Below are 62,141 nucleotides of genomic sequence, written 5' to 3' on the forward strand. Positions count from 1 at the left end.
CACACAACTTTTGGGAGGGACAACGCCCCGGGGTTTCTGTTGCATTCATCGTTCAAGACCGGATTTACCATAAGGCACTGTAGGCACGTGCCTACAGACGCCTGATGATGGAAAGCCGGCTTGCTCCTCTCCCCTAATGCCACCCCCTCCATCACTATTCACAGTCCTGATAAGAGGTTACTCACACAGCTCTTGGCATTCCACTGATGAGATCTTCCTTCAGTCCGGGGCACAATTAGCTGCTTAATACTGATGGTACCTCTGGCTACCTAATGCTAAGTAGCAACTGTAGTTACCTATGACAGGCAAGGGAAGGAAGGGAGAAGTGACAGTTGGGACGGCCAGCACACATGCAGTGCGGCTCAGTAGGGGTTTGTAGGTTCATGGAGGGCCCCAGGACATCTGTGCCTATGGGCTCCTGTGATGTAAATCCGGGCCTGTCGCTCATGATATGTGATAGGCGGGGTCGGGGGAGTTATGATGTTCCGGTCTGTGACCATGTATTGTTTGTATATGCCTTACTTACAAAAATCAATACACTGTAGCTTTTAAAAAAGGAAATCTGTGCAGAGAAGACAGATGGGAAACTGTCTGATACAAATCATCCAGCGATTCATATCCGCAGCACCGCCCACCCACACAGCTTTATATAGAGGAGCTATTTCTAGGTGGTGGAGTGTGTAGGTGCGAGGTGACACTCCTGAGGGGACCGACTGTTCATGAATGGCAACACAATGCAGGTGAGTGTACTGAAGGGACAGAAACCGCCCACCAGGATGGAGGACTAGTCATATATTGTACACAGCAATAACATAAGGTGAGCAAAATAGAAGGCTGTGTAATAAGACCATAAATAACCACAAATAATTATTATTATTGATTTATATAGCACAATCTTCTTCAATGGTTGTACAGAGTAAAGGTACTTACACATGTACTTATTAGTCGAGTTTAATCAGAATCAGAATCAAGTTTATTTCCCCAAGTAGAACAAGAGTTGTACCCGGAATTGGTTTTGGCACAACAGGCGTGGTACAGTAGTGAAAAAAGTGCAATTTTGCATACAGTAGACATACAGTAGGTACATACAGTGCATATGAATACTTACAGTAGGTAGTACATACATTACATACAGCAAATATACATGGCACAAAATACAAGGCACAGATAGAAGGAAACTCAAGAGATGGACCCAGGAGAGGACCAGGGGGGTAATCAGCTGCCATATAAGGCACTCAAAACGCTTCTACAGCAATACTTTGAATCAGATGCCCCCCCCCCCCCCCCTGGGGAAGATATAGGAGAGGAAGAAGAATGAGAAGAGAGAGAAAGGAAGAGAGAAAGTGAGGACAGTGAAAAAGTGAGCCGCCTTTTGCTGGGCAGCCATTTGATGGATCAGATTCACCTGGGAGGCAATAGTTTTTTGTGCTTGTTGCCCCATGGTGGCGGAGTATCTGGGTCGGCAGGAAGGTTCAGCGATGGGGCTCAGTCTGTGGATATCTCCCTGCAGATCCTTGTGGTGGCTGTTGAGGGATGGATGCAGTGATGATGGTCAAGCATGCGAGCGAGCTCGGAGGAGAGGATTTCCTTTACATGCGAGGCCTAGCGGGCTGGAGGCGGCAGTGCTGAAGAGTGCCTCTGGATCGGCGCTGGCATTGAGGAGCTCCTCCAAGTGGGAGGCCCCAGCAGGAAGCGGCAGCAAGTAGGCTGAAGCGCTGTGGAAGCCTCCTTGTTGATTGATTAGCTGTGGCCCGCTTTGCAAGTGTGCAGCGGCGATGAACTCCCCGTCAGCGGCCAGTATGGATCTGCAGCAGTGGAGCCGATACATAGCGGTGGTGGGAGTGAGCTGAACGGCAGATTTAAAGAACGTCCCGGCTCCCCCTGCAGCGGCGCCTCCTACACGTTTCCCCAAACCGCCGATGTTATAATCCGCTGGACCCAATGGCCAGTGCGGAACAAGACCGGCATGCCCGTGATCCCCACATCTCGCTCCGGTGGCAGAGAGGCTTGGAGGTGAGTAAAGGTGGGAGACTACATACTAAAAAAAGAAAAAAAGGTCGGAGCCCTGTGGCCACGGCGTCCAGGTCCGACGCCTTCTTGTTGTAATCAGTATTTAATGTGGCGGATGGCACTGTAGTGGAATGATCATTGTACGGAAGTGCTGCACTGCTATAGACAAAGGAGGAGGGACAGCCACTGTCACTTAAAGGACACATCCGAGCACCTTCAAAATAAAAAATCCATTTACCTGGGGCTTCCTCCAGCCCCTGCTAGCCGTCCTTTGCCCTCGCCGCAGCTCCGCTCCTCGCCGGTGGCCCCCTACTGCGCAAGATGCCCACTCGCCTGCGCAAGTGGCTCTCAGAGTTGCGCTGACGTCATCCGGACTGTACTGCGCAGTAAACGACTGATCGGCTGATTTGATTTCCGATCGATTCGATAGAATTGATCGATCGATGGCTGAAATCGACCAGTGTATGGGCCCCTTAAGGGAAAAGAGACGTCACTGATAATTGCGAATGCCCACGGATCAGGTGAGACACACTTTTAGATTCTGATGCTAATTACTCTGCGGGTGGAGCCAGTGGCGTACCCAAGAAGCTGTGGGCCCCGGTGCAAGTTTTACATGGGGCCCCCCAAGCACTATATACATAACAATTGACACGGCGCACCAAAACCAATCAAGGACAATCACAGTGTCAGAGGTGCGAGAAGGGGTGGGGAACAGTGTGTTAATTATTACTACTATTCAAAGCATATAAAGAAGTGAATATTATCTGCACAGGAGCAATAAAGAGCGAATACGGTGGTTGAGGGAGGGCCCCTCTGGCCCTAGTGTGGTCGCAACCTCTGCACCCCCTATTGCTACTACACTGGGTGGAGCACAGGAGAGGACACAGGGGAGAAATGAGGGCACAGGACAGTCCCAAACATCATGACGGGTTGGCGGACTGATAGGATTACCAGATAGAATTGCGGAGGCTCAAAAGGCGGAGGAGGGCGGTGAGGGACCGAGCAGCTTTAAAAAGGGCTGGAGAAAGCCCCAGGCAAGGGTGTAGCAATCAGCCCTGCCATCGCAGGGGGGCCCAGAGGTTTTGGTGGGCCCTCCTCCTCCCTCTCCTCAAACCGCAAGTGCAGCCAATAAGCAAAAAACCCTCCGTTCGCTCACAAAAACTGTATGCAGGAGAATGTGTAATTTGTTCCTGCTTCCACACTGCTTCACAGCAGAACACTCTCTGCTGCCATTGGCATATTTTAGATCACGTGACCTGCATGGGGTTCAGAGACCAAGGGGGCCCCATGCTATCATTTTTGCAGGGGGGACCATTTTAAAGGGGCACTACAGCAAAAAAAACTGTAAAATTTAAAATATGTGCAAACATATACAAATAAGAAGTACATTTTTTCCAGAGTAAAATTAGCCCTAAATTACTTTTCTCCTATAATGCTGTCACTCACAGTAGGCAGTAGAAATCTGACAGAAGTGACAAGTTTTGCACTAGTCCATCTCTTCATAGGGGATTCTCAGCAGGGCTTTTATTCTTTGTAAAGATATTCCCTAAAAAGGATTTAAAGAAAACCTGAACTGAAAATTAAAAGTCAAAATAAGCATACACAAGTCATACTTATCTTCCATGTAGTCTACTCCTCAGTGTCTTTCTCCTCTCCTGCGTCCTGTTTGTCCACTGTGATCAAGGGAATTTTCCGTCCTCCATTTTGAAAATGGCCATTACCCATAACAGCTTTCTGGTCAGCACACAGTTAAACTGTAACATCGCCCACTTGAGCCATAGGGAAACATGGACATTACCGGGCACATGAGTTGTCCTCTCAGCTATAACTGACAGCAACTGATATATTTCAGATCTGACAAAATATTGTCAGAACTGGAAGGGATTATTGTCAGAAGAAAATGGTGAGCTTCTGAGAGGAACTGATGGCAAGGTAACTATGTAATGTTCATTTGAAGTTACCTCATGTGTTTATTTTAAATATTTTTACTCAGTACAGGTTCTCTTTAAACAATGATGTTGGCCAGCTTCCCTGCTGTCTACAGTTTTTTGGCAGTTGGACAGAGCAACTGCCATTCACGAAGTGCTTTTGAAAATAAATATATCCTTGAGAATCCCCTATAAAGAGATGGACTAATCCAAAACCTGTCACCCATCGTGCCTCCTTCAGTCCCGCTGTGCCTCCTTTTCTCATGTGCCTCCTTTTGTCCCCCTTTGTGCCTCAATCTGTCCCCCATTGTGCCTCCTGCTGCCCCCCTTTGTGCCTCCTTCTGCCCCACTTTGCGCCTCATTCTGCCCCACTTTGTCCCTCCTTCAGTCCCCGTGCCTCCCACTGTCCTTTTTTGTGCCTTCTTCCGTCCCCCTGTACCACCCGCGGTGGACCTCCTTCTGTCCTCCTGTGCCTCCTTCTGTCCTCCTTTGTGTCTCATTCTGTCCCCCATTGTGCCTCCTTTTGTTGCCCATTGTGCCTCCTTGTGTCCCCTGTGTGCCTCCTTCTGTCTTCTTGTGCCTCCTTCTATCCTCCTTTGTGTCTCATTCTGTCCCCCATTGTGCCTCCTTTTGTTGCCCATTGTGCCTCCTTGTGTCCCTGTGTGCCTCCTTCTGTCCTCCTTTGTGTCTCATTATGTCCCCCATTGTGCCTCCTTTTGTTGCCCATTGTGCCTCTGTTCTGTTTCGAATTCCCGCTTTATGTGTGAGGCATACTCCAGAAGACCCAGTCTGTATAGCAGTATAACTCCACACTGATTTAGAAACCTCCACAGGCAGTTTACTCGATGAAATAATGACTCCAAGTATAATCTGTAGTATCTTTACTTGCGTTGAAAGCATACAAAGATGTTTTTTAGAGCATATTCATAGGTAAAAATATGATGCGACTACAAGCACAGCAGGATCTCCTCACTAACTGAACTCAACTGTTGCAGAAACATCTAGACAAGGCTGTTGAGCAGGGAGTTACAGTTGGGAAATGCTAAATAACTAAATCTTGCAGGGGGACTGGAATATACTAATACAAAGAATATAAATAATGTTAAATAACATTAAAGGAGGCTGTTGTGACAGCACACTCCCCGCTTGGTATCGGTAGATACCACTATATATAATACAATTTAACATTGAAAACTATAAGTATAATTAAGACTTGTAGAGAAGAGAGAAAACATAAAACATAAACATTAATTCTTGAATGCAGATCTTTGAAGAATCTTCCATCACTGGAGAAAGGATGTAACTCAGTAGACTCGAAGGCATATCAGGCTGTTCCCTTGGATCGAGTAGATAAGACATCTTCATTTGAAGGCAGGAGTAAGACTGTCTCCGTGATGGGTCTAAACAAAGTCTTAACACTACCATTTCTTGCTGTCTTCACTTTCACCTTGCGAACCTTTCCATCATCGCTAGTGAATGCCTTTATAAAGTGATCATTCATATCGGGTTTGTTCTTCAGAATTTTTTTAAGTGAAGTTAGCCTAGAAATAACTTGTTTCTTGTTATTTGGAAGCCTAATTCTTGGTGAACGAAACGGTAAAGGAGCTACCCAACTGTTAGTTTCATCCTTGAAGAATTCATTATTCAAGATGTTTATGAACTCTTTATCCTCAATGGAAGGAACTGTTTTATTGTCATCACGAGTTATTTGGAATATAGTGTCACCAAAGTCTTGATGAGAACTGTTCTTACAACTGATTTGCTTTTGTACATCGCGTGAAGTCTTTAAACTGAAACTCTCCTGAACTTGAAAGTTAAAAGGATGTTTAAGTGAATGAAAGGTGCATTCAGATTCTCTGATGTTGGTCTTGCATGAGAACACATCATAAGACTCTTGAAATGTATTTAAGCAAACATCTCCTATTATGACCCATCCAACATCTAATTTCTGTGCATAAGGGGCATCATTTGGTCCATTGCATTGTTGTCGCACCTTATGGACTCTTGGGATATCTCTGCCTAAAAGAAGGAGAATCTTTGCATCATCATCAAGCGGTGGAATGTAACTGGCTATGTGTTTCATATGAGGATGATAAAGAGCCGCTTCTGGTGTAGGGATCTCTTCTCGATTGTTTGGCAACTGATCACATTCGATAAGTGTTGGAAGTGAAAATTCTGTGTTTCCATACTCAGATGCTACCACAAAACCATGTGCTCTTCTTCCAGATATCTTAACCAGGCCTGAGCAAGTTCGTAAAGTATAGGGCCAGGTTTCTCCTTGAATATTGAACACGTTGAAGAATTCTGGACTTGCTAATGAACGATTGCTCTGGTCGTCAAGGATAGCATACATCTTCACTGCGCTCTGTGGTCGTCCTTCTGGATATACCTTGACCAGACATATTTTACTGCATGACTTTCTGTGGAATCCTTCTTCACATACCTCAGTACATTTTGTGGATACAGATGCTGTCATTTCCTCAGTACTCTCCCCGCCATAACTTGGTGTGGTCTTTGAGGCTTGAGCAGTTTGAAGCACTTCTTTGGGAGAACTAGGATGATAAGCCGTTATGTGTTTATCACTGTTGCAGTCAAAACATTTGACAGGAACTTTACAGTCTTTAGCAAAGTGGTCTGTAGATGCACAACATCTATAACAAATATCGTGTTCTCTGAGGAAAGACTTGCGCTCTTCAAAGGGCATTTGTTTAAACACACGACAATTTCTAAGAGGGTGTGGCTTGTTATGAATAGAACATTGATACCTAGGATCATTTTCCTTGACTTGCTGTGGTTTAAAATCAGAGTCTTGAGAACTTGAGAAGATTCCAGTATTCTTGACATAGATAGAGTTCCGTGAGTCCTTAAACTTGACTTGAGTATCGCAATTTAAAGGTGTTGAAGGAAGAACTGTAGTATCAAAAAATAAAAAGCTTGGGTCATTCTTTACAGTAGCTATGTCTCTAATGAATTTGGAGAAAAAAGAAAAAGGTGGAAAGGATACTTTATAGTCCTGTTTATATTTAGATCCTTTCTTTGCCCATTCACTCTGAATATTCTGTGGCAACTTCTGTACAATTGGGTTTACACCATGAGCTGTATCCAAGTAGACAAGACCTGGAAGGTGTGGGTCTGCCTTGGCTCTTTCTACTTCAAGAAGAAGGTCGCTTAATTCTTGAAACTTGTGGTTGTCCTTGTTAGACAGTTTTGGGAAGTTTCGAAGTCTCTTGAATAAGGCAAGCTCAATAGCTTCAGAACATCCATAAACTCTCTCTAATCTCTCCCAAACTATGTTAGGACCCGTTGCTGGATCATCGCAATGAACAGATTTCAGTCTTTTAACTTGTTCTGATGACTGCGGTCCCAACCATTTGATAAGTAGGTCAAGTTCTCCTATAGGTTCAATCTCCAGGTTCTGGATTATAGTCTTGAATGTAGCTCGCCAACCTCTGTAGTTTTCTGGTTGATCATCAAATTTCGTTAGTCCAGAGTTAAGAAGCTCTCGGCGAATCATATACTTGCCAACTTCTTCAATTTCAGACTTTTCTGATTTTATTTCTGTACGTGGAAATGCGTCACCACTGCAGACAGTATGTGGCTTGTGCTGTTCCAGTGGTGATGTAGAGAATGGAGATGCAGATGCGTTTACTCCAGGCGAGGGTTTGATCTGTGTGATGTTTGGAGCATGGGAGCTTGAAAAAGACTGTGTTATGAGATTCATGGGATTTGTTCCAATTGGTTGTGATATTTCTTTGTGATTATATCTTGCTGAGGTCTGACAAGGTGTATAGATTTGTTCTCTTGGACTTGTAGTGTTGGACAGCATAGCAGAATCCTTCAAAGGTACAGTGTTAAACTGAGATTCATGTTTTAACGATATGCATTCTGGTTGCTTACTTGCTGAACAGGTAGGTGCAGAGACTTCAGCTGTAAGTAGGGGAGTATATCCATTGTTCTGGTTCAGAACAAATTGCAAAGTTCGTTTAGCAGGATCGTCAGCAGACTTTAGGCTAGGGTAATTAATTCCTTCTTCCTCTTCCACAGCTTGTTCGAAGACCTTTAACCTTGCTAGAGCTGCTGCTTCTTCTCTTTTCTTTTGCAGAAGTTCTAACTGGGCCTCTGTCTCTGCCTGCACACGTGTTGCTTCTGCCTGTGCTTCTGCCTGCACACGTGTTGCTTCTGCCTGTTTGCGTGCTGCGTCCGCTTTAAGAGTCGATTCTTGTTCAAAGCAATAAGATTGTGCTTTCGCAGCCTCTGCTTCTGCACGGGCTTTGACTAACTGAATGCTTAATGCTGACCTCTGGGAGAGTGACTGCAGCGATTTGCTTGATCTAGTAAATCTGTGAGAGGTTGCTTGCACTGACGTTTTTTTTGAGTGTCTAGAAGAAATAGAGGTACAGGATGTAGTTTCGATCAAATTTGCTATCCTATTCTCTAACTGTAACTTCGCTTCCATAAACGCAACATGTCTCTGTTGATCAGCAGTGGTAAAGTCATTCAACTCTTTTGACGCTTGTTCTGTACTAACTTGCGATAGAAAGGAAGAATATTTTTCAGAGAGTTTCCTGTAATTTTCATATGTCTTCTTAAGTCTTGTAAATGCATTGTTTAATTGCTCTCCATTACTGCCAGTCTTCTCAATATCAGATATGTGTTGCAGCGTTTTTATCCACAATTCAGACAGACTATGAAACATTCCTTCACTTTCTGCTTCATACCTCTCTCTTGCCTTTAGAGAAAGATGTATTGACCGCCTTAGTCTCTCAGATAGTACAACATGTTTATCTGAATCATCTTGACCGAGCATTAATTCATCTTCCATGTTAATAGAATGCATAGAAATAGACATGCTCTATGGTTGCAGATATGATGCTTATGAATCTTATCACTGGGTGATTTTTTTTTTTTCTTTAAACTTAATAGCGATAGTGTCACAGGAGCCCTTGTGGCTGACCGCACTTAGCCTTCTAAACGGTGCCAGCGCACAGATCGTGCGAACTCTGGTCGCAGTCAATGCGCAGGAACCGTTAAGAATTAGCCGCAGACAACTCAGAAGGGAGCCTGTGAGACACGGGTGATTACAACGTCACCTACTGGTTCAGAGTAAACTGCCACCACCGCGGTTACTATGGGACCGTGGGGCCCACTAACTGACTGACTAATCCTGCGAATAAAACGGTTAAACACACGATATTCTGTCTAGCCAACAACAAACAAACAGTAGCGTATCTTCAGAGACCCGGGATCATTTCTGTGTGTGCTGATAAGCAGGGTAGCGGAAAGTGAATGACTTGGAGAAAGTCGTTTATTCACGCAATATAAATAATTAATATATACAGACAATTATGAAAATCAACAATTATGAAAACAGCAATAGCCAGTATGAAAAATAAAAGAAGGGAGAAAATTACTTAGTTCCTGGAAAGATGTCCTTATTGTGGGAAGAATCATAAAGTCCTTGGTTTCAAAGTCCAGAGTTCAGAGTTCAGACCAGGTGGATGCCAGCATATCCTCAAGCTGGCATCTGATGAGTGCAAGATGTTTCAGTGTGGAGGACTCTGAGTTTTGGCTCCTCTCCCATTCTTATGCCCCTGATTCAGTAGGAGGAAGTGAGGGCGGGCCCACACACCCCCTTAGAACATGAGATGAGTCCTGCCCTTGTCCTGGAGACCAGAAATCATGCCTTAACCATATATGGGCTCTATCTCACAGAACCGTACAGGTCAGGGCAGATTTACTAATATTTTCAGATCTGCCTCGATGTACCCAGCAGTCTGATACCAAACATGAGGGGTGGGACCCCTGTGGTACCATTAGGGCACTGTTGGACTGCCTAACGGGCAGTCTTTACCTCAGAAGGTTCTGAAATGTTCTCAGACCCAACGCCAGGCAGGGCCCTACCTGCTCTGTTAGTTTGGAGGGTCTGCCAGCCTGGCAACACAGAAAATATGATACATATAGCCATTTATGGAATATGAGAGACCCCTGGGATTTATACCAGGTCATTCCCAGGCAAAGGTTCTTTGAAGTTGGCAGCAGCAAGCCACATGTCGGCTCCCTGCTGGGAAAAGGAGTCGGAGTGTCTGAGTTCCCTCACTCTAAATTTGGTTCTGTCATGGTGTTTGTCACCTTATACCTGATGGATGGGCCATCAGCACAGCTTGAAGCCAGGGACTCTCTGGGCCCAGGCTCATTAGCATATCAAAAGAGCCATCCTGCAGTTAAGGTGATGCTATTCCTCTGCTAAGAAAGGACTGCAGACCTCCTACACACTCAATCCAGATTCTATCGATTTGAAGCGCAATCGACGCAGAGAATCGAGTGCGATCGCTTTTCTTCACGGGCGGTTCCAGGACGCGCCTGCGTCCCCGCAATCGTCCGTGACAGCCCCCCCCCTTGTCCGTGGCTTAGCCACTCATCCGCAAGATGTGTGGCGGCGCCGCTAACCTGGCGGACGGGCCTCGAGTTGCCGGTACGGCGGGAAAACCTATTGGAGCCTGTGGCTCGGTTCCCCTGGACCGGTCGCGGTCGGCTACCCTCAGGGTTGACCCAACATGGACCGTTCTGGACAGGGCGTTTGCGCCACTGCAGTCGGACGTGGTGTCTGCCGGGACTGCGGACAACGGGCAGTGGGTTGGTTAGGTCAACAGCCAGCCCACGCAGGGTTCCCCTGCTGAGTGGCTGTGGACCTAAGGGAACCCCGCGGGAATCCCTGGACCTTCCCAGCTCCTGACAGACGGCACATGCCCTGCAGTAGTTGGCTACATCCCTGTTCATCCGGGGCCAATAAAACTGTTTCCGAATACCGGCGAGTGTCTTGCGGACACCCGAGTGCCCGGTCAGAGGATTACCATGTGCGGATTTCAGCACATGTCCCCTGAACGCACTCGGGACCACAAGCCATTTGGTATTCGCGTGGGATCTACCTGTAGGGGGCTGTACAGACTCACTGTACAGTCTCCCACCTTCCCAGTACACCTTGAAAGCGGCCCCGTCTGCGAGGGGCTCAGCGGCTTGCTTCCTGAGCACCTCCAGGCTTGGGTCACTTTGTAGTGCGGCCGAGAATACGGCGCTGTCAGTTTCAGCCAACTGGCTCATGTCACACGAGGCCAGCGGCTGAAAGGTCTCATCCCTGCGGTCAGAGGAGGGGGAGGAGGCCGGAACCCCCTCCACCTGTTCTGAGCTCGGGTTCTGAGCAGTGCAGCTGCGCGGTATTGCTAGCACAGGTACACTGTCAGAATGGCACAGACGGACATTACTCAGATCATCATTGCATGCAGTAATGACATTGACAGGTATAGACATTTTTTCATTACAGACAGGTTGTACAGGAGACTCAGGTACAGTTACAGCATCATCACAACAGACAGTCTGTACCTCAAACTCAGGTGCCTTTGAAGCAGGCACTATTGAACCTGGTACCCTTGAACTGGGCACATTCAACCCACCTCCCCCTGGTGCTCCCCCAAGTGTATAAAGTACCTGGTGGTGGGTGGAGAGTCCGTCTCCTTCCGTGAGCGACAAGGCGGTCGTGGCAGGTTCATAGTAGGACACAAGCTTGCCCAAATCAGTCCCTAGCAACACAGGGACTGGGAGATCCTTCATAACCCCAACAACCCTTTCTTGGACCCCTCCCACTCCCCAATCCAGCTTCACTCTGGCATGGGCTATGTGGAAAAGGGTGCCCTCTACTCCAGTAAGGGCAAGGGATCGGCTGGAGCTGATGCTCTCCTTTGGCACAAGATGTGAGTGAACTAACGTGATGTCAGCTCCGGTGTCTCGAAATCCGGTGACAACTTTGCCGTTCACTCTAACAAGTTGCTGCTGGTCGGTTCGGTCGCGGATTTCCTTTCCGCGGGCAAACAGGACAAAATCGGATGATCCAGGCTGTGGTTCGCTGGCGGGCTGCCTCTGCTGTGGGTGAGGTGCAGGTGATGCAGATGATCCAGGTGCTGGTGGTGTCTGTCTCCGCTCCGGACAGTCGAATTTCATGTGTCCGGGCTGGCGGCAGTAGTGACAGGTGACCTCTCCAGGCGCTGCAGGCCTGGGTGCAGCAGCTGCGCTGGGTGGCCTCTGTGGCGGACGGCTCACAGGGGCAGGAGGGTCTGCCGAGGTATTGGGCTGACCTCCTCTCCAGCTGGATGGAACAGTTCTGCGGGTATCAGCCACCCGGGTAGTTGCAAAAGTCTCAGCAAGGTCTGCAGCGACAGTGGCTGAAGCCGGCCTGCGTTCTAACACAAACTGTCGTACATCAGCAGGGCAAATGTTCAGAAATTGTTCCAGGACTATCAAGTCCTCCAGGACGCCATAAGACCCTTTGGTGAGGCCTAGAGTCCACTGCCGTAGGGTGGTGAGCAAGCTGCTGGCCACATCTCGGTACGAATCAGAAGACTTTTTCTGCCAGGCCCTGAACTTTTTCCGATAGGCTTCTGGCGTCAGCTGGTACTTCGTAATGATAGCGTCTTTTATAGCAGCATAATCATTATCCTTCTCCGCAGGCAATTCTGCGAAGGCATCAAGCGCTTTGTAGCGCAGCAAAGGTGTCAGATGTCTGGCCCACTGGTCTTGGGACAGATGATACTGACGGCATGCTTTTTCAAAAGACCGCAAAAACAAGTCAATGTCAGTGTCTTTTTCAATATTAGCAAATTTAAATTTTGCACTTACGGGTGCTGCAGCTCCTTCAGCAGGGAGGCTGGGCGGTGAACTCCGGCTGGCCTGTTGCACCTTTGCCATGTTGAGCTCATGCTGTCGTCTCTCCCGCGCCTCTGCGGCATCCCTCTCCGCGTGGCGTTCTGCAGATTGGCGCTCCCGTTCCTCTCGTGCTTCCATGTACTGCATGTACTTTTCCAGGTCAGTCTCCATCAGCTTTTGTAATGCCTGCTGCATTACCGGGTCAGCACCCATGGACAGTCCAGTACTGGCCGGTTCCAGGCGAGTACTTTCAGAAACTCTGGGGTTGGGGTCCACACTGACATTCTCTGGCGTAACTGTTGCAACAGGGCCCGCAGGATGCTCAACCTCTGTACGCCTAAGATCTTCAGCCTCTGGTTCCCCTTGATTGTCAGATGGGCTGGTATCCACCTCAGCGGACACTCCCGGCTCCCGCAGTTGCTGGGCATCCCATCTGGACAAGTCTGCTATCAGGTCCCGTTTTGTCTTGCGGAGGATGCCAATGCCCCTCTCTTCGCAAAGATTTTCCAGGTCTGCTAGGCACATGTTCTGGTAGTTCCCGGACATTTCCATGCCAAATAAAATAAAACTTTGGGGAGGGGTACTGGCTACACAGTCTCTCTGTATATATAAAAAATATATTGCCTTCCAGCTACACCAACGAATTAGTTCGTTTCTCGATAGCGCTAGCGCTATCGTAGATACTTTCAGCACAACACAGGTCCCAACCGCTGCCTAACACTGTCACAGGAGCCCTTGTGGCTGACCGCACTTAGCCTTCTAAACGGTGCCAGCGCACAGATCGTGCGAACTCTGGTCGCAGTCAATGCGCAGGAACCGTTAAGAATTAGCCGCAGACAACTCAGAAGGGAGCCTGTGAGACACGGGTGATTACAACGTCACCTACTGGTTCAGAGTAAACTGCCACCACCGCGGTTACTATGGGACCGTGGGGCCCACTAACTGACTGACTAATCCTGCGAATAAAACGATTAAACACACGATATTCTGTCTAGCCAACAACAAACAAACAGTAGCGTATCTTCAGAGACCCGGGATCATTTCTGTGTGTGCTGATAAGCAGGGTAGCGGAAAGTGAATGACTTGGAGAAAGTCGTTTATTCACGCAATATAAATAATTAATATATACAGACAATTATGAAAATCAACAATTATGAAAACAGCAATAGCCAGTATGAAAAATAAAAGAAGGGAGAAAATTACTTAGTTCCTGGAAAGATGTCCTTATTGTGGGAAGAATCATAAAGTCCTTGGTTTCAAAGTCCAGAGTTCAGAGTTCAGACCAGGTGGATGCCAGCATATCCTCAAGCTGGCATCTGATGAGTGCAAGATGTTTCAGTGTGGAGGACTCTGAGTTTTGGCTCCTCTCCCATTCTTATGCCCCTGATTCAGTAGGAGGAAGTGAGGGCGGGCCCACACACCCCCTTAGAACATGAGATGAGTCCTGCCCTTGTCCTGGAGACCAGAAATCATGCCTTAACCATATATGGGCTCTATCTCACAGAACCGTACAGGTCAGGGCAGATTTACTAATATTTTCAGATCTGCCTCGATGTACCCAGCAGTCTGATACCAAACATGAGGGGTGGGACCCCTGTGGTACCATTAGGGCACTGTTGGACTGCCTAACGGGCAGTCTTTACCTCAGAAGGTTCTGAAATGTTCTCAGACCCAACGCCAGGCAGGGCCCTACCTGCTCTGTTAGTTTGGAGGGTCTGCCAGCCTGGCAACACAGAAAATATGATACATATAGCCATTTATGGAATATGAGAGACCCCTGGGATTTATACCAGGTCATTCCCAGGCAAAGGTTCTTTGAAGTTGGCAGCAGCAAGCCACATGTCGGCTCCCTGCTGGGAAAAGGAGTCGGAGTGTCTGAGTTCCCTCACTCTAAATTTGGTTCTGTCATGGTGTTTGTCACCTTATACCTGATGGATGGGCCATCAGCACAGCTTGAAGCCAGGGACTCTCTGGGCCCAGGCTCATTAGCATATCAAAAGAGCCATCCTGCAGTTAAGGTGATGCTATTCCTCTGCTAAGAAAGGACTGCAGACCTCCTACACACTCAATCCAGATTCTATCGATTTGAAGCGCAATCGACGCAGAGAATCGAGTGCGATCGCTTTTCTTCATGGGCGGTTCCAGGACGCGCCTGCGTCCCCGCAATCGTCCGTGACAGATAGTCCCAAACAGAAGAAATGTACAATTTCTGAAGCAGTCTGTACTCACTGTATTCACTGTAGGAAGGCAGACAGGCAATTCTTGTACTTTTTTGCTGAACGTCTATTTACTCTTTGTAGATTTGTGTTTGAGGTGTAGCTAGGTAATCCTTTATCGTATTGCAGATCAGTCCTTTACTGATGAGATGACAGGAAATCCCATTACCTTCTTGCAGATATCATATTTTTACTGTTCTGTTTCGAATTCCCGCTTTATGTGTGAGGCATACTCCAGAAGACCCAGTCTGTATAGCAGTATAACTCCACACTGATTTAGAAACCTCCACAGGCAGTTTACTCGATGAAATAATGACTCCAAGTATAATCTGTAGTATCTTTACTTGCGTTGAAAGCATACAAAGATGTTTTTTAGAGCATATTCATAGGTAAAAATATGATGCGACTACAAGCACAGCAGGATCTCCTCACTAACTGAACTCAACTGTTGCAGAAACATCTAGACAAGGCTGTTGAGCAGGGAGTTACAGTTGGGAAATGCTAAATAACTAAATCTTGCAGGGGGACTGGAATATACTAATACAAAGAATATAAATAATGTTAAATAACATTAAAGGAGGCTGTTGTGACAGCACAGCCTCCTTGTGCTCCCCTGTGTGCCTCCTTCTGTTCCCTTGTGCCTCCTTCTGTCCTCCTTTGTGATTTCTTCTGACCCTCATGCCTCCCTCTGTGCCCCTGTGCCTCCCTATGTTGCCCTGTGTGTTTTATTCAGTTCTCCTGTGCCTCCTTCTGTCCTACTTTGTGCCTCAGGAAAGTGGAGCCCTGCCTTTGTGTATTTACTGGTGAAACGCTGCCACATTGTGTATTTTCAGATGAAACGTTGCCCGCATTGTGTATTTTCTAGTGAAACTCTGCCACAATAAGTGTAATTTCTGGTGAAACGCAACCACATTATGATTATTTTTTGGTGAAACACTGCCGCATCATGATTATTTTTATGGGGGGGGGGCGTGCCACAATGGGGGGGGGGGCACCACAGGTTTTCTCGCCTGGAGTGACAAAATGGCTAGAGGCGCCCCTGCTACCTACTGTAAGTGACAGCAACATAGGAGAAAAGTAATTTATGGCTCATTTTACTCTGGAAAAAATGTACTTATTTGCGTAGGCTCATTTTACTCTGGAAAAAAATTTACTTATTTGTGTATGTTTGCACATACTTTAAATTTTGCAGTTTTTCGCTGTAGCGCCCCTTTAAGTCTAGTTGCCTCTGGCCCCAGGTATCTCTACAACTTTTATACTTTAATTTTCTTTCATCCGGTTTACTATAAGCAGAGAGTGGGCATTGGCATATAAAAGCTTTCTGCTGGGTCCACAAAACTGGACTAGCTCCCCTTTTGTAAGGCGAGATTTTAACTGTCTTTACCAACTTTTTTTTCACAGGTTTACTTTACGGAACTCCTACAGAAACAAGAACACGCAAAGTACATCTAGTCCCATCAGCACAGCACTGGCTGTACTCCATGTCCTGAATTTTCCCAGCAAGCATAAGCACTAGTGGATGTGGATACTCCTGTCCTGGCCACGTGGGAGGGGGCGAACACAGAACACCATACGTCACACTCATCAAGGAGGCTGGAAGGCATAGAGGCGGAGTTCTCGCCTCGCCCCGGACATCCGCTCTACTCAGTGCTGCCATGGTGACAGCTTGCGCATGCGTGAAACTCTTGCCGGTGCTGGAAGGGGCGGATTCGGCGGAAGTGCTGAGCCGGGAGCAGAGAATGGCGAGAGCACGGAGTGGGGCAGCGGAGGAGATGACGGAGAGTTCCCGGGAAGAGGAGAAGGAGCGGGAGAAGAAGAAACTCCTGGGTGAGATCACTAACCACATCTTCCCCCACCCACCCTGTCACCAGCAGAGCCCGTGTGTCCCCCTCACGTCCACCCTGCCCTCTGACCCTTCACCAGCAGACGCTGTGTGCCCCCAGTCCCTCTACACATCATCCCTGCCCTCTGACCCTTCGCCAGCAGATCTCCTGTGCCCCCTACACGTCATCCCTGCCCTCTGACCCTTCACCAGCAGACCCCGTGTGCCCCAGTCCCCCTATACATCTTCCCTGCCCTGTGACCCTCCACCAGCAGACCCTGTGTGCCCCCAGTCCCCCTACACGTCATCCCTGCCCTCTGACCCTTCACCAGCAGAGCTCGTGTGCCCCCCACATGACATCCCTGCCCTCTGACCCTTCACCAGCAACACCTGTGTGCCTCCAGTTCCCCCCCCCCCCCATGTCATCCCTGCCCTCTGATCCTTCACCAGCAGAACGTGTGTGCCCCCAGTCCCCCTACACGTCATCCCTGCCCTCTGACCCATCACCAACAGACCCTGTGTGCCCTCAGTCCCCCTACACGTCATCCCTGCCCTCTGACCCATCACCAACAGACCCTGTGGGCCCCTAGTCCCCCCACACTTCATATCTGCTCTCTGACCCTTCACCAGCAGACCCTGTGTGACCCCAGTCCCCCACACGTCATCCCTGCCCTCTGACCCTTCACCAGCAGACCCTGTGTGCCCCCAGTCCCCCACACATCATCCCTGCCCTCTGAATCTTCACCAGCATACCCTGTGTGCCCCCCAGTCCTCCCACACGTCATCCTTGCCCTCTGATCCTTCACCAGCAAACCCTGTGCAGTGTTTTCTCCAGAATTTTTTTTCCAGCTGGGTGGGATGAAAAAGTAGTCGGGTGGGCGAGATGACAGAATGCCGGGCCGGCGTTTCTCTGCTTACAGCAGAGGAGGAGGTGAGCCGATGACAGCCGGGTGCTCACCAAAACTAGCCGGGTGGAGCACCCGGCTAAAAGAGCCTGGGGAGAACACTGCTGTGTGCCCCCCAGTCCTCCCACACATCAACTTTGCCCTCTGATCCTTCACCAGCCCACAGAGGAGCTCACAATCTTATCCCTACCATAGTCATATGTCTATATTGTGTAGTGTATGTATCATAGTTTACAGCCAATTTTAGGGGGGAAACAATTAACTTATTTGTATTTTTGGGAGGAAACCAGAGTGCCGGAGGAAACCCACACAGACATGGGGAGAACATACAAACTTCATGCAGATAGTGTCCTGGCTGGGATTTGAACCGGGGACAAATCTTTTGATGGGCATATTTATATGCAGAGGCACAGCCTGTGTATAAATTTGCCTCTTATGCTAATCAGCTGGAGAGACTGATCTTATCTATTCAGGTTTCCCCTGTAATGTTTGCATTTGATGTCCTCTCCTGGGTGTAGCAAACATTGACACAGCTTCGCTTCCTGTTAGACAGGTTCCTGTGGTGCTTGTGTCTCCCTTTAATTTTCACATCACCTTAGTGGAACCCCGATCATCTGTAAATCACTGTTCTGTTCATCGTGTGGAGGAATTCTGCTAACTCCTCACATTCATTGCCAGGTTAATACTGGTCAAAGAGCATCTATTCTTCACAGCATCTGACATTCTACTCTACAGAGCAATAAAAGTTGCTAAATGTGGGGCCTTGCTCTAGGGGAAAGTTCATCTGCCAGTACCTGTATTAGATTGTGCTAAATGAACTTAAAGTGGATCCCTGCTTGTGTTGAGAACTAATCCAGCTAATTCTTCACTCCAGCTAGAATTAATGGAAAACTTTATTTTAGGTGGATTCTCTTGGTGGTTGTTCCTACAGAACACAGCCATTCCACAGTGTTCCTGGCAAACCATCATATGGGGTGTATCAAAACTTCTGTTGACAAGTGGACCAGTCCAGGTGTTGATGTGCAGCACTGAAATATAGAATGAAATTGAACTTTTGTTGGGACTAGAATGCAGCAGGGACAGTCATACTATCCCAGGAAACACACACACCTACACACACACACACACACACACACACACACACACACACACACACACACACACACACACACACACACACACACACACACACACACACACACACACACACACACACACACACACACACACACACACACACACACACACACACACACACACACACACACACACACACACACCTTGTTCTACTGTACTGTCCACATTTTGATTTCAATGGATTTTATATAGTAAATAAAGAGAATTCTGTTCCTGGCATTTTTCCAAGTGATTCCCTCTATCTGAAGCTAAACTTGGTGTCATTTCCTCCCTTACTTTTCTTTTTCTGCCCTCTGCCAATCCCTCAGCACTGGATTGCCCTCAGCCAATCAGTGAAGAGCATGAATGTGGGAGGGGTGATGGAAAGTTTTCTTCTTGTTGGCAATGGCAAAAATAGAGCTAGGCTGACTGAGATAAAATTTTATTAAAGCAGAAACATTTCTGAATAGATTGGGTTGCATGCAATGCAGGGTGAGGTTCCAGGCTGCATGTTAAACACACAGAGCATTGGGTAAATGGAATTTGATTTTGTGATTGACAATCCCTTTTTAAAGGGTAATAAATATGGCAGCCTTCCATATCCCTCTCACTTCAGGTGAGAGGGATATGGACATTACTGACATTTCTTGCACTGTTTTATTAAGTTCATTGAACAATTCACGTAACATACACTTTTTCAGACACTGGAGTGTCACTTTTGGCATAGACTGCCGCTTTTAGAGTGGCTGTGCGTCTGAAATTAGTCAGTAGTGGTGGTCATTAAAAACTAGCTCTGTAATCACATTGCCACTTTAGAACAGGCACTTCAGTGTTTGACGCATATCTTTGTGTATACAGTGAATATGCTCTCTCCATCAGGCTCTTCGTTATGTCTCTGTGTTGCAACAATATATTGCAAGTGCTGGAGATTTAGCAACAGCTGCCTTGTGTCACTTCTTCTTGCTGGCGACAGCATTAGAGGGAATGTGGCTGTCATATACTGTGACAACACTGCATGAGCACTGGACCAAGTGTTCCAAAGGTCTCCAGACACGTTCAGTTCAATCGTTTAAAAAACCAACAACTCAGAAATCAATTAAAATCGATTAAAAATTAAAACCCTGGTTGAGTGATTTCACCAAGTCTCACCTTTAACCTGTGAACTTAGTCTGTATGCCCAAGCAGAAGATATGTTTTCCATAGCGGGAGGCTGCAGAAAATGTATTGTTTCTCTTGCGTTGGTTGGCCTGCATACCAGCAGGATCCAGAGAGGAGAGGATAGTCAAAAGGCTTCTCGGATCCTTCTTGTGGCCACCGATCCAGTTTTGGGTCCCTCTATTGGATTCATTGTGTTGAATAGGGTTCTTCAGGGTGAGACTTGCTCATGCCCGGTGCACGTGCTCGGCACTGGGCATGTGCAAGTTTCCCTCTACATGCCTGGTTGAGGTAAAAGCTCATGCCCGCTAAGTGTGGTTGCATTCACGGCCAGACTGCCTTCCCCGGGAGTTATAGAGGGACCCAGTGCTTTATCGTTGGCATGTAGAAGGAGCCATGAGTGTCAAACTCGTCTCATGTAAGGGATCGAAGTCACGGGCCACATCATTTATTAGAAAATTTAGAATGTATCATTTCTGGTCTCAAAGTGACATAACTATAGCGACTGTGGAGGGCCTGCTCCTCCCACTTCTGGAGAGTAGCATGGTGAAGCAGTTTAATGTTTACCTGCTCCAGGGCTCCTCTAACCTCCCTGGCAGCCACATGCTGCATACCTCTGGCTCCGTATGCATTTCATGTGATCTAATAACAACAAACTGCGCCTGCCCAGTCTCTACTAATCTGAAAACCTCCGAGTTTTCGCTGCCACAAGTCCAATCAAGTCAATTAAACAGCAATAAAGGACAGCGCTCCTCTTCTTTTCGTCACTGGAATCTGAAAGCAGGATAAGTAAACTGCACATAGTGCATTACTGTGACAACTGTTAATCACACTCCCCAAGTGAAAGAAGTGATGCACATGTGATCCAAATGCAAAGTGTTGACACAGCAGACTCCCCCACCATACTATCCGCTCACCGGAACGCAACCACCTCAGATCCAGGTGGGTCTAGCGTATATGTGTCAATCACTGACCGATCTGCAGCCAAAACATGGGTTACCATTCAGGCAATTCAGGCAACCACTCAATAGGCAGGTGAGGAGATTAGACCTGTCCTCACTCATGTAGAACAGAGGCGCCAAGCAATTTTTAAAAATTGTATTGACTTTTATCCTGCTGGTGCCTCTGTTCTACATACAAATACTCTGTGTCCACTCCTGGTGGAGGGGAGTGCTACCCCCTTTATTGTTCCTTTACTACAGAGAGCGACTTCTTAATCCTGAGTGAGGACAGGTCTAATCTTCTCACCTGCCTATTGAGTGGTTGCCTGAATGGTAACCCATGTTTTGGCTGCAGATCGGTCAGTGATTGACACATATACGCTAGACCCACCTGGATCTGAGGTGGTTGCGTTCCGGTGAGTGGATAGTGTGGTGGGGGAGTCTGCTGTGTCTACACTTTGAATTTGGATCACGTGTGCATCACTTCATTCACTTGGGGAGTGTGATTATTAACAGCTTTCATGTGATCGGAAGCTGGAGGTATGGATGCACAGAGCGTACAGCTGCTGGGATGAACAGAAGAGACCTGATGCATTGCTGGAGCTGGTAAATATTACACTCCTCCACTAGGGCGTCCTGTGGGTTTTTGCTGCACCTCAGCTCAAACTGACAATGGTTCAATCAGAAACACAGTCGCTGATGTGCTCCTCTAGGTGGGTAGTACATTGTATTTTTTTTTTATGAAGCTCTTGAGAGCCACATAAAATGGCAAGGAGGGCTGCATTCAGGGCCTTGTGTTTGACACCTGTGACCTAGACTATCCTGGGGCTACCCACTACTGGGGTAAATGGGCTGTTTTTCTAATTTATTATGACTTTTTGTTTTCAGAAAATAGTATAAACTGTTGTAGAAGTATCTCGCATTTTGGAGAAACGCAGTAATTCCAGGGAAATGATGTTGCGGAGCACGGTCCTGTGTTCAGCTTGGCTGTTTTGTTATCGTCTTCTCTTTCCATTGGGAGTAATCTCCATGTGCTTTGTGTGTTACAGGGAAAGCCCAGTCAGAAGGGGGCTCTGCACGCATGTCCCTCCTCATCCTGGTATCCATATTCATGTCTGCGGCCTTTATTATGTTCCTCGTCTACAAAAACTTCCCACAGCTCAGCGAGTGAGTATCTGCACCACATGTGGGGGAATGGGGCTGGTCAGGACGTGCGGCTAGTTGCAGCAGTTACTGCAAATGACCCTTGCATAACCATGCCTGAAGAAGAAACTTGCTGTACTTGCTGGGTATATGTCAGAGCTGTATAAAAATACAGGGTGGACCATTTATATGGATACACCTTAATAACATGGGGATGGTTGGTGATATTAACTTCCTGTTTGTGGCACATTAGTATATGTGAGGGGGAAAACTTTTCAAGATGGGTGGTGACCATGGTGGCCATTTTGAAGTTAGCCATTTTGAATCCAACTTTAGTTTTTTCGATAGGAAGAGGGTCATATGACTCATCAAACCTATTGGGACTTTCACAAGAAAAACAATGGTGTGCTTGGTTTTAATGTAACTTTATTCTTTCATGCGTTATTTACAAGTTTCTGACCACTTATAAAATGTGTTCATTGTGCTGCCCATTGTGTTGGATTGTCAATGCAACCCTCTTCTCCCACTCTTCACACACTGATAGCAACACCGCAGGAGAAATGCTAGCACCGGCTTCCAGTATCTGTAGTTTCAGGTGCTGCACATCTCGTATCTTCACAGCATAGACAATTGCTTTCAGATGACCCCAAAGATAAAAGTCTAAAGCTGGCCACTAACGGTCCAATTTCTAGCGAAAAATCGTTCGAGCGATCAGAAATTCTGATCGGACGAAAAATCGTTCACTACACCATCAACTAACCAATCATTGCTTCCTATCTATCACGACCACCAAGAAAATCCAAATTTTCGTTCAACGAAAATTCATTCGGGCGACATTTTTTTCACTCGTTCATAATCGATTGTGTCCACCAATGGAGATTATTTACAACCAATCCGATCAGAATTTCTGATCGCTCGAACAATTTTTCGCTAGAAATTGGACCGTTAGTGGCCAGCTTAAGGGGGTCAGATCGGAAGACCTTGGGAGCCATTCAACTGGCCCACGATGACCAATCCACTTTCCAGGAAACTGTTCATCTAGGAATGCTCGGTCCTGACTTCAAAATGGCCGCCATCGTCACCACCCATCTTGAAAAGTTTCCCCCCCTCACATATACTAATGTGCCACAAACAAGAAGTTAATATCACCAACCATTCCCATTTTATTAAGGTGTATCTATATCAATGGCCCACCCTGTATTACAATAATTATAATAGTGTGTGACTGTGGTGAGGACATTGGAATGTAAGCTCCTTTTTGTGCAGAGATTGAAGGGAATGGATCAGTGGTTTCTGTATAGCGCTGTGGAATATGTCAGAGCTGTATAAATGTATAATAATCATAGTGTCTGTGGTGTGGACATTAGAGTGTGAGCTCCTCTGGTGCAGAGGCTCGTGGGAATGGATCAGTGATCTCTGTAGAAAGCTGTGTCAGAGCTATATAATGATAATAATGTGTGACTGTGGTGAGGACATTAGAGTTTAAGCTCCTCTGTAGCAGAGACTGATGGGAATGGATCAGCGAGCTCTGTATAGCATTGTGGAATTTGTCAGAACTATATAAACATATAATGGTATGTGGCCGTGGCGGTAATGTTAGAGGTATAAGCTTCCCTGGTGCAGTGAATGGATCAGTGATGTGCTGGTAAGAGTTGAGCAATGAGAAAATCCAACATGCAGAATAGGCTCTGTGAACAAGGCCACATGCCTCTGTGATTGAGTGTATTGATTGAAAACCACAATGCTGCACACTTTGTATGCTGTCCTGCAATCTCCCAGAACTCTTAAAGAGAACCAGAGATGAAGCACCCTCATGTATTTTATTACATTTATCAGTGGGAACATGACAGTAAACACCTACCCTGCTTTTAGTTTCATTGTTATCTGCTTAATTAGTCTATTAGCAACTGTGATAAGAATCCACCGACAATTCAGTGGAGGTTTGACCTGGAATCATTATAGCTGAGTCACTCTTCTGTGAAGTCCTTTCAAGCCCAAGCCTTCCCCCTCCTGGCTTAGGCCCGGTTCACACTTGCGGTGGCCCTCCGGAATCGCCGTGCCGGAGCCGCACCGCCTGCAGAACGGACGGAACGGACGCACGGCATAGCAATTAAAGCCTATGCGTCCGTTCACATGGGTCCGTTCTGCAGAACCGGAGCCGGACCGGATCCGAGCCGGATCCGGACTCCGGCCTCCGTTCCAACATGCGCTATTTTTTCATCCGGCCCCTCCGGCAGCCGTATCCGGGGCGGAGCCGGACTGCACCATCCGGCCAATACAAACAAATGGGAACCGGAGGCCGCACAACACACTGGCTGAGAAATCCGGATGTTCTACCCCACTTCCTATGCGGATTGTTGCGGCGATATTGGCTGGGGACACATGGGCAAGCATTTCGGAGTGGAGCAGCACGAGCTGGAGGTGTTGGCAGGATGTTGGCAGCATGTCGGAGGTGGAGGTGAGTGCTAAACAGCAGAGGGCCTGATTCCACAGGTCCCCCTTCTGCTGACCTCCCAGACCCCAACATTTTTTTTTTTTTTTACGTTACTTTGCCAAACGGATCCGGATCGCATCCTGATTACCACCTGATGCAACCTGACCGGATCGGATCCGGATCAGAACCGTACGGTTCCGATCCGGATCCGGTCAGGTCATCCGGTCCGTTTGGCAAACAACCGCTAATGTGAACCGGGCCTAAGATCTTCTGCTTTGCATACTGAGAGCTGTGATGACATGGGAGGGGGCTGCTCCTGAGAGAGAAGCTCTGTGGCTGTAATATGATCCCTGTGTGCTCTGTGTGCACTAGATTCTCATAGGAATGAAAATGCAGTTATTATCAGTGACACTTCCTACAGGCAGATCATACCAATATGAAAGCACATAGATGAAAGGCTGCATTTAGCCTAGATAGCAGCCTAGTCTCATATAGCCTAGACAGCACATCCAGAACACCTCATAACCTGGAAGCAGAAGTGATATGAGCCGGCGGCCATATTTGATTTTTCCTGGAGCAATAATGGATAAAAAACACTAAAAAAGGCACACCAGAGCTGCAAAATTATCAGGTAGAGCATTTATTCTTTACAAGCTATCAACTGATATGTTTATTTTGTGTGAAACGTTCATCTCTGGTTCCCTTTAAAATATACAACTTGAATATCAGTCCTCAGAACTTGCATGCTGGCATTGTTTCGCTCCCCCCCCCCCCTTCCCCCATTGTTGTAGGCAGTTGGAACATAGAAGAATGTCTTCCCATCAGTTATATACTTCTCCTGTTTTTCAATAACTTTGTTTTTTTTCAGGGAAGAACAAGAGAAGATAAAGATCCCCCGAGATATGGATGATGCCAAAGCACTGGGAGAGGTGTTGTCCAAATACAAGGACACTTTCTATGTGGAAGTCCTCCTGGCCTATTTTACCACTTATGTCTTGTATCCTTTATAATTGTCACTTGCTGCTACCTAAGGGGACAGGCTGCTACAGTTCCGATTGCTGTTGTGGAGTCAGATTGTTGTGCTTTAGGGGCATTCCACACTGTTGCGTCGCAATGGACAAACCTTTAGTCTATTTCATAAAGCATTAAAAACTGCTGATTAACAGCTAAAAACATCTGACTGGTTTTCAAGGGTTAAAACGTATTCTTTCCACCTCGTTTAACTGCGTATTTATAAGCCTGCCTCTCATCAGATTGTGCTGGAAGTATACACTGTGTAAACAAGGCAGAAAAAGCTTCTTCTGTATCCAGGGTGGAGCAGAGAACTTTATTCTGTTTGCCCACTAATTACCTCTCTCTAGGATAGTTTTTCTTGCAGTCAGCAAGGATGTAATTTACTGGTAGCTTCAGTGAGGTGCAAATATACAATCAAAACACACCAAAGCAGTCTCATAGTGATTCATACAGCTATAATTACCTGCCCCGGTCGACTTCTTGTAAAATAGTCCTGTGTGCTCCATGCCTGGCGACTTTTGGCACGTAGACCCACCCCCAGAGAAAACCGGCTTTTTTTCCCTCTATCTCGAATACAATACAATTGGTATATTGCCGCTCAGGGGGGAGGCATTGGGGGTTGCTATGTTATGGAGGTCAGAGGAAACGGACCTCTGGGATAAATTTACAAGAGGAAGACCGGGCAGGTAATTATACATTTATTGGAGAAGAGGATCCAGTGAATTTGTGTTATAGGCCAGATATCCAGATTCTGGATGTGTGGTGATTTTATTACATTGTAGAGCATGATAGGCAGTGCTGCTCAGATACCCCTTCCCCCCCCCCCCCCCCCACCCAAAAAAAAATGGCTGTCAATTAACATTAAGCCTAGGTTCCAGACAGTGGTCGTGCAGCTCACATTGTGTCCAATGTCCAACCGCACAACTGGGACATGACAGTTATCAGCCAAGACAGCTCCAAAAAATTACGCAGCACTTGTGTTTTGGGTTTAAATATAGGTGGTATCAGTGTCCTGTGGCACCCTGGCCTGGCGGTGGGAGCTGCACAGGCACCAGGAGCAGGGCAATGCAGCAGCAGTAATGTGTGCCAGGAGCATTCCGGACGTGGCACGTTGAAATTGGCACTTGCCACGTGGCAAGTGCCGAGTGACAGTCAGACAGCAGAGGAGAAGACACTAGTGCACACTAACTGTCACACTGCCACTGCTCACAGCACAGCAGTTCTGTAGAAAGCTAACACAGTAGTACTACTACTAGCAATGACTGCAGTACTACAGTACTAACTACACAATAACACAGTAATCCTATCCCCTAATACCTAAACTATACCTAAGACTAATAGCTGGCCAGCAGGCAGCAGCTGGCCTGGTCTGTGCACAGCACACACACAGACACATAGCAGTTGCCTGCAGCACACACTCTGACTGTCACACAAATGACATCAAGCTAATTAATGTTTTAACAATAGTGTAGTGATAGTAAATGGGGTTAATCACTGAACAGCTTTCAGTTTATCACTGCTAGGCCAGCAGCACTGAAGCACACACTGACTGTCGTACAATGACATCAATCAAGCTAATTAACGATTTAACAATAGTGTAGTGCTAGTAGTGAAGGGGTTAATCACTGAACAGTTTTAGGTTTATAACTGTGTACAGCCCTTGCTAGGCCACCAGCACTGGAGCATGTCTCTCAGTGAGCATTCAGCAAGCTAAGATGATATGTCTCATCATGGCAGCCCTCATTATACAGGGGAGCTGGCCAGTGTTACTTTCTGTGATTGGGTGTCAGGGTTTAGGCTGGGAGCCCTCTGATTGGCTCAATGAGGTCAGGTGGGGCTGGCCAGGGTTCCCCTCTGTGATTGGTTGCTAGGACTTCTGCTGGGAGCCCTCTGATTGGCTCAAAGACTTCATCTCCTTAGTTACAGTATTTCGGATCTGGATATCCGCAATATGCGCCCAAATATCCGCAGATAGCTAGCCGGATTAATCCGAATCTGGTTACCCGGATATCCGGAATCCTGATGAGCAGCACTGATGATAGGAGCGAAGTACATGGAGTGCAGTGGGTGGTTTCTCACAAGCCAGGACTCTCCTACTCCACCCAGAGGCCAGTGAGGATACTGACAGTGAGTACAACCTTGCCCCATTCACAGCTTGAAGTAGATGCAGGGACTGCCTTTTAGCTGCACACACAGTGCTTCATCCTAGGTGGCGCCATGTGAATGAAGAGCAGTAAAACTGTAGTTGTTTGACCGCATCAATAATTAATCCAGGCACTCATGTTTGTTACTTGTCTGGACTTGGGCCATAATGGCTATTTAGTATGTAGATTACTGTTTAGATTGGAGTTTTCTTTAACTCTCAGATGTGCAGCCTACAAACCTTTGCTATTCCAGGGTCTATATTCCTGAGCATCCTGTCGGGATTTCTGTATCCATTCCCCCTCGCTCTCTTCCTTGTCTGTTTGGTGAGTCTCCGTGTCAGGACTGGCTGCCTGTGACATCACATATGGTCTCATTTTTAATAAGAGCCGCAATGTCCGCACAACATGATTTAGACCCTATTGACCAGAAAGGACAGCAGGACAGCCAGGCATCTGGTATTGTTTAATAGGAAATAAATATGGCAGCTTCCATAGGTCTCACACCTCTGAGCAGTAGATAAAAATGAAATTGGTACTTACCTGGGGCTTCCTCCAGCCCACCGTAGGCCGCGAGGTCCCTCGGCGTCCTCCTGGCTCCTCTCCTGGTCCCGCTGGCGACTTCATTACCGGCGACACTTGGGCTGACACTTCCTGACCAGTGACGCTCAATGTCAGCATGCCGGCCACTACGCGTCATCACGGCGGTTTGCGTGACAGTCCTGCTCATGCGCGCGCTTCAGAGTTAGAAAATGGCGTGATGAAGCGGATCGTCGCCGGTCAGGAAGTTTTGGGCTGTCACTGGTAATGGAACCGTCATAGGAGCCAGAAGGACGCCGGGGGAACTCGCGGCCTACGGTGGGCTGGAGGAAGCCCCAAATAAGTACCGTTTTAATTTTCCTCTACTGCTCAGGGTCCCTTTAAGGGGCCAGAGCCTTTTAGTCCAGAAAAGGTTAATAAAAATATTTTTATTCTTTTTTTGGTGTGTGCGTAAAAATGCAACTTACAAGTAGCTAGATTGTTTGCACAGTGCAGCATGTGAGTTGTATGTTACTCCTGACATACAGAGTTTATTTCACAAGTTCAATTCATTGTTTTGCTGGAGAAGCCATCCTTTACATATTTACCCTTTTCAGACCATTATTTATTGATATTACGTGGGGCAGACAGTGATCAGCGTGTTGGACTTAGTCTGACACTGCGATCCGGCAACGCCACCTCTAGCGACAGCTATGTTTTTCTGTGCCAGACTATTGTCCATCTTTGGAGCTAACCTGGGAGGAGCCAATGTCGTTCATAGTCCAGGTTTGGGAAGGGTTAATTTTGTGTTCAGTGCAACTCACCTGACAGTTAATGAGATCAGCATTGCTGGACAATTCATGGCCACCCATACTGTGTCCTTTGCTGAATGAACCCTGATAATTGTGAATCAAAGTAACTCTGCTTGTGCTCTTCTTGCAGTGCTCAGGTCTCGGGGCCTCGTTCTGTTACATGCTGTCGTATTTTGTTGGGAGGCCGGTCGTCTACAAATACCTAACAAGGAAAGCCGTGAAATGGTCGGAACAGGTAATGAGTGATTTATCCACCCAGACGTCATACATTTTTCAGCTAAACGTCTGGACACCTGCAGGAGACCTGGCTTTGTACATATGAACCCACATAGGCTATAGCAACCAGGGCTGTGGAGTCGGTACAAAAATCATCCGACTCCTCAGTTTATGAAGCCTCCATCTCTGACTCCAGGTACCCAAAATTGCTCCAACTCCTTGACTCCGACTCCTTAGTCCAGGGGTCTGCAACCTTTAAGACATTAAGAGCCACTTGGACCCGTTTCCGAAGAGAGAAAGAAACTGGGAGTCGCAAAACCATTATAAAACAAATCGTTTGCAGATATGACCCCCATATGCACAAATCGTTTGCAGATATGACCCCCATATGCACAAATCGTTTGCAGATATGACCCCCAGTTGCACAAATCGTTTGCAGATATGACCCCCAGTTGCACAAATCGTTTGCAGATATGACCCCCAGTTTCACAAATCGTTAGCAGATATGACCCCCAGTTTCACAAATCGTTAGCAGATATGACCCCCAGTTGCACAAATCGTTAGCAGATATGACCCCCAGTTGCACAAATCGTTAGCAGATATGACCCCCAGTTGCACAAATCGTTAGCAGATATGACCCCCAGTTGCACAAATCGTTAGCAGATATGACCCCCATATGCACAATCCTTCAGCAGATCTGACCCCCATATGCACAATCCTTCAGCAGATCTGACCCTCATATGCACAATCCTTCAGCAGATCTGACCCCCATATGCACAATCCTTCAGCAGATCTGACCCCCATATGCACAATCCTTCAGCAGATCTGACCCCCATATGCACAATCCTTCAGCAGATCTGACCCCCATATGCACAATCCGTCAGCAGATCTGAAAAGAAAAACCCATTTACTCACCTAGTCAGAAGACCTCCTGTCACGATCTCCTCCTGTCCCGACCTTGTGGCGCGCAACTCCCACGATCCTCTTCCTACGTCACGTCCTGCCTGCATTACACTGCAGGGCTACGGGAAAATGGCCACCCGAAGCACTGCACTGGTCCGGTGGCCTCTCTGATAGGCTGCTGGCCAGCGACAGCACACGTCACATGCGCGCCGCAGCCACTGACACCGGAGCCGCGGCGAAGGCGAAAAACAGCCACATGCGGCTCTGGAGCCGCGGGTTGCCGACCCCTGCCTTAGTCTAATACTTACCAGGGCTGTGGAGTTGGTACTAAAATCCAGGGCTGTGGAGTCGGTCCAAAAATCCACCAACTCCGACTCCTCAGTTTAGGATTCCACCGACTCCGACTCCTCTAATTTGCATATTACAATTTTGTTGATTAAAAGTATGTAACGTGAAATTCGTCTCTTAACTGCCAACGCTTAGGAATTTTACAAGACAACTGAAGTGAGAAGGATATGTAGACTACTATATTTATTCCCTTTAGACTAAAACTAGTCCTTGGTAAGAGTACTTGTAAAAGGTACAAACCGGAACAAAGAACATCTATCAGGCCCTAGGCAATGTAAGTGTGGGAACATGTAAGAATGATGTGCAGGTACTCTGCAGGGGAATAAGGAGATTGTAAACATACAACACCTCTGTGTTTAATGTGCACAGCATTCTCAGTGGATTCCCTGCAGCTCTGTGGGGAGTGCATATGTAGAGTATAGTACTACTGTGTAACAAAGTAAACCTGAGACTGATGAAATTAAAGTTTTATACATACCTGGGGCTTCCTCCAGCCGCCTTCAGGATAATCCGTCCCTCGTTGTCCTCCTCCACCACCTGGATCTTCTGCTATGAGTCCAGGTACTTGAGCCAGTCGGGCGTAGTGCGCATGCACACACTCCGCCGCCAGGAGCATACTACACCTGTGCAGCACTATTGCGCAGGTGCAGAATGTTCCTGGCTGTGGGAGCGGCATGCGGCCGGACAGCGCTGACTGACTGAATTACCAGGACTCCTAGCAGAAGATCCGGGTGGTGGAGGACAGCGAGGGACTGATTAGCCTGAAGGGGGCTGGAGGAAGCCCCAGGTATGTATAAAACTTTACTTTTCATCCGTCTCAGGTACCCTTTAATTTGTAGTCACTAAACCAAATTTTAACAACATATCAAATTATTTCATCAGCAAAGGGAGTGCATACATTTGCATAAATCAGCATCAATGCAGAATTATTTCCATCTCATTGACCATCTCTATTAGTGACACAGCTACACATCAGGCTTTATTCTTACAGCATAGATGTTATTTAGTATATATAAGAGATTCCTGTGTACACATCATATATACAGTCACAATCAGATATGTATATCTGACCTTAAAAATACGGGGACTGCTTTATTGAAGCAGCACAAGTAACTCATTTTGATTGGTTTATTTCATTTTTGTGGACTAAGCACAGCTATTACTGTATATATACTGTATATATACATTATTTGTAATGACTATTATCTGAGAAATAGAACATTTTATCATATTTTCTATTTTAATTACAGTTACAAATTCATTAGGAGTCGGAGTCGGTGCATTTTTTTCCGACTCCAGGCACCCAAAATTGCACGACTCCGACTCCACAGCCCTGCTAAAATCATCCGACTCTTCAGTGTATGAAACCTCCGACTCCAAATACCCAAAATAGCTAGCTCAGACTCCTCAACTCCGACTCCACAACCCTGATATGAACACGCACAGAAGGTTTATCCATAGGTTTATCAATTGCTGTAGTTCAGAAGAGTGCTTTGCTGCTCTTAAAAATTATAGTAGTAGTTGGGGCTGTGGAGTTGGTACAAAAATCATGTGACTCGTTGACTCAGTTTGATTCTTTGAGTTCGACTCCTCTAATTTGCATGTTACAATTTTGTTGATTAAAAGTATGTAACATTAAAGGACCTCTGTCGCAAAAATCTTAAAATTTTACATACATGTAAACATATACAAATAAGAAGTATGTTTCTTCCAGAGTAAAATGAGCCATAAATTACTTCTCTCCTATGTTGCTGTCACTTAGAGTAAGTAGAAGAAATCTGACATTACCGACAGATTTTGGACTAGCCCATTTTCAAATGGGTGGGGGGTTCTCCGAGTTTTCTTTATTTTTAAAAGCACTTAGTGGATGGCAGTTAGTCCATCCAACTGCCAAAATAGTGTGCAGCAAGCAGGGAGGCTGGCCAGTTTCTTCGTATAAATCTTTTTCAGGCAATGGCTTCAATTCATCAAAGGGTGTTCGATAACAAAACCCCAGTCCTTAAAATACCGCATTCGGTATTTTACACTTCACTGTGCTAATTCATCAATATTTTCCCATGTGTGGTAGAGGTTCGTTAAGTTACCGAACTACTAGGCTTCAATTCATCAAAGGCTGTTAGATAACAGCAGAGTGGTGCAGAGCAGCTTGGAATGTCCGTGTGTTGTTACAAGCTGATAACAATAGAAGGCATCCAGACATCCCTTTACATGTAAAGGTGTTATAGTTACTGTTATTTATACTGCCTCTGCTGCTCTGAATCTGTCGATCAGTCTTTCTTAACATTTTATTTATTTGCCACAACGTAGATGAACTTCCTGGAGACATTACAAATGCCATGCTTGGTGATTTCACCACCAGCATCTTTGCATTATCAAACAGGGCCTGAAAGGGTTACACCACCGAAGGGAATCTGGGGATATATTTTGACCCGTTCTCTCTGCTCACTGCTTGGGGGGTCTGAAAGCTTGTGTGGAGAAGCCTGTGTGACCTATCAGCGGCACTTGCAGGAGAACAGGGGCTGTTTCTATTGGCTGCCTGCTCCTGCTAATCATGAAAACATTCACACAGAAGGCTTTCGAAGCCTGTAACGACAGGGGAGAGCTTGAGATAAACACCGAATGTGTTATCGAATGTGGGAACCTTGATGAATTAACATTTGTTGAGCACATGTCGGTAATTTATCTCATTGCTGTGTCATTTCAGCTTCTCATTCGGTAACAGCTTTGATGAATTAACATTTTCTAAAGTGCTTCGTTAAGTCAGCTGTTTTCAGCATTACCGAATGCGGTAATGCTTGATGAATTGAAGCCAATGTCTTTATAAAGAATAAAGGCCTTGCTGAGAATCCCCTATGGAGAGACGGATTAGCCCAAAATCTGTCGGTAATGTCAGATTTCTAATACTTACTGTAAGTGACAGCAACATAGGAGAAAGGTAATTTACAGCTCATTTTACTCTGGAAGAAATGAACTTATTTGTATGTGTTTTGAATTTTAAGATTTTCGCGACATTTCCTCTTTATAGGCATTTCATTACTGCTAACGCTTAGGAATTTTAAAGCTATATTAAGATGGCATCTGCTTTTGGGAACAAAAAGCTTGTGGCCGGGAAGCTGACACTCTACCTTGTGAGCCATCCTGGCCTGTCATTACCAACATGAATGTCCCAGCATGTTGTCTGTATAATAAGGGTTCCAGCATGTAGCCCCACCACCTGGCAGAAAAAGCCTCTACCTTTTCTACATCTGATATAGGGAGTAAAGCTATACAGGGTTCCAGTGCATCTTCCTAATGTGTTGGCATTTTAACTTTTAAACATTAGTGTCCCTCTGTATTTTTATGTACACCAGAGATGCACTTTAACTAAATTTAGGGTATAGCTGTTAAATAGAAATCAAAATTAGTTCTTGGTAAGAGTACTTGTAGAGGGTGCAGACAGGAACAAAGCCCATCTAACTGGGTAAAGCTAAGAGTGGTGTGCAAATGCTCTGCAGGAGAATAGGGAGATTCTTCCTCTATTACACATTCTTCATGCACAATCTGAACCAGGTTTACGGGTGATAGACAACACCTCTGCATGCAATGTGCACAACATTCTCAGTGGATTCACAACAGCTCTGCAGGGGGTGCATATGTAGAGTATAGCACTACTGTGTAACTTAATTTGTAGTCATCACTTCAAATTGAACAACATATCAAATTAATTGATTTAATGAGAAAAAGGCATACCTTCCAACTGCTCGAGATCAGAAAGATGGATATTTAAGCCACATCCTAGCGCTGCGTAATATGTTGGCGCTTTATAAATACAATAAATAAATAAAATAAATAAATAAAATCCCGACACACCCCCTAGTCAACCATACTATACAGATTTCATAAGAAAAATGTTTTATAATTCAAACCACACTGATCCTTTCTATACTGGTTCATTTTCTTTCATATTAACATTTGAAAATAAGAAATACATTAATTTAAAGGATTGGATTAAAGTTGAGAGTTGCTGAAACACATTTTTCTGTAGAACAAAAAAACATATTTATATAGATCTGTACTGAAACCGGGACAAATGAAGAAGAGGGATAGAGGGGCGGGTTCCCAAAAAGGGACTGTCCCTCCGACAGAGGGACAGTTGGGAGCTATGGCAAAAGGAGTGCATAAAATTGCATACAAAATTTGCATAAACCTGCATCAATGCAGAATTCTTTGCATCTCATTGACCGTCTCTACTAGTGACATGACTACACATCAGGCTTTATTCTTACAGCAGAGAGATTTATTACGGTATATAAAAGATTCCTGTGTACACGTCGCATGTACAGTCAAAATCAGATATGTAGGTCTGTTTTTAAAAATACAGTGATTGCTTTATTTCAGCAGCACAAATAACTTGTTTTTTGAATGATTTATTATTTCATTTTTATGTACCAAGCGCTGCTATTACTGTATATACAACTCTATAATAAAACCCCTGTGTCCCTGCGTCACGCTGTCTCTGTGTAGCTGGGTCCGTGCTTTCTGCTACTGCGCATGTGCGCCGCACAGACCCAGCCTCAGAGACAAGAGGACGGGGACAGGGAGCCAGACGGGCTTATGAGTGTGTGTACGCGCGCAGTACATGCGGCATTGAGAAACACAGACCCTAGAGCAGGGGTCTCAAACTCAATTTACCTGGGGGCCGCAGGAGGCAAAGTCAGGATGAGGCTGGGCCGCATAAGGGATTTCACAATCGCGGCGCATCGCTGCCTCTGCCCGCCCCTTTCACTCTTCCTTCAGAGAGGGGCGGGGAGAGGCGGAGATCCGTGCGACGACTGACGTCAGGAGGGGCAGAGCTGAAGCTTAAAGCTCTGCCCCTTCCAGGAAATGCTGGCGAATTGCCCCCCGGGCGATTTGGGGGCTCTGCAGCCCTCGTTTAGCGGCGGGGATGCGGCGGATTACTTGGGAGCACTGAAGCGAACTATAAGGAAGCTTTTGCCGGCGAGGGCCACAAAATATTGTATCGCGGGCCGCGAGTTTGAGACCCCTGCCCTAGAGCCAGTTTTTAAACGGGCTTGGGTCTGCTAGTTTATTTATAATAACTATTATCTGAGAAATAGAACCTTTCATGGCTGGATTTTACCATAAGGCACTGTAGGCATGTGTCTACAGGTGCCTGATGGAAAGGCGGGTCACTCCCCTCCTCAAGGGCCTTCCTCCCTCCTTCCTTCCCTATGCAGAGTCCTGAGCAGAGTGTAAATGAGATTTACTCACCCAGGTCTCAGCATTCCATTGACGAGATCTTCCTTCAGTCAGTAGCACCTCTCGCTACTTAAAGAGACACTGAAGCGAAATTTTTTTTTATGATATTATGATTTGTATGTGTAGTACAGCTATGAAATAAAACATTAAGATCAGATACGTCAGCCTAATTGTTTCCAGTACAGGAAGAGTTAAGAAACTCCAGTTGTTATCTCTATGCAATAAAGTCATTAAGCTCTTTGAAAGTCCTGGAGAGGGCTGTTATCTGACTTTTATTATCTCAACTGTTTTCTTTTTCTCTGCCAGAGGAGAGATCATTAGTTCACAGACTGCTCTGAAAGAATCATTTTGAATGCAGTGTTGTGTAATCTGCACATATTAGTGAATGATGCAATGTTAGAAAAAACACTATATACCTGAAAATAAAAATGAGAATATTTTCTTTGCTGCTAATCTTCTAGTAATTATTCATAGTACACAACCAATTCATTATATCATATTTTTTTTTTTTTGCAACTGAGAATATGTATTTTTCCTTTTAAAATAATACCAGTTGCCTGACTCTCCTGATGATCCTGTGTCTCTAATACTTTTAGCCACAGCCCCTGAACAAGCATGCAGATCAGGTGCTCTGACTGAAGTCAGACTGGATTAGTTGCATGCTTGTTTCAGTTGCGTCATTCAACCACTTCTGCAGCCAAAGAGATCAGCAGGACTGCCAGGCAACTGGTATTATTTAAAAGGAAACCTCCATATCCCTCTCAGTTAAGGTTCCCTTAAAGAGAACCAGAGCTGAAGAAGGTAAAAGATTTTATACATACCTGGGGCTTCCTCCAGCCCCATAAGCCTGGATCGCTCCCACGCCGCCGTCCTCCGCTGCCTGTATTCGCCGGTACCGGGTCCTGTATTTTCGGCCAGTCGGCGGAAGCACGCGGCCAATTTTCCGCATCACTGGTGCTCTCTCCTTATCCTTACGCGTTCGGCGCCTTACTACGCAGCCGCATGCGTAAGGGTATGGAGGGAGCACCTGTGTATGCAGACAATTGGTCGCGTCTGCCGGAAGTGACGGGACCCGGTACCGGCAATAGAGGAAGCGGATGATTGCGGCGTGGGAGCAATCCGGGCTTATGGGGCTCCAGCCCCAGGTATGTATGAAATCTCTTTATTTTTTTTATTTTTTTTTTACTGTCCTTCCTCTCTGGTTCCCTTTAAAGGGAACCCGAGCTGAGAGGAATATGGAGGCTGCCATATTTATTTCCTTGTAAACAATTACAGTTGCCTAGCAGCCCGGCTGATCTTCTGGCTTAAAGAGACACTGAAGCGAAAACAAAAATGATGATGAATTTGTTGTGTAGTACGGATAAGTAATAGAACATTAGTAGCAAAGAAAATATTCTCATATTTTTATTTTCAGTAATAGTGTTTTTTATAACCTTGCATCATTCTCTTTTATTTGCGGTTTACACACTACTCGGCATTCTAAATGATTTTACAGAGCAGGCTAGTGAACTATTGAACCCTTCTCTGCAGAGAAAAATAATATACTGTGACACAGTTGAGATAATACGCTTCAGAAGACAGAGCTCTCTGCGACTTTGATAGTAGTGGAGGTCAATGGCTCTTTTGCATAGATAACTAGAGTTTCTTAAAGATAATCTGTATTGTTAAAATCGCACAAAAGTAAACATACCAGTGCGTTAGGGGACATCTCCTATTCCCCTCTGTCACAATTTCGCCGCTCCCCGCCGCATTAAAAGTGGTTAAAAACAGTTTTAAAAAGTCTGTTTATAAACAAACAAAATGGCCACCAAAACAGGAAGTAGGTTGATGTACAGTATGTCCACACATAGAAAATACATCCATACACAAGCAGGCTGTATACAGCCTTCCTTTTGAATCTCAAGAGATCATTTGTGTGTTTCTTTCCCCCCTGAGGGGGGAGTGCATAGCAGAACCACAACACTGAAGAACTTGGCAGCCTTCCAGACACAGGCTGGCAAGTCTGACAAGGGAAAGATACATTGATTTATTACAGAGACTGTGATAGTACAAAGTGCTGCAGTTAGCCAGAACACATTAGAATAGCTTTTGGAACTTGTAGGATGATAAAAAACAGGATGCAATTTTTGTTACGGAGTCTCTTTAACTCTTCCTGTACTGGGAACAATATTGGACTCATGTCTCTGCTCCTAATGTTTTATTTCTTAGCTGTACTACACATACAAATGATTATTTCATATATTTTTTTTCGCTTCAGTGTCTCTTTAAAGCGGATCCGAGATGAAAAACTAACTATAACAAGTAACTTGTCTATATATCTTATGTACAGTTTAGATGGTTTAAACAGCAAATCTGTCTGCATACTGCTTTAACCTCCTTGCCGGTTATCCTGAGCTCAGCTCGGGGTAACCTGCGTAGGAGGCTTTCTCAGGCCCCGTTGGGCCGATTTTCAACATTTTTTCTTTCCTGGACGCAGCTAGCACTTTGCTAGCTGCGTGGAGTTTCCGACCGCCGCCGATTCGCCGCTACCCCGCCGCCCCCCCCCCCCTCCAGACCCCTTGCGCAGCCTAGCCAATCAGTGCCAGGCAGCGCTGAGGGGTGGATCGGGATTCCCGCTGACGTCCCGACGTCTGTGACGTCATCCCGCCCGGTAGCCATGGCGACCGGGGAAGCCCAGCAGGAAATCCCGTTCTAAACCCTATCCCGCTCTGGATAGGGGGATGCCGCTTGTCAGCGGCTATCATGTAGCGAGCCCTGGGCTCGCTACATGATTTAAAATTATTATTTATTTTTTTTAAAGTGTTGCGCTGCTCCCTTGCCGCCAGAATTGTAACAGCAAGGGGGTTAATAGAATATGATTATTTCTTCCTGTGATACAATGACAGCAGCCATGTTGTTTGTAAACATTACACAGAGACAGGCTTCTCTGCCCCATCAGCACTCAGACTGAAAAAAACCTAATCCCCCTCCTCCCTCCTCCTCCCCTCTGCCTCTGAAATCTCTGGCTAGTAATATCTCCCCCTCCTCCTGCCCATACTGAGCTCCCATGAGCCCTTGCTACTGCCAAGGCTCTCTGAAAACTGTGGGTGGGGCTTATTTAGTTTATAGGGAATTAGAGTATTAAAACAAAGTATTTGGCTTAAGGAATGCCCTATAAACTAAAGGAAAGGAACACAATTATGCAATGAGTAAGGGTGCGTTTCCACTAGTGCGGTGGGAAATCGCCGCGGATTCTCCGCGGATGAATTCGCATGCAGGAGCGAAATCGCATGCGGTTGTATGCGAATTTTACCGCAAATTCGCATACGATTTCGCATGGATGACGCTGTGTGCGAATTTAACCATGTCAGTGCCTATGTGCTTTTTCATTGATTCCATGCGAAATCGTATGCGAATTCGCATGAAAATTCGCATGAAAAAACACCATGCAAATTCCCTATTAAATACATTGTATGCGAATCGCATGCGTGTGTGCGGTGTCCGAATTCGGATGACTCTGCTGAGCAGATTTTTCCTGCACAAGAAAACGCTCCGTTTTCTTGACAAGTGGACATAGGCTCATTCACTTTTATTGGTTATGCGAATTTGCATGCGGGGAACGCATGCGAATTCGCGTTAGTGGAAACGCACCCTAAAAGTTCATCTCGGATCCACTTTAAGTAGAGTCAAAACCCTGGGACGAGCATATGGCTCAAAGTACATGATCTGCTCCATGCTTGCTCAGGGTCTATGGCTTAAAGTGTTAGACACAGGGTCAGGAGGACTGCCAGGCAACTGGTATTGCTTAAAAGGAAATACTGTAAATATGGCAGCCTCCATATCACTCTCACATCGGCTTCCTTTAAATACTGAGGGTACCTCTGGCTACTTAATACTAAGGGGCACCTGTGGCTACCTACACTAGGTGGGGGATGTATGGGACAGGTGACAGCTGGGCCAGCCATAACACATGCGGTTTGGCAGGGTTAGTAGGTCCATGTAGGAAAAAAGTCTAAGGTGCCTCTAAGCTCCTGTGATGTAAATCCGGGCCTGAAACATTTTATATTTGCTCTTTTAACTACAGTTTAATTTATTAGACATTTTTCCACGACTCCAGGTAACCAAAAATTACTCCAATTCCTCTACTCCAACTCCACTGCCCTGGTAATAATAATAATTGCAGACCTGAACATCCTTCTTGCGTCTTTTAGCATTAGGGAGGCTCTTAGAACTTCTGTGGAAGGAGGAGCTTATGCAGATAATCCAGTGATATGGGTTTAAGCTGTGTCACACTAGTGACCTTTGCAGAAAGTGTAGTAATCTCTGTAAAATGGCCGCTTTATTCCCCTCTTTCCAGTTCACTGTGCTGCACAAGGCAAACTGAGAGTGCAGTGAGTATGACTGATATAATCATCGTTATCATCTCAGTTCCTCTGGCGACTTAGTAAGCAGAGTTGTTTTTGTGTCAAATTAAAGGACACCCGAGGTGAAAATAAACAAATGAAATAAACAGTTGTATCCATCCTCCTCCTAAAAAATGACTTTTTAAGATATTCCACATTTTTATTTTATATTTAAATCTACTTTTTAAGTTTTTACTGTTTTATTGTTTTTGCTCAATGACTCATTCATTCAAGTATGTCAGAGCTAAAATCTATGAACTATTGAACTTTTTGTATCTCTTTCCTGCTCTCAGAAGCCATTTTCTGCTAGGAAAGTGTTTTGTCGTAATTTCTTATCAGTGAGGGTGACACTGTAGTCTGACCCAGTCCTGACTCAGACAGGAAGTGCCACTTGCATACCTGATGTTTAACTCTTTCAGGCAGAGAAAGAGAAAAAGGAACACAGCCTAGTTATTTGTGTGCTAGGCACTGTACATACAGATGTCCACCTCCTCATGTCACCCCCTATGTCACCTTTAAGAAAAAAAATCCCATCTTTACATTTGTCACGTGACCAGACTCTGCTCAGCTTGAGTCACTAGTAAGTTCTGTGATCTGTGCTGCTGTCTGACTTAAGCATCATTATGCTGCTGAGGCCACAGAGGGGGATGTTGAACAGATAAAGACTGCAGAAAGTGAAGGTGGAAGGACTCCTGCTCAAGCATGTCAATGAGGATGTAGAGCTCAATTCACTAATGGCCCATACTCACGGGCTACTTTCGTTTCTTGTCGCTAGCACACGGGAGCATGTGCGCGACAGCTCGTCGCCAGGTCCATCCGCATACACATGCGGAAGAGGGAGAAGCGCCGTGCTCTGGCTATTGGTTGCTGTCGCTAGTCCACATACACATGCGGACTAGCGACAGTTGCGGCGAAGTTGCGCCGCCAATCGCCTGGCGACAGCAGCGATGAACGACGGTTCGGGGTGCGCGCGTCATACTCACGGGCGACCTGTCGCCGCAACACGTGCGTGCCATGTGGTTGTGGCGACAATTGTAGCCCGTGAGTATGGGCCATAAGACCTGTCTGGTAAAAAAAAATTGTGTAAGGTAAATTACTTCATGTGGTAAAAAATGTTTTGGGAGAGTAATTAAATCCCTTTCAGATAATCATCAGTTTGTGAATCTGATTAGCCCCATTTAAACTTCCGGTTCAGTGTAAGTGAATGATGATTCCTGTGTAGCAAAAACTGCTCCCATCTTGCTTGCGTCTGTTCTGTGTCAGCCAATCGGCAGCTTGTAAAGGGGGGAAGGGGCCGGGGTTAGTGGTGCATGCGCCAAACACCCTCCCAGATATTGCTGCAAGAGGCAGGGCCTGTACTATAGCATGATGGCCCGCCTCCTGAAGCCAGTGGTGGCCCAGACAGAAGCCCCGGTGTGACATCATCATTAGATTTTTCAGTTTTGGGGCTTAGAGTTTAATGGCTAGGGCCTCACTAGGGTGATTTCATCTGTAGTTTGGGATCAAGGACTATGCTGATGAAAGTGGGTGCAGGGGAACACATAGGAGTGGTTGTGATTTGGCCAAATCACAATCCCAATTCCTGCCGCATGTTTGGAGTGTGTGTACTCCAATGCAAAGTGTAGGAACACTGCAGAATAACCTTTGAATCTCTGTTCAGAAGCAAGTTTGTGATTGATTTTTTGAGTTTTAAATAAAGTTTGAACTACCTGCCGGTTCTCCTGAGGCCTGTACCTGCCGCCTACTGGCACGTAGCCCCGCCCCTTGCACCTCTCTATTTAGAGCAAGGGAAAAGCTGATGACCATTTGTATAAGGGAACAGGGTTACACGCCGGAAGCCAGCGGACATGGGCATTGGGAGACTAAGCAGGTTGTTTAAACTTAAAAAACACAAGCTTTGTATAATCACAGGCAGTAGACTGTACAGAGCTTGCAATGGCATCTGAAAACGTGGCCAAGAACACCACACAGCGTACTTGTGCTTGCACAGCTCTCAGTGCACCCATGGTCTATGTGGAACATGTTTGAGCTTTTTAAATCAAATCCTGAAGAGAAAATAAGTGTATGAGATAATGAATTGTATGTGTAGTACAGATAATGAGTAGAACATTAGTAGCAAAGAAAAGTCTCATATTGTTTTCCAGTACAGGAAGAGTTAAAACAAACTTCAGTTGTTATCTATGCAAAAGAGCTTCTCTGGACTATTCAACACTCACTGGGTCCAATACAGTCCCATTTTCTGAAACACTTAAACACAGCAGAGAAACAGTGAGGGACAGCATGATAAGGTTTTACTGCAGGAAAGTTCAAAGGGTCGTTATCTCTGCTCTGTTTTATAGCTTAAAAGACAGTGTGTGGTTTTACAACTGCAACTGTGACAGTATGATGCAATGTTATAAAAAAAAAAACTATAACTGAAAATAAGAGACTTGCTTTAAAGTGCAACTGAAGAGAGATGTATATGGAGGCTGCCATGTTTATTTCCTTTTAAGCAATACCAGTTGCCTGGCTGTCCTGCTGACCCTCTGCCTCTAATACTTTCAGCCATAGACCCTGAACAAGCATGCAGCAGATCAGGTGTTTCTGACATTGTCAGATCTGACAGAGTAGCTGCCTGCTTGTTTCTGCTGCTGTTCAGAGCAGCCAAACAGACCAGCAGGGCTGCCAGGCAACCGGTATTGTTTAAAAGGAAATAAACATGGCAGCCTCCATAGTATTCTCACTTCAGTTGTCCGTTAACAGCAGTTCTGTCAGCTGACCAGCAGATGTCACCAGTGGTCGGAAATTTGCAGCACCCCATTACCAGCTGCTGTTTTTATCTTCAGTTGTCCCCTTCAGTGGATGCAGTAGGGAGACTGTCAGGCTGGGCATTCTCTGGTGCTCTCCTGTCGGCTCCCCTCATCTAATTTGAGTAAAGCGATTAACATGTTACCTGATACCAGAATAATCCTCATTATGGAGGCTTCACACTAAGTAACCTGATCTCAATGTATAATCGCCGGCTACACGCTTCACATGCTATGTTGACTTGCTGATTTACAGCTTTCTTGTGTTTCCAGGTGGAGCGACACAGAGATCATCTGATTAATTATATCATATTCCTGCGAATAACACCTTTTCTGCCAAACTGGTTCATCAACATCACCTCTCCGGTTATTAACGTTCCCCTGAAAGTTTTCTTCTTGGGAACCTTCTTAGGTGAGTTGCTGTGTTTGAGCACCATCTCCTGGTGACTGTGTAGAATTGCACCCTTATGTGTAATGTTGGCCACGTACATTCTCAGTTGCGATTTCAGAAAGTAGCTATCAATGCCATGGATCACAGCTAGGCAAAAGCCAACTGTCATCGTATAAACCGTCAATTGCAGTTGTATGTATCCAACAGGGGAGCTCAGAAATCCCATTGTCTTTATTATTTTTATTGATTTATATTGTGCAAGCATCTTCGGTGGCACTGTACAACAGAATACAAAATAAATTATACACTTATCAATACAAGACTATGGCGGATTACAGATGATGCAGTGAATAAATCAACTACAGAGTTTTACACAGGGGTGCAAGGTATTTGCGTACAATACACAGAAGAGGCAGAAGGGGAAAGAGTCCTGGCATAGCTGTAAATGGGAGCTGCGCAAGTATTTTTGCAGAAATTTTATTAAAGGTTACCCGAAGTGACGTGACAAGATGAGATAGGCATGTGTATTTACAGTGCCAAGCACACAAAGAACTATGCTGTGTTCCTTTTTTTCTTTCTCTGCCTGAAAGAGTTAAATATCAGGTATGTAAGTGGCTGACTCAGTCCTGACTCAGACAGGAAGTGACTACAGTGTAACCCTTACTGATAAGAAATTCCCCTTTTTATCTCTTTCTTGCTCTCCGAAGCCATTTTCCGCTAGGAAAGTGTTTTATAGTTGGAGTTTATCAGTGAAGGTTACACTGTAGTCACTTCCTGTCTGAGTCAGGACTGAGCCCATACATACCCATGTCTATCTCATCATGTCACATGTCTCTTCGGGTATCCTTTAAAGTGAAACTGAACCCAGAACTTCCTCTCTGCTCTAAAAGATGAGCAACCGCATACTAACCTTTAAAGTAAAACATTTTTGTTACGACTGATACAAATCCTGCAATAAATCTGCAGTGTTTCTACTTCCTGGTTTCATGGAAGCAGAGAAAGTTAACCTCCTAGGTTTACATATTAGCTGTGTCCTTTGAGGACTGCCGAATTTCCGTGCTGACACAGCTGAGAGCTGAAATTACATTTGTGATTACTTACAGATTAGGGGGAATTAGACAGGCTCTTCTCTCTAAAAACACACCAGGTGCATTTCTCTCTGTTTTCCTTGTGCCCTGTGCAAGAGTTCAGGTCCACTTTAAAATCTATTTTCATTTTAATCTGAGACCAAGCAAGAATTTACAATAGGCAATCATTGCTGGCAACAGTACTCTTTATATACGGTTAGGCTTGGTTTCCACTTGCATTTTGGAAACTGACACGGCACCCGGGCTGATGTGAATTTGCATCCAAATATAGCCGTGCTATGCGTGGCTGTGGGAATTCTAATGCATTCTGCAAAAAGCTGCAGTTAGCGTAAGTATTTTTCTTTTCTGGGCATGAAATTCGGATGCAGCCTAAAGATTTCAATAGTCTGCCTTTCTGCATCTGAAATCGTGTGCGGGAAATGGAGCGATTAGGAGTACATTTGTCATAAGCCCTTCTCAAATTTCCCATTTTCCTGTGAGAGTAATTCGCTGTATAAGGCAAGAGGCATATGGAGGCTGCCATCTTTATTCCCTTATGGACAATGCCTGTGACAACCCCCCCCCCCCCCCATTACTGTTCCCTGGTGTCTAATGTCCCTCACCCCCCCCCCCCCCCCCCATATAGTTCCCTGGTGTCTAGTGCTTTCCCCCTCTCTCCCCATATGGCTTCCCTGGTGTTCTAGGGCTTCACCTCCAGTATAGCTTCCCCGGTGGTCTAGAGTGGGCCAAACATAATACAAAGTGGGTAAGCCACTTGCCGACCAAATGTGATGGCTTTGCAGGTAAAGCTTGGCCCGCGACATGTATGCCATAGAGCCTTGACATGTATGCCATAGAGCCTTCCTGTCCTTGTCCCTGCTCCATGCCCTCGTAGCTCTGCTGTCCCCCCGGTGAAGTTTTGCATCTTCAGGACTCCTCTGCAATCTTTAGAAGTACTCATGTGCCCGAGTACTTAAAGACAGACCCATCCTTACTGCCCATACGCGAGCCTGGCCTCACACGTGTGCAGTACGAATCAATTTATTTCGGAAGTACTTGGGGAAATAATACTTCAGAAGACTGCCCAAGAACGTCTGAAGACGTATCTGACCAAGAGCTTCACTGGGGTCCGGCGCTATAACAATGGTAAGGAGAGCAGCCCGTGAAGGTTCTATATGGGATCCAGAGACTTTCCTCTCCATAGGTGAGTATCTAACTTTTGTTTTTTTTTTCTTTACACCGCTTCAGTATTGCTTTAACCATTTTTAGCAACAAATTTAGAGGCTTGCAACTGCTCCAGGCATTTTTTTTTATTTCCTCTTTGTTAAGCTTCTAATTAGTACTGCTGTATTGTGTATTTATTGCCACTTGTCACTAGGGGGCAGTGTGAGACAGTAACAGAGGACTTTTGCTTTCAGTTTCTATATTTTCTGCTAGTAGAGAGAGATCAAAACATTCCAAGTATTTACGATAAGAGAAAGACAAAAGCACTGGATCATGAAGTATGTAAAAATCAGTTTTGTTAACACACAATTCATCATTGCACTTACTAGACATAGAAGTTAAAATCTCATCTCAGGGATAACAACCCTGTATCACAAGGTGTGTCCCTGGCTCCTTCACTATGGCCAGTAGTGGGCGGAGTGATGGAGAAAGGGACCCACTTTGTGATACACTGTGGGTCGTTACCCCTGAGATGAGATTTTAACTTCTACGTCTCATCGTTTTTATCTAAAGTCGCTTGACAATGACAGGCAGAAAAAAAATTGCAGAGGATTGTGTGAAGTACACAGACCTTGTCCATTTTGATCAGCAATAAAAAGTGCAAGATTGCACATTGTTTATAGTAGTCATTCCAAGTATTTACAGCACGACGAGTTCTTCCAATTGATGTCAAAAGTATTGCAGTTATCTCAAACGAGAGAACTCTATTGAAGGTGTTAATGATCAATGTTTCCAAAGAATATTTTTAAAGATTCAATTAAAAAGCTAATTATTGGACTTACTGGAATTTCTCCTGACACTTTCTGTCTGTTCCAGGGGTTGCTCCTCCGTCATTTGTGGCGATCAAGGCCGGAACCACTCTATACCAGCTGACCACAGCGGGCGAGGCCGTCTCCTGGAACTCTGTCATCGTCCTCATGATCCTAGCTGTCCTTTCCATCCTGCCAGCCATTTTCCAGAAAAAGTTGAAGAAGAAGTTTGAATAACCTCGTGCCTGTCTCAGGACTCTGAACACTTGGGAGATAACTTTCCATTTCCTCCTTTTTTTTCTGTTAAATTAATATATTTTATTGAGAATTTTTATCATGAGACCTTATTAACTCTCCAAGGCTTAGTAGAAAGCCTGGCGAGATGGTGTGAAGACCTACAGCACACAAATATTGCTGGTTTTAATGAAGTGATGATGCGGAATGAAGGCGCCCCCTCAGGATTGGAGACTAACTTCTGCCGCTCAGAACTTTACCCTTGTTGGGGCTGTTTGGAGATGAACTATGCACTGAATGCTTCTGTAATGTATACATCATCCACTTACCCAGCATGGGTACTCGCTGGGTCTGTACATATGACTCAACAGCGGTGTATATAATGTATATTAGCTGCGGAAAGAAAGTATTAGAAATATTCTATGTAACTTGTGTGAAAGCAAATACTGTGCAGGGTCCTGTCAATGAAAACAAATTGTAACTATTTATAAAATGATTTACAGACCATGGCTGACCAATCAAAGTGCTGCTTAGAGCTATGTAACACACAGAGAAACAGGAACAGCCCTTTAGCACAGGTCATGCTAAAGTTATCCAATTGGGATTACTACATACTTTGTTGCATCAGCAGTTACATGGAGCTACTACTGTGATGTTACCAGCAAGTCTTTTGGATAGCATTAGCAGCATTTGTGTTAAAGATAGCTTGCTGCTACAAATCCATGTGTGTGACACATTGCCTTTACCTTTCAGGTCCTTTTACACTGAATCAATTTGTTCCGCCGCAAAAAACCTCATCGCCTCGCAACTTAACGTGAACCTGAAGCATTTTTAAGCTAAAAAACAGATATTTACCTAAGGAAGGGGAATGCTCTGGATCCTATAGTTTTCCCGGTCCGCTCCTGGTTCCCTTGTTTCAGCGTTGTTATCTTCATTAGCAGTCTCCGACTGATAGGTCGTAGTCTGCTCTCTTCCACCGTGGGAGGCGTCAGAAGTCTTCAGAAGCCCAAGTGCTCTGAAGACTGGTAGCTCCGTAGTGCGCATGCACGAGCGCACTCTCACATACATGCCCAGTATGGTGCCGCCCTAGAAGACTTCCAAGCCTCCCATGGGAGATTTGAATGAGGGGACTGCGAGAGGAATGGGAAGGCTTTAATTCAATTATACTTTTATAGTACAATCACATAGGGTGTGGTGGGACATGTCCTGTCGGAGTTTACTGGACAATGGCCTCAATTCTGGTAGATATGTGAGGTAAAAAATTTTTTTTTTTTTTTTTTTTTTTGTAGGTAAAACACCTCATGAGGTATTTTCCTCCTTTTTTTTTACAGCAATTCTGAAAGCTTTTTCTCCGTTTTATGAACATAAGGTAAAACATGAGGTACTTCAGCGGTAAGCATGCAGTAAATAAATAATAATAGTCTTTTATAAGTTAGGATGGTCTTTGGAAGGTGTTTTATTTTGAGGGGGGGGGAGGTGTATTTGATTATGTAGCAACCTATGGAAAGTATATTTATAGGCATCCCTTATAAAAATCCAATAAATATTTGGAGTTTTATTTCTACTACTAGTGACTTTAGCCTGTTTAAAGAGGAGCTGTCAGCCATACTATGCCAGGATAAACACACACACACATATGAGTAGATATATACTAGCTCTACTTACATGACAGATGTATTGCACTGTCCACGATTTCATTTCAGGGAATTTTATAAAACAAAAATACGGAAATGCAGAGAATTCTGTTCCCTGGCAGGGGCCATCTTTAGTCCCTCCAGCGAAGCCAATGCTGAGGTCATTTCCTCCCTTACCCCCCTTCCCTCCTACCTACAGCAATTGCCAGCGCTATGTTACTGACACCCCTGCATCCATGAGAACCCCCCAGCCCTGCTACTATATCAGTAGTGATTCCCCCTGTATTTACCCTCAGTCCTGCAGCGTCCATCTCATCTCCCAGCATAACAGCACTTAGCAGGGAAGAATATATGCAGCTCCAGCGGAGAATCTGTGTGCGCTGCGTGTGTTCTTCCCTGCTGGGCTCTGTGGTGCTGTGGGCGGGGATGTTGCGGGGTGGAGGGATAATGCAGGGGGAGTCCCTTTGTAAATGGTGGCGGGGCCGGGGTCCCCATGGATGCGGAGATGCCCGCTGCCCCCCGAATAAAGTTACGGAGATGCCGACAGAGTGCAGGGAGGGGGCGGAGAGTGCAGACGCGAGGCGGCCAATGAGAGAGGGACAGGCTTGAGTGACACAGGCTGCAGCCAATCAGGCTGAACTAGCTGTGTCTGGGCAGAAAAGCAAAGGAGAACTCCCTCCCGCCCCAGCCTGCACTGCATCTTCGGTTATGCGGCCTTTTGCTGCGGCTTTAGAGATGGGGACATGAGGATTTATCTACAATTTAAAAAAAAGTAAGATTTGTTTTTAAGTTAGGCATTGCCTTTTTAGTATCCATTTTATCTATATTACCGATAGAAATAGGGAATAGATTTTTGTTTTTAAGCCTAACAGTTACTCTTTAAAAACTGGCTAGGTCCGTCACCGCCGCCACCTGCCAGTGCGTGTGCACGAGCCCCCGCTCGTCTGCCAAGAGCGCACATGGCCGGCTGCCCCCCAGCTGTCCTGCTCCCTGTCCAAAGGTTGTCCCTGTGGCACATGCACAGTAGTGCAAAAGCAGGGACACACACGGGACGCAGAGCCCCCGGTGTTTTATTATAGAGAGTTCTTTTCTATTACACAGCCTGAATAGGAACGGCACCAAAAACTGCAAAATGCATACAAATTGACTTTACCGCCAGGTACAGGCAGATCTTAAACTGATCGGTAAATTATGTGATAACATGCCCCCTAATTTCCATGAGAATAGCTATTTTTGGTAAATTACCTCATGCATTACTGCAAAATTTACCTCCTGAGGTAAAACATGACTAAAACCTACCAGAATTGCTAAATGTCATTACCTCATGAGGTAATCTACCTCACAAGAGGGATTTTGTTTGATAACACTACCAGAATTGAGGCCAATGTATGTGTTTACAGTGGCAGTGAAGCATACTTTCATTGTACTGTCTGCTTCACTGTATGGCAACAAACTATTGTTGCGTGATGCCACTTTTCAGCATTGTTGTGATATGATGGTATTGCATTGTGCATCGTGTACAAGGTGTCTGGTGGAGGTTGCAGAAAAACTTGCAAATGTTTTGTTATATCTCTTGGTTACTTTGCCCTCCTGAATTCAAACTCTTCTATTGTTGCACCTAATACTAGCCCCCCCCCCCCCCCCGTTAATTGAGATTAACAATTGTATCTGCCCTCTTAACGCCTACAAATTACTTTTTAGGTATTGTCAGGAATTGGGCACGCCCTGCAGATAAGGTTCCCAACTGGGGGTTACATTAGACTGCGAGGGGAGCAGGCTTATTCAAGCTAACACAAGGCTGTCACCCCTCAAAAACACTTCTTACTGCCACTACTAGCTGCTGCTAGACACTTAAAAAAAATTCCTACTCTGCTGTCGAGTGGCCTGCACGCAGTCCGCAGTTTTGTATTTTGGTCAGCTTTAGGCCAAATACGGGAACGCCACACACACAATACAATCGCACAGTATCAAGGCACAATCCCAGCAGTACAATCAGGCACTGAGCTTATAACGCAAATTACACTGCAATCTCTCCAGACTATGAGTTTGTGCTATTACAGCAGAAGTCAAACTTATTAACCACCCTGGAGTTCTGATTAAATCGCCAGGGTGGCTGCGGGAGGGTTTTTTTTAAATAAAAAAAAAAACTATTTCATGCAGCCAACTGAAAGTTGGCTGCATGAAAGCCCACTAGAGGGCGCTCCGGAGGCGATCTTCCGATCGCCTCCGGCGCCCAGAATAAACAAGGAAGGCCGCAATGAGCGGCCTTCCTTGTTTTGCTTATATCGTCGCCATAGCGACGAGCGGAGTGACGTCATCGACGTCAGCCGACGTCCTGACGTCAGCCGCCTCCGATCCAGCCCTTAGCGCTGGCCGGAACTTTTTGTTCCGGCTGCGCAGGGCTCAGGCGGCTAGGGGGGCCCTCTTTCGCCGCTGCTCGCGGCGAATCGCCGCAGAGCGGCGGCGATCAGGCAGCACACGCGGCTGGCAAAGTGCCGGCTGCGTGTGCTGCACTTTATTTGATAAAAATCGGCCCAGCAGGGCCTGAGCGGCAGCCTCCGGCGGTGATGGACGAGCTGAGCTCGTCCAGACCGCTCAGGAGGTTAAATATTTAATATTCCAGAAAAAAAGTGGAACAGTGCAGAACACAAAATATACAAAAGATTTACAAAAACAAAGTAAAAATTACAACGTACAAGAAACAAAGATATGTAGAAGGATATTTGCTTACCAAAATAAACGGTAATCAAGATTGAAGAGCCTTGAACTTGGTTTTGTGGACGGACACAGTTCTGATTGGATCAGGAGTCCACCTAGCTCAGCTACCGTCAGGAGTGGACTGATTTTAGGTATCTGTCCCTGCCTTTTATGCTGGGAGATACGCCTTGAGGCTGCAAGCCTGTTTGGAAGGGGGGAAACTAGTTTTAATAAAGTTTCCAGACATTTCCCATCTCCCCATAGATCTAATTTTCACAGGTAAAATTGTATTTTAACACACAAGTCAAAAGACTTCTGAGTAAGGGCTTCCTGACTGGCCTAGAGTTCTTTAACATTCCAGCAGGCTGTTGTATGTAAATTCCTGGCTCCCGTCCTGGTTTGATCTGCATCAAAGCACACTGCAGCCAGTCCAGGTGTGAATTCTGGACAATGGCTGGCTAATAATCTAATTACCCGTTTCCTTGTTATAGGCACTCTAAACTTCTCTACTACAAGTTACAGGTGACAATCGCTCCAAAGCAAAATACACATATGAGACAGTATTTCATAGCAGACCAAAGGTAAGGACATGGCTGACTATTGGCCTAATTAGCCATTTCCTTGCTGGAGGCTAGCAAACCAATTTAGCATGTCCTGCTTCTACTATTCACAAGAGTTCACCTTTAGATGCAAATGTACTATTTCCAGGCAACAACTATGTCATAGCCCTACACATGTGAGGTAGACAAACAAGATGAAGGCTACCTTAGATACTAATCAAAAACAGCCACCATGTTCTGCATATTACCTTACATATCATCACCACATATATCACACCTCCCCTTTTCAAGATGGCGTACGGCAGACGAATCGTATTGCCAGCGCCTACACTGTCGGCCTGGCCGGGTGGGGTAACTCCTTAGCATTCTCAGGAGGATTCCCTACCTGGCAGTTAGCTCCAAGCGACATGACTGGAAAGCTAGGCCAGGTTGCTGCAATGTGTCGTTGCCCCCGGAAACCTTACGTAACTAACCAGGGGGATGAGGGTCAGTGACGCCCGTGAATTTGCGACCATAGACAGTGCCGCAGCTGGTGAAGGGTCTCGACAGTCACTACGTGCACTTTCTCTATAGTGGCAGGAGCTACCTCTCTGTCCCTTTGGGGAATGATTATCTGCCGGTCTGCCTCCTCCACTTCAGACGGCTCTGAGGGAATAACATCCCAGAACCCTCTCTGCCTGCCCCTCCCAGCTGGTGACGTGCTGGGCAGATCCCTGAGTGCTGTCAAATCAAACAGCCCCAGAGAGCTCAGTGCTGCCCGTCACACGCGCCAGGGAGGCTGCAAGGCCCTCAGTGACAGGTTTCGAAGCAGACACTGCTGACCCGGCAACATCTGCCACTTCAGTGGACATTCCTCTGCTGTAGACCCGCTAGCGCTGCTGGTTACCACTGCAGCTGAGGGAGTGTCTGCATTACACATATTATTGCTCATCACATTATATTTGATCGCAAAATCATCTGAAGGGGAAGGATCTGGCCTGGTGCCATCTGCCCTTTCAGTGGGCAGTTCATCTGCTGCAGACCAGCGAACACTGCTTGTTTTTCCTGCAGCTGACGGAGTGTCCACATGACACATAGCATTGGGTAGTACATCACATGACATCAGCATTATCTGCCTTACACATATTGTCATCTGGTTCATCACATAAAACATCAACATTATCTGTATTACACACTTCGTTATTCAGCACTGCACAGGTGACGTCAACAGTTCCTGCATTGATTGTATCGATAGTCCGTGCGTCATAAATGACATCATCAGCGTCTGCCTTCTCTGTATCAGCATGTCCCACTCCAGGCCTAGGCACTGGAGCCTTACTAGGGCTGGCACCTAGTACACAGTCCTTATCCCCTGGAGCCTCACCAGCACCCCCCATTTACAAAGAGTTATCACACAGTACCTTACATTAGTCGGGGACTCCGGGTGGGGATGCAGGCTCCACGGGGGTTAGGTTAGGCTCATACCGGGCTACTAACTGTCCCAGGTCAGTACCCAGCAAAACGGTGGGGATTTCATCCATTACCCCAACTTCTTTAATTCCGCTGCCGGCCCCCCAATCCAGGTGGACCAATGCAGTGGGTATGGCTGGGGTGACACCCCTAATTCCCTTGACACGAATCCTCTTCCCAGGAATATACTGCTTTGGATGTACAAGCTGGGGATGTATGAGAGTCACTTCTGCTCCAGAGTCTCTCAGCCCAGTGGCAACTGTACCCCCAACCATGACAAGCTGCAGATTTTCTGCATAGCTAGTGGTATTCCTGGTAGCACACAAAACCGCTTGGACTTCATTTGGGTTTGGGGACTCACTGGATTTTGGGGCCTCCCTCTTCCTCTCTGGGCAAGTCACGCTGATATGACCCACCTTGTCAGATACAAAGCATTTCCGGATGTCAGTGTTTGGTGGCTGGAATCCAGGAGGCGGCGGTGCTTGCCTCCTCTGGGTGATGGGTGAAGCAGGTTTAGCAATCTGTTCTCCCCTCCAGCTGGGTGCAGTAGTCCTCAGGGACTCGGATGCTCGATGGGCTGTGTAGGAATCTGCAATTTCAGCAGCCTCATTCACTGTCTTTGGCTCTCAATCCAGCACGAAGAACTGGATCTCAGCAGGACAAGTGTGTAGGAACTGGTCCTTGATCATCAGTTCCTGCAGGGCTTCAAAGGTGTTTACTGCCAGACCTTTTAACCACTGCTGGAAGGCAATGCGCAGGTTGCAAGCATGATCCAGGTAACTGTCATTAGGACCTCGCTGCACTGTCCTGAAACGTTTGCGATACACCTCTGGTGTGAGGTGGTATCGCTTAATGATGGCTTGCTTAATTGCCTCAAAGTCTGCTTCTTCCTCCTGGGGAAGACTCACAAACGCTTCCAGGGCCTTGCTGTAACGATCGGTGTCAGCACACAGAGAGAATCTGATTATTGGTGATCTGCAGTATCACCAAGAATACAGATATATACCTGATTATTGATGATCTGCAGAATCACCAATAACCCAAGTATAACTAACCTCTGGACACCTCTATAGTGTGAGTGTTTGGTGCAACAGTAATGACTTTGAGTGGGACCACCCGAGGAGCAGGTGGTCCTTGGCAGTATGGGAAATACCTCCCTCTGCGAAGTGCAAAAACCTTCCAGCAGCCTGAGACATCCAAAGGGGTGGAGCCCCAGGCTGGATAGCAGGAAGGACCTGTGGCTGAGTGACACCTGGAAGGTGGGTGTCACAAGCAGGTCTGGAGACTAATCTCTCAATGGAGATAGCTCTCAAGGTCGGGCAAGCCAGGTCGGCAACACACGGGCAGATAAGGTACAGAGTTAGAAGGCTGATTCGGTAACCAAGGGCAGGCAGGGTTGGCAACAGGCAATCAGATATGAGTAGGTACCGAATCAGAAAGCAGAGGGATAGTCAGGAATGCAATAGGTCATAACAGATATCAAACAATGCCTAGTCTTGGGTGTGAGGTCCGTGGTCTCAACACCCTGGAACTAGTCTGAAGTATAACACAAAGATAACACAGAAGTAATCTGGCTCAGTGTGAATTCCCAGGTCCTCCTGGTTCTAACACACTGTGGGATCTGACTATGGTCTGAGTGCTTTCACGTAAGTGTTCGCAACGGCAGACAACTTGAGACTGATCAGCAGTGACTATATATAGAGCGGCGCTCTCCGGCGCCACCCATCACCGATCAACCAATAGCCACTTGCTCTGAGGTCAGCTGACCCACATGGTCAGCTGATCCCTCCTCGTTTGTCATAAAGGTTCTGCCTCTCAGCGCGCGTGCGCGTATTCCTCAACCTGTGTGAACTAACAGACCCAGCCATACCAGACGCACGCTTCTGCGTGCAAACCGCCACACTGGACGCGGAATCAGCCGCCTTGCTGCCAGTACACGCGGCGGCTTTTCCGCGATCTCTTACACTTGCCTCTCAGCCCTGGTGTGAGGTATCTTGCCCACTGCTCTCGGGGCACCCCATACTGACGACAAGTCCTTTCAAACCCCTGTAGGAAAGTGTCTATATTAGAGTCGTTGTCCATAGCGGGGAACTTATCCAGGGGGATTCTGTGGACTCGCTCACCTTCGCGTTCTGCGGGTCCAGCAGACCGCTTCTGCTGTTGAAGTTTAGCAAGCTCCAGCTTGTGTCGCCGCTCAGCACTTTCCCTCTCAGCCCGATGTCAACATTCAGCACGATCCTTCTCGGCTTGTTGATGCAGTAGAATCAGCTTTAGGCGCAGTTCTGGATCAGCCGAGCCCAGTAACTGTAGATCAGCTTCCAGAGATGTAATCTCCAGGTTTGGTGGATCATCCAGGACATCGTCTCCACTCGCATCCTGTGGCGAGAGCGATTCATCCTCTGATGTGTTGTGAGCTGCATCTGCTGGCGTTGGAGCACGTGCTTGCTCTGCCTCATCATACTCCTCGAGGGCACAAACTAACTGCTCCTTAGTCTGGCCTCTCACCGTCTTGATGCCTCTGTGCTCACACAGGTTGAGTAAGTTGTTTTGATTCTGTTTCTTATAGCTGGTTGCTTTTGAGCCATCGTATTGCCAAATAAAAAGAAAAAGGGGGGGAGGGGAAGCAAAATGCCAAGTGTGTACCTTTGTGAAAAAAAAAGTATATAGATTCTGCACTGAGTAGACTTCTGTAGGCTAGTCGCTTCTAACAGCTTCCAGCCTTTAGTACTCAGAATAGTACTAAACGATCCCACCACTGCCAGCCAATTATGTCAGGAACCGGCCCCGCGGCACGCCTGCAGATACAATTCCCAACTGGGGGTTAGATTAGATCGCGAGGGGAGCAGCCTTATTCAAGCTAACACAAGGCTGTCACCCCTCAAAAACACTTCTTACTGCCACCACTAGCTGCTGCTAGACACTTCAACAATTCCCACTCTGCTGTCGACTGGCCTGCACGCAGTCCGTGTTTTAATATTTGGGTCAGCTTTGCGCTTTAGGCCAAATACGGGAATGCCACACACACAATACAATTACACAGTAGCAAGGCACAATCCCAGTGGTACAATCAGGCACTGAGCTTGTAACGCAAATTACACTGCAATCTCTCCAGACTATGAGTTTGTGCTAGTACAGCAGAAGTCAAACTTAAATAAATATTTAATATTCCAGAAAAAAAGTGGAACAGTGCAGAACACAATATATACAAAAGATTTACAAAAACAAAGTAAAAATTACAAAGTACAAGAAACAAGGATACGCACAAGGATATTTGCTTACCAAAATAAACGGTAATCAAGATAGAAGAACCTTAAACTTGGTTTTGTGGACGGCCACAGTTCTGATTGGATCAGGAGTCCACCTGGCTCAGCTACCATCAGGAGCGGACTGATTTTAGGTATCTGCCCCTACCTTTTATGCTGGGAGATATGCCTTGAGGCTGCAAGCCCGTTTGGAAGGGGGGGGGGGGGGGGGAACTAGTTTTAATTGAATTTCCAGACATTTCCCATCTCCCCATAGATCTAATTTTCACAGGTACAATTGTATTTTAACACACACATCAAAAGACTTCTGAGTAAGGGCTTCCTGACTGGCCTAGAGTTCTTTAACATTCCAGCAGGCTGTCATATGTAAATTCCTGGCTCCCGTCCTAGTTTGATCTGCATCAAAGCACACTGCAGCCAGTCCAGGTGTGAATTCTGGACAATGGCTGGCTACTAATCTAATTACCCGTTTCCTTGTTATAGGCACTCTAGACTTCCCTACTACACGTTACAGGTGACAATCGCTCCAAAGCAAAATACACATATGAGACAGTAATTCATAGCAGACCAAAGGTAAGGACATGGCTGGCTATTGGCCTATTTAGCCATTTCCTTGCTGGAGGCTAGCAAACCAATTTAGCATGTCCTGCTTCTACTATTCACAAGAGTTCATCTTTAGATGCAAATGTACTATTTCCAGGTGACAACTATGTCATAGCCCTACACATGTGAGGTAGACAAACAAGATGGAGGCTACCTTAGATACTAATCAAAAAACGGCCACCATGTTCTGCATATTACCGTACATATCACATATCTCATCACAGGTATCCCATAGTTTTATATTTAAATTTACATTTTAAGTTTTTATTGTTTCATTGTCTCTGCTGAGTGACCATCCCTTGAGGTATGCCAGAGCTAAAATCTATGAACTATTGGCCCCTTTTATCTCTTTCCTGCTCCCACAGGCCATTTTTTGCCAGAAAGGAGTGTTTAACGGCTGTAATTCCTTATCAGTGAGGGTTCCTCTATAGTCCAACCAGGTCCCGACCTGGACAGAAGCTGTCACTAGCATTCCTGGTGTCAGTGACGTAGCTAGAAACCTCTGGGCCCCGATGTGGAATCTGGATGTGGCCCCCCCCCCTCGCAACACCCGAAGCACACACATATCCAAATCCCCATAGCTGTGCATGGCATGTCTATATCAATTCCGCTTTCCAGCAGCATGGCTGCCATGTTCAATTTGCAAACTCACGCAGCACCCAGAGGAAATAGGGCAATTAGTAGCAAGATGCCAGTCTGAAGGAAAATAATCGTAGCATTCACCCGATAATAATTATTATGTGCGCAGCATTCACCAGAAAATAATCGTTATGTGTGCAGCAGCATTCACCAGATAATAATTGTTATGTGCGCAGCATTCACCAGAAAATCGTTATGTGCGCAGCATCCACCAGAAAATAATCGTTATGTGCGCAGCATTCACCAGAAAATAATCGCAATGTGGGAGCATTCACCAGAAAATTATCGCAATGTGGGAGCATTCACCAGAAAATAAACGCAATGTGGGAGCTTTCACCAGAAAATAAACACAATGTGGGAGCTTTCACCAGAAAATAAACGCAATGTGGGGGCATTCACCAGAATATAAACGCAATGTGAGGGCATTCACCAGAAAATAAACACAATGTGGGGGAATTCACCAGAAAATAAACGCAATGTGGGGGCATTCACCAGAAAATAAACACAATGTGGGGGAATTCACCAGAAAATAAACGCAATGCATTCACCAGAAAATAAACGCAATGTGAGGGCATTCACCAGAAAATAAACACAATGTGGGGGAATTCACCAGAAAATAAACGCAATGTGGGGGCATTCACCAGAAAATAAACGCAATGTGAGGGCATTCACCAGAATATAAACGCAATGTGGGAGCATTCACCAGAAAATAATCGCTATGTGGGGAGCAGTCACCAGAAAAAAATCGTTATGTGGGAGCAGTCACCAAAAAAATAATCGTTATGTGGGGGCAGTCACCAGAAAATGATCGTTATGTGGGGGCAGTCACCAGAAAAAAACGCTATGTGGGGGCAGTCACCAGAAAATAATCGTTATGTGGGGGCAGTCACCAGAAAATAATAGTTATGTGGGGGCAGTCACCAGAAAATAATCGTTATGTGGGGAGCAGTCACCAGAAAATAATCGTTAGGTGGGGAGCAGTCACCAGAAAATAAACGCTATGTGGGGAGCGGTCACCAGAAAATAAACGCTATGTGGGGAGCGGTCACCAGAAAATAAATGCTATGTGGGGAGCGGTCACCAGAAAATAAACGCTATGTGGGGAGCAGTCACAAGAAAAAAAAAACGCTATGTGGGGAGCGGTCACCAGAAAAAAACGCTATGTGGGGAGCGGTCACCAGAAAATAAATGCTATGTGGGGAGCAATCACCAGAAAAGAAATGCTATGTGGGGAGCAGTCACCAGAAAATAAACGCTATGTGGGGACAGTCACCAGAAAATAATCGTTATGTGGGGACAGTCACCAGAAAATAAACGCTATATGGGGAGCAGTCACCAGAAAATAAACGCTATGTGGGGAGCAGTCACCAAAAAATAAACGCTATGTGGGGAGCAGTCACCAGAAAATAAACGCTATGTGGGGACAGTCACCAGAAAATAATCGTTATGTGGGGGCAGTCACCAGAAAATAAACGCTATGTGGGGACAGTCACCAGAAAATAAACGCTATGTGGGGAGCAGTCACCAGAAAATAAACGCTATGTGGGGAGCAGTCACCAGAAAATAAACGCTATGTGGGGAGCAGTCACCAGAAAAAAAAATGCTATGTGGGGAGCAGTCACCAGAAAAAAACGCTATGTGGGGAGCAGTCACCAGAAAAAAAGCACTATGTGGGGAGCAGTCACCAGAAAAAAAACGCTATGTGGGGAGCAGTCACCAGAAAAAAAACGCTATGTGGGGAGCAGTCACGAGATAAAAAACGCTATGTGGGGAGCAGTCACGAGAAAAAAAACGCTATGTGGGGAGCAGTCACCAGAAAAAAAACCTGTACAAGTAAAAAAAAAATTCACTCACCTGGCCAGCCTCTGACGTGAGCTCCCCGACGTGCAGCCAGCCTCCCCGTGCAGCTCCTCAGCGATGATCCTCTCCTGCAGCCAGTTTCTCCCGCGCTGACAGGCAGAGTGCAGGGCTACGGGAAGATGGCACCCGAAGCCCTGTACTGGAGACACAAATAGTCTCTAGTGCAGGGCTTCGGCAGCCATCTTGCCGTAGCCCTGCTCTGCCTCCGGGAGCCAGTCCCCGCAGTGAGCTGCGGGGATTTCAACACCTGGGGGGTCCAGTCCCCCGGGCCCCTCCCCCGCCTCTTTAGGAGGCGGGCCCGGTTGCCACGGCGACCCCTGCGACCGCGGGCCCTACGCCCATGCCTGGTGTTTAACTCTTTAAAGGAAACATGAGGTGAAAATGTATCTATCCTTCTAAAAACAATATTTTTAGATATCCCACAGTTATATTTTATTTTTAAATCTACCTTTTAAGTTTCTTTAGGGATGGTTCACACGGGCGTCTGCCCGGCTTTGTGTAGTGTCGCGTTTGGTGGTGTTGCGGCGGCTACACGTTCGGGCTTTCGGTTGCGGTCGGTGTTTTTCTTCCTGTAGGGGAACATTACCCATGGCGGTTTATCGCCCCAGGACGCTACAGGTAGCGCCCAGGGGCGCCTTGAACGTCGGGGAAAATCGGGACCTGAACGCCGCGTTTGCATAAACGCCCGTAAAAGCCTGGTGCAAACGCCCCTATTTACTTGAATGGGAACGTTTTAACGCCAAGTCCTGAACGCTGGCGGTAAACGCTCCGCAGACGCCCGTCTGAACCAGCCCTTACTGTTTCATTGTCTCTGCTCAATGACACATGCATTGAAGTATGTGTGACAATCCAGCCCCGCGATCCCATCGAGATCTGCTCCCGTTAGCGTACGCAGGAAGTACGGGCGCAGACGGACAACGAAGACCGGTTGCTAGATCGTCAGAGGGAAGAAAGAAAAGGCGACAGAGGGCGTGCCAATCCCGTCTAATCTGCACCCGTTAGCATACGCAGGAAGTACGGTGAACAGACTGACAAAGATTGGTCGCGCAGCTGCCGACAATATGTAATGGGACAAACATCCACCAATCCCGTATTACTAGGCCACTGTTGCCATGCAGGTCTCATGCACTAGAGACTGCTGGAGGCAAATTCACTGTGTGCATAGTAAACGGTTAAGATTGGTTGGAAGTGCCCATACATGTACAATTCTGATTGTATATACAATCGGTAAACTAAAAATATCGATTTCGCGCTGGAAATCGGGTAAATACACTGCCACCACTCTCTTGTGTTCTGTAGGAAGGAAAGAGACTCCCGCTATCATAATACGGTAGCCAGCCCAATCACGTTCGACATGCTCCAGTCACCGTTCGGGGAATAGTCACTTCCGACGGCTTAAAGACTGTGAGCAATGTGACGTTAAAGAAAGGTTACTGGGTCCCTATATGATGCAATCTCGAATTGTATTTACCATCGAGAAACAAAAGTTATCGATTTCGCACAGGAAATCTAGCTAATCCTAGAAGGAAGAAACGGTTATTTACAACCTAGCTAGCAAACCAACAATTTATAAGCAAATCATAACACAATGTGGTAGTATGACCGACTCTTCAGAGGGCAGATTCGTTATAGCAGCAATCAGATGACCAGAAAAGGCACACGACTGAACGATAAAAAAACGTTAGTTTATTTCTAAACTACATACACACAGCTTATTTTAGAACAGATTGATTTGACAGAGAGAAGAGATGAAAAGAAACAGAATGTCCGAATATAGAGTTCAAATACCGTTATTGGTAGTCCATGCGGCAATCGCAAGTCTTTGGCGTAAAGTCCAAGATGGCGGTTTTGGGGCCCGTGTCCTGCGGGCGGGTCGATTTGATGTTACTTCGACGTCAGATGAAAAATTAAAGGACCCGAGCTTTCTCGGCTCTCTCTGGTTATAGCCCCCACTCCAGCAAGGAGGGGTTAGGGGGCGTGGATCACACACCTCTTTGGAACAGGAGATCTACCCGCCTCTTGCATGAACACCAAAATATGGCTGAGTCATGATAAGTGTGCTAATCTTCAAACCATACAGGTTATGTTAAATCTAATAACATTTTCAGGTCGATCAGTATTTAACGATAACAATGATATCAAACTTGGGGGGTTTAGAGTGAACGGTGACCCCAAAATGCATATCTCTGCTTTGACAGGGCTTACCTGTAATTCGGAAACATCCAATTGTGTGGTTGGTTCCGAATTTCATAATAAGCGGGTTCTAAAGGCCGTTGCCTATTTGGAAAGTCATCTTTATGACAGAAGATGGATTTCATATTTGTGAGATCACAGAAAGGTCAGCTGGGATATGGATTCTCTTTGATCCTTCAGCTGAGGTAATCCTGAGAGAACCTCCTGCTGTGATCGGTTCCTACCAGTCTGGGGGAAGGGGCGGTTTATTAGCTTCTGTCCATCTAATCTCTGATGGATGAGCTATAACCTTTCCAGGGATGCTGGGGAACCGCTTTAACACCGAGGTGAGAAGAGCTGTAATTAGAAGCTACCAAAGAGCCAGGGTTTGTTAGCAGCCAGAGAGTAAGAGAAAAAAAAGTGGATTTTAAACCAACAAATGTCAGTTTGGTTGGTTTGCGAAGAAACTGGCGTTCGTAACTCCATGACACATTCGATATGTCATATCGACGGCGTCACAGTATGCCAGAACTAAAATGTAGGAACTATTGACCCTTTTTATCTCTTTTCTGCTCATAGAAGCCATTTTCTAGCAGGAAAGTGTTCTATAGCTGTAATTCCTTATTAGTGAGGGTTATGCTATAGTTTGACCCAGTCCCGACCTGGACAGAAACTATCACTTGTATGCCTGAGTATATGACAGCGAACTCCTTTTTACTGCATGAAGAAGCAGGGTCATACCTGTCTGCTTTTAGGAGGTAAGTCCACCACGGCCTTCCAAGCATTTTTTTAAACAATTTTAGTCTATTTTATTCTTTTGGCGCCTTAGACATACAATGCTTGTGTCCACCCCTGGTGGAGGGGTGATATACCCCC

At 46.1% G+C, this 62,141-nt stretch overlaps 1 protein-coding gene across 1 annotated transcript; it reads left to right on the top strand.

Moving 5' to 3' along the window:
- The first annotated feature begins 16,488 nt into the window (after positions 1-16,488).
- On the top strand, positions 16,489-46,893 carry TMEM41B (transmembrane protein 41B). The gene is made up of 7 exons (XM_068259445.1): positions 16,489-16,675; positions 21,837-21,954; positions 25,233-25,361; positions 27,753-27,846; positions 28,981-29,085; positions 42,997-43,135; positions 46,222-46,893. The coding sequence occupies exons 1-7, from the start codon at positions 16,504-16,506 to the stop codon at positions 46,389-46,391; spliced, it is 927 nt and encodes a 308-aa protein (XP_068115546.1). The 5' UTR covers positions 16,489-16,503; the 3' UTR covers positions 46,392-46,893.
- The last annotated feature ends 15,248 nt before the right edge of the window (positions 46,894-62,141 follow it).

This window comes from Hyperolius riggenbachi, chromosome 11, assembly GCF_040937935.1.
Source record: "Hyperolius riggenbachi isolate aHypRig1 chromosome 11, aHypRig1.pri, whole genome shotgun sequence".
NCBI classification, from domain to species: Eukaryota; Metazoa; Chordata; class Amphibia; order Anura; family Hyperoliidae; genus Hyperolius; species Hyperolius riggenbachi.

Excerpts from the sequence above, each read along its gene's own strand:
- TMEM41B (XM_068259445.1), top strand. The coding sequence starts at position 16,504 with ATGGTGACAGCTTGCGCATGCGTGAAACTCTTGCCGGTGCTGGAAGGG. Across the intron at positions 25,362-27,752 it reads TATTTTACCACTTATGTCTT|CCTACAAACCTTTGCTATTC; the intron begins GTATCCTTTATA and ends TCAGATGTGCAG. Across the intron at positions 29,086-42,996 it reads CCGTGAAATGGTCGGAACAG|GTGGAGCGACACAGAGATCA; the intron begins GTAATGAGTGAT and ends TTGTGTTTCCAG.